At 43.4% G+C, this 70,987-nt stretch overlaps 4 protein-coding genes across 4 annotated transcripts in view; 2 read left to right on the top strand and 2 right to left on the bottom strand.

Annotated features, from left to right (window-relative positions):
• fzd9b (frizzled class receptor 9b) overlaps positions 1–159 on the top strand; it is a 2,819-nt gene extending 2,660 nt beyond the window's left edge. The window contains exon 1 of the mRNA XM_080053874.1: positions 1–159. This exon is cut by the window's left edge and continues 2,660 nt beyond it. The gene's annotated coding sequence lies outside the window, so the exon portion shown is untranslated.
• Positions 160–18,635: 18,476 nt separating this feature from the next.
• On the bottom strand, positions 18,636–33,310 carry baz1b (bromodomain adjacent to zinc finger domain, 1B). Its single transcript, XM_080053870.1, has 21 exons — positions 32,559–33,310; positions 31,279–31,395; positions 30,173–30,317; positions 29,743–29,935; positions 29,416–29,537; positions 29,128–29,325; positions 28,851–29,039; positions 27,433–28,747; positions 26,852–27,013; positions 26,620–26,758; positions 26,346–26,521; positions 26,048–26,162; positions 25,824–25,922; positions 25,308–25,485; positions 24,853–25,041; positions 24,574–24,721; positions 23,873–24,020; positions 23,336–23,451; positions 22,437–22,576; positions 22,206–22,312; positions 18,636–21,707 (listed from the first exon to the last, which is right to left on the bottom strand). The coding sequence occupies exons 1-21, from the start codon at positions 32,675–32,677 to the stop codon at positions 20,957–20,959; spliced, it is 4,866 nt and encodes a 1,621-aa protein (XP_079909996.1). The 5' UTR covers positions 32,678–33,310; the 3' UTR covers positions 18,636–20,956.
• Positions 33,311–33,774: 464 nt separating this feature from the next.
• Positions 33,775–36,975, bottom strand: bcl7bb (BAF chromatin remodeling complex subunit BCL7B b). The gene is made up of 6 exons (XM_080053876.1): positions 36,839–36,975; positions 36,249–36,324; positions 36,040–36,130; positions 35,730–35,891; positions 35,302–35,405; positions 33,775–34,421 (listed from the first exon to the last, which is right to left on the bottom strand). Exons 1-6 carry the CDS (start codon positions 36,949–36,951, stop codon positions 34,350–34,352), a joined length of 618 nt encoding a protein of 205 aa, XP_079910002.1. The 5' UTR covers positions 36,952–36,975; the 3' UTR covers positions 33,775–34,349.
• Positions 36,976–57,053: 20,078 nt separating this feature from the next.
• The window catches only part of hip1 (huntingtin interacting protein 1), a gene marked incomplete at its 5' end in the record, with an annotated part of 26,143 nt that continues 12,209 nt past the window's right edge, over positions 57,054–70,987 (top strand). Inside the window, 15 exons of the mRNA XM_080024854.1 lie at positions 57,054–57,248; positions 57,502–57,558; positions 59,172–59,252; positions 61,369–61,445; positions 62,916–62,977; positions 63,969–64,109; positions 64,814–64,871; positions 65,048–65,123; positions 66,225–66,368; positions 67,104–67,201; positions 67,503–67,575; positions 67,717–67,900; positions 68,974–69,062; positions 69,302–69,418; positions 69,536–69,637. Of these exons, the coding sequence (XP_079880980.1) occupies positions 57,054–57,248; positions 57,502–57,558; positions 59,172–59,252; positions 61,369–61,445; positions 62,916–62,977; positions 63,969–64,109; positions 64,814–64,871; positions 65,048–65,123; positions 66,225–66,368; positions 67,104–67,201; positions 67,503–67,575; positions 67,717–67,900; positions 68,974–69,062; positions 69,302–69,418; positions 69,536–69,637 (1,554 nt within the window). The remainder of the gene's footprint in view (positions 57,249–57,501; positions 57,559–59,171; positions 59,253–61,368; positions 61,446–62,915; positions 62,978–63,968; positions 64,110–64,813; positions 64,872–65,047; positions 65,124–66,224; positions 66,369–67,103; positions 67,202–67,502; positions 67,576–67,716; positions 67,901–68,973; positions 69,063–69,301; positions 69,419–69,535; positions 69,638–70,987) is intronic.

Below are 70,987 nucleotides of genomic sequence, written 5' to 3' on the forward strand. Positions count from 1 at the left end.
GGCATGATTAACTGTATAAATCTGTATAAATATTTTATTTATTGTAAATATATTTAATTTAAAGTTCATCTTATCAGATTTGTTGTCTAGATGCATTTATTAAAGGTAAAGGGAAATTAAGTGCCTTTTATAAGAAGCGTGGTTCTGGCCATTTTATTTGTTTTTGTTTTTGGAGGAAAAAATAAATGTGTGGAACTCATGCCCAGCTCCCTGCCCGCTGTGTCTTATTGTTGTCCCTTCGCTCTCTGATAAGGAATCTTAAAACCCTTTTTTTGAACTGTCTCTTGGAACAGTTTCAGATTGAATAGTCGCAAACGATTGCTCATTTCAGTCATGTTCTCTTGATTTTCCCTTGCCAAGCGTGTCGTCTTCCAATCTTCCTAGAGGCGTCCCCGACAGTAATCCTCAAAGAGAATCGCTGATGAATAGAGTGACGATCCCTTGGCGAGTTTAATGTTTGCATCATCATCGCCTCAGAAAATGCAGGAGCAGTCTGCTGAAGAATATATTCGATTGATGGCTTTTTTTATATACTTCCTCAGTCAATGTTGTTGCCCTCTGCACTGCTACATTTGAACCCCCTTGCAAACACTCAGGCATATCTTAAGTGGGTTTCCGGCCCCAATGCGACAGATATAAGTTTAGCACACAGGCCCCTCAGATGTGTGCTTCATCGAGCAGATGGATTATTAACTTAACATTTAAGTGTGTTTGTGGCTCTTGGAAGCTGTGTTTCCGATACAGATAAAGAGAATTCCACTGTGTAAAAAGGTTTAAAAGTTAGAAATGTGATATGTTGTGAGGCCTTTTAGCTTGCTTCTGCCATTGAGGCATAAATAATCCTAGAGTGACGCAGAGAAAAAGTGTGCATAACATTATTTTCATTAAATAAATACCCCATAAATTGGGATCTCGCAACTAACCCTTTCAGTAATAAAAGTCAATTTTTACTATGCACAAGAGCCACCGTGTTCTCAGATGGTCCATAAAAGAAAAGTGAAAATAAATAGCTTTTACATTATGGGATGTTTAACAATTTTGAGTGCCAACGTTAATTGTAGCCACACACAGCAAAGAAAAAAGAAAGAACAAAAAAACGGTGGAAATTACAAATGTTTGACAGCAGGGGAACTGAGTAAAATGTCATGCGTGTGTAATTGTGTACTGTGTCACCAGCAGCGGGAGCAAGCAGCAGCACATTGGAGTGATAGCATGGAAAAAATGTGATGACCAGGAGCTTGTTTTCATTGCATTACTGGAGCCTCTCAGCAGTGTGAAGCAGGCGTGTGCTCGCTGACATCCCCCCGGAGGTTAAAAAAAGTTGTTTAGTTTAAAAAAAAAAAAAAAACTACCGTTTGCGATTCCAGCAGGGATCTCCGCAGATCTGTGTACTGTGGCTTGTTCCGTGCGCATGTTAGTGTTCATTCACAAAACATACACACACACACACACACACACACACACACACACACACACACACAGCCTGAGTCAAAGCTTCATCATGCCTCAGTGCTGAATTACTCACACTTCCATGGACGTGGTGCAGTGTGGATCTGAGTTAAAGGTGGACTCAGCGATTCTGGAGAACATGTGTTGTCAAAATCACTTTTTTTTTTAAATAAGTGAATATCTCCTCACTGTATGAACTGTGAGTGCGCTGAAAAAAAGATGGTGTACTAATGCACAGCCTAGGCTCTAAATTGATATGTAAACAAAGAATATTTAAACAAAGGGGGCCCATTGAGCTAGCGACATAACTGTTAACAGAGCCCAGGCTGTGTAATAACACTGGACTTTTTTCCAGCGTACACACAGTACGGACAGGTAGCAGATCGTGATGAGATATTCACTGCTTTTGACAAAAAAAAAATATTGATTTTGACAACAAGCATTTTCCAGAATGGCAGACTCCACCTTTAGCTTCGACAACGTATTACCTTTCTCCTGCAGTGGGTAAACTACCAACATCCTCCCCCCATTTATTTTTTGTCTGTTTTCATTGTAAGACGTCGTCTCTCCTCACAGAGCTTGGCAGGCGAGCCCTGGACTCTTGACACTGCAAGGAGGATCTCATTTAACTATTAAACGGGGCTGTTTTGCTTGGAGCGCGCTGGGCTGGTGGTGTTTCAGCCACATGTTCCGGTGCAGGGGCGCGCGGACGGGAGGTGGATGGGGGTGTGGGGTTGGGAGAGGGGGTGCGCGTGCTTCCTCCACAGTTTACACTCCAGTGACATGACCCAGAGAGGCCAAGCACTTGCTGTGTGAGACACGAAGCAGCTTGTACCCACCTGCGCTGAACAGCACTGATTAGATAGGAAGGAGGTAGCCGCCGAGGGTGAGGGCCGTGAGGGTGTTACAGAGGGCAAGTTTGTCTTCCACTGCAGCAATGCTTTTGTTTAAACTTCTTTTGTTTTTTCCCTCCTCAGCGTTTTCTTTTCATTACCTTCTTGCCCTTTTCCGCGGTTATTTTTTGAATTTTTTTGAATTTTTCCACGCATTGCTGAACACGAGCGAGAGGGGTTTTGTAAAAATCACAAAGGTAAACAGAAATGACTTGCAGCAACAGGATTTCTATTTCTACCCTTGCTTGTCTTTCCCCAAATATGAATTTCTATCGCTCCATTTCCAGGTCACTCGACAGCTATTTTTAGCCACTCTCTCTCTCTCTCTCTCTCTCTCTCTCTTCTAAAAGAGGAAAGGAATCACACAGAGCTTCAGATACAGAGGCAAGAAAAAGAAAAAAGGGGCTCGTTCCAAAAACAGAGTTTGTTTGAGCTGTGGTTCCTTTGGCGCCAGAGATGCTGCTGCCGGGAACACATATACACACACACACACACACCTGAGGTCTGCAGTGGTGGAAGCAGGGGCAGCCAATCAACACCGAGGCTCGCTCTGAGGAAGACCCCACCCCATCTTCCAGTAATGTCCAATTTCAGGAGTAAGTGAGCCCGGTCTCGCTCGAAAAGATTTAGTTTGGCTGAGCTTGGCCGCTGTTTTTCTTCTTCTCCTCTGGCTCGGGGAGGTTAAATAGTGTCAAAGTCGGTCGCAACTCAGCAGCAAGTTTTGTCTGGGCCAAAAGTTTGAAGACTACTCCCAGAAAAGGCAACACTTTCTCCACACAGGTTTTCTCAGGCATATCTCATTGTGTGTGTGTGTGTGTGTGTGTGTGTGTGTGTGTGTGTGTGTGTGTGTGTGTGTGTGTGTGTGTGTGTGTGTGTGTGTGTGTGTGTGTGTGTGTGTGTGTCGACCGTGAGCCCCAACACTGTGTTTATTGATTCTAGAGCAGAACACAGAACAGGTCTATTGAGCCAGGATTTGTACAATTTGTTTTCTCTGTTCAGAAAAAGGCGTAGAATCACCTCCAGTGGTTATCCTTTGCTTGAGCTGCTGACACCGTGTTTTTGTCTGCCGAGGAGAAATCCCTCCATCTGGTCATGGGTCTGATTAAAGGCGATCGTTATGGCATCAATGCGCCTCCCTCATAGACTTAAAAACCCCCCTGCCCACCCCTGAGGGTTTGAAAAAAAGAGAGAGAAAATAAAGCATCCTTCATTACCGTGCCCTCCCTTCTGCAGTCCCCCCTTCACTCCCCCCCACCCCTCGAGCACTATCCCTTTCCTGTGCTGTTTTGATGTGTAAATGAGCGCATTGAAAACCTGCAGGCCTCCAAAGAGATGCTTTCCATGAAAATGCGGGCAGTCAGAGTGAGCGCAGGAGTTCACACAGCTCGGCCCACTCCGCGCAACCAGACTCCAATCAAGACAACCGTCCAGTCTCTACGCCACTGCTGTCTGGCCTGTTATACAGGGGAGACACAAACACACGTAGACAAATCACACACACACTGTTGCAAATGCTGACTCTTACACACATCAACATTTACAGTACATGCTAATGCAAAACAAAAGACTTGCATGGGCCAGGTTTGAGGATTTAGCTACACAGAATTATTTTATGTTTCTTTTTTTTTTCTTTTTTTGGTTGAAAGTGAGGATACAGTATCAAGTGTCGGAGGCGGCTGAAGAGATACAGCAGCTGAAATATTTCTGAAGTATCTATCACGTCCATAAAATGAAAGCACGAGAGGAGAGAGAGATTAAAAGTCTGCTTTGGAGTACAGAGAGATTGGCTGTGTGCTGTTCAGTGTCTCTGCATTTTCAAAGAACTGCAGTGGGCGAAATCGCTTTAATGTTTTTCAAGCGATGTTTTTATTGCATAACAAAAATAACATGTTATCTAATAAACAACAACACATCTCATCAGGAGTTCAGGTACAATTGAATAATGAATAAGATGAAGTCATTCTTTCAGTTTTTTTTTCATTCCTAGGTTGAGATTAATGTAAGATTTAAACATTTTCTCTTAGTTTTCCAAAATAAAAAAAGTGTCACTATCTTGAAACAACATAGCCTTGCACTGCCCGCCTACCTACTTCCGCTCAATTGTCATTTCCCTTCAGTAGTCAGTCTGGGTCTGCGGTATATTCGCAGGTTTTGGCGGTCCAATCAGTGAATAGAGGGAGTGGCTGAGAACAATGACGTTGTGGTTGTGCGCCAGTTTCAGTTGTAGTCAGAAGCCGGCGCATGACATACGTCATGACCAAACGTTATGTGATTGGTTGTGGCAGATCCAGAGTGGCACAGGGCAGATCCAATAGTTTTAAACTATAACAGACACCCACCTTCAAGTGAGGTAACGTTTGTCAATTGAGCGATTCCAGACCTTCTGTACAAATGAAATTAAGTACGATGGTCTGGAAGGGCCAGGCTAGAAACTACGATGGCCATTAAGGCAAATTGCTGCAAAAGTATTACGAAAATGCCCTGAGACATGAGACTTATTGATAGGCAGACTGATCAGTCAACATGGCATTTTCCTGCAGTTAACATATGGTCCAAGTGTAGTGACTGACAAGAAAAAAGCACCCTTTAATGGGGTTAAAGAGTAGGGATGTCTTTTCCAGGACAGCCAGACATTAAAGATATATTTACATTGTGCAGTAAAACAACTTCACCTCATATTCAAAAGTGAAAGAACAAGGAACAGCTACTTATTAAGGGATGGAGTTGGTGCCATCTTCATGAATATCAGATAAAAGGTTTGTGAAAAGACACAGTATCCAAGAGAACATTTGAGTATAGGCTACATACAGTATATTCCAATTGTGGCAAAGAGTATGGATTTCATTACAAGATGCTGGAGGCTTTATCTACGGTCCAAGCAGCAGTCACACTATATTTCGACACCTCATGCTATCGAGATTCTCAGTAATTCATTTGGAAAACATGCACTTATAATCCTTGATGACATCTACAGTATACATCTCATTCTTTCAGTGATTGGATGCAGTTCTTTGGACAAAAGCATCTGCGGAATGAATGAGATATATAATGTCAAATGTGGTTAAAAATGGATGCAAATGAAGCTTAGCTACAACATAATGTGTTAACAGGGGAGAGTAAAGGCCGGGGTTAGATTATACTGAGACAAACAAAGTTTCAGGAAAAAAGTTTAAATTCTTTTTGTCGCATATTTTTCTCTTTTTTTCCCAGAGTGATTCTTTTTTTTCATGTCCTTTGATTAATAAGCAGCCGACAGAGGAATAAAGCTTTCTCATCCCTCTGTACTCATTCCTGTTCTCTGTGTGCCTGTGGCTGAAGAGAGAGAGAGAGAGAGAGAGAGAGAGAGAGAGATGAATCAGCAAACATAGGGAGGTTCCGCCGCTCGCTCTCGCTCTCTGAAGCCAACAGCATTGCTGTGATCACTGTTAATCTCCTTTGCCACTCGGCTGCCATCTCCTCAAATACATTCATCTCGTTTCCAATAGTGTTCCGTGGCCTCTTCTTCCTCTCTAATTAGGCATCCGTCGAGATTTCAGAAGTCACCCCTTTGTGGTGTGCTGCGGCGGGGCCAGATTGCTCTTTGAGCCAGGGGGGTCAGTGATGGCAAGTATTTGTTTGAGGGTTAAATCGCAGCGGGCCTTTCATGGCGCTGTTATGTTGCACGATCAGAGGCTCGGGATTATGTAGGTCAGACGTTGGAGAGTGAGAGCGCCCCTTTTGTAGCTGCCATTTTTATTCAGTTGCTAGGCAGCACCCGCTCTAATCTCTTGTACCAAAGAGTCTCTCCCCGGAGAGAGAGAAGAGAGGGAGCAGGAGTTACAAAGGATGAGGGGTGGGGGGGGGGGTAGAAAAAAAAGTGAAAACAGCAACAACAAAGAACACAAACCCATGCAACGACTGCTTTTAGAAACACTCTGAAAGGTGGGAGGGTTAGAGGACAGGATGTGGGAGTGCCATGAAACCTACTCAGGCCCTCCTGAACATCTTCGAACCCCTGTGGTTGTGTTTGTGCCATTGACGAAGGATGATCAACCAATCACACAACTCTAGATCAGCGCCTCCTTGCGAATGTTGGAAAATATCATTTTAGTTGTAAGGGTGAAACTTTAGCCTTTTTCAACTAGCTTTGAAAAAACAGGGGGACATGTTTCAGTAGTAAAAGCAGGACAGTTGATGTGAAGTGTGTATCGACAGGTTGGCCTAGCAAAAATGGATCAGGACCGCACTGACATAGGGGGGCTGGCTCGTCTGGCAAGTGTGTCTGCTGTCACACTGCCGCTGCGCCCCCATCCTAAATGTGCTCATGTCACGCTCCGCCATCAAAGGCTCACCCCTCGGCTCTGTGTTCTGAGCAATAACACAGAGCCGACACACGCACGCACACATACACACACACACGCACGCACACATACACACACACACACACACATACACACCACAACCCCCCCAACATGCACTGATCTTCCCTTTCTCCCACCCCGGCCCCGGGCTTAGTTAGGATCTACTATTCTCCGTTGCATTTCACACTCTTTGATTTAGAGTTTTGAAGTTTGTTCTTGTCTGCCTTTTTCCCCCTCTCTCTCTTTTTTTTTTTTTACCCGGTTGTGTTTCATATTGATCTTTGAAGTTTGCAGATGATGTGCGTCTGATGCCACCTTTAATCACCTGTGATGTGCCTGCTTTTAAAAAAGTGAACAGCAAGACAATTATTATATCCAATGAGTCAAATTTACACTGAGAGGGAATGAAATGTATTTGCCTCCTTTGCCCAAGGTTAATAGACTGAGACCATTCTGATACCTGGACAGTAAATGTGAAGCAGCCATTAGTATAAAGATAATGCTTGAAGATTTATGAAAGTCCATCTACCAGCACCTATAACGTGGACTAATTGTAGCAGCCAATAATGTAATAACCGAAAATACAGTCAAAAGAAATTCAGCTTTTAATGTAATAAAAGTCGAGAATGGAGTAACTCTCCAATAACGTAATACAATATCTGATCCAATGTATATATTGGTTAATGTAATACAATGATGTATTACGTTATTGGCAAAAGGTTTTCACATTATTGGTTCAGAACCTATATGACATTACTGGCAAGTTACTACATTCCTTGAAAGGTAACTTGCACTTAAAGCAGACTAGTGACTGAGAAAGTGGGACCTATCATGGAGCACTCTGAAAAACAGAGGGGTGATTTTACTCGGCCAGGCCGTCTAAAGGTATAAAAGTCCTTTGTGAGTCAGCTCAAAGGTTTGTATGAAGGGACATAATTGGCTAATTAAGGAGAAGCTGCATGTGTGTGTGTGTGTGTGTGTGTCTGCGTGCGGTGTGTGTGTGTGTGTGTGTGTGTGTCTAGTTTAGGTGCTGTCCTCATAATACCACGGGTTGAAACTTCTCTTTAGTCGTGGATTCAATTACTGCTCTCTCCCAATGAACACGTTAATCAACTCACATTTCTACATTGGTGCTGTATTTGTAAAGCATATAGAAGTATCTGACGAGGTTGTCCGGGGCTGTTTGTATTTTGTGTACAAAGCGAAACCGAAAATTCAATGGGACACATTTTGGGGCAACAAAAAAAAGTTTCCTCTCATCAATTAAGCCCATTTTTTTTTCTCCGGCCAGCACTGTTGACTCAGGCTGATCACTGTACATTGGCCAGTCTGTGTAGTAAAGGGGAACCAGCTGGGGCCACACTCGCTCTAACACTGGACCTTTTGTCAAGGTCTCAGCCCCCCTACAAGTAAAAATAAAAAAGCTTGTTGCATGAGAGATACTCTTTGTGTAGCAGCAGACATTGTTCCTATTGTGGCGTGTCAGAGCTGACATGCCAGGTCCAACACGCTGCTGAATAAACTGTGGTTTGTGTACATACTGTAACTGTAGTGCTGCGGAAAAGAGAGCGAGGCCAGCGGTCTGTGATGATGTTGGCCGGCCGCTGAGGATTTGGCATGCGGAGCCAGAGCTTGAGCGGCGGTACCACATGCAGCCCTTTCCCTCAGGATAATGACTGCTTGTTGAGCGGACAGGGTTGAAAACCTGCAAGGATCAGCCTTCCTGTTCACACCCCATCATGCATGAGCTGGCGGGGTCTTTGTGTTGTTATGGTCATGAGACATTTCCTGTCTGTGTGTTTTGGGGTTGCATCTGGCCTTGTTTACAGCCCGGGGTATAGAGCCTCATTAAGTGGAACATGGTACTAGGCGGATGTGGGGGGCGCTCAAGTGCCTATTAGTGGGGCCGGCTCTCTAGCCCCAAACCAGAACCCAACTGGGCCAGGTGCTACGTGCTACACAGCCTGGTTTTCCACAACAGGGCAGAACAAGGCTTACTCGTTAGAAAAGTGTGCATCGCAAGCATCCCTCCTCTCAAAGCACCATGTGTGTTATTCAGTATGATGATTTCTCAAATGAAACATCATTATTTGAAGGATGGTGATATTATGTCCCTGGCATGTGGCACTCAGTCACTGATGGTTACTGCTAGAGATGCAAACCTACCGATCTATAGTTTTATTGAAAACGGAGCTGTGTCATTTCCCCAAACTGCTGGTCACTGTACATTTTAAAAAACATTACCCCAAAGGGAGCAGTTCAAGCTTTTGTTGAGGACTATTTTCAACTGTGGATGAATACATGTTTGTTGCGTAAGAGAATATTAATCCTACATTAGAAAGATGGTGTGTAGGCCTATGTGGGATCGACTCAAACTACGTTCATCATAATGAAGAAACACATCTCTCAGTGCACTATACTCAGCAGGCCTACAGCTCATTGATGTGTTTGAAATGGGTTTATGGACAATTAAAATGGAGTCATATGGCACAGAGGAATGAGCTATAGCAGGTTTTTAGTACAATCGGTTTGTTATTCATTTTGGTCTTTTGATAAACATGGACGGCCAATAAGCGCAGACTGAGCCACAACTATGACTGAAAGCATGATGGAGCACACTGAGGATGTCCTTGAATCATCTCTCTGGTTGTGCATGTGCAAGCTGCCCTTCCTCGTCCTTTTTTTGTGGTGTATCATGTGTGACCCTCATTTCCCACGTGCCCCTCTTTCAGCCGCAGCTCCATGAATTCCTTGCAGTGTTCCACAGTGTGAAGAGTCCTGCGAAGACTAAAGCCTTGTGCGGCGGAGGACAAAGCAGAGAGGGGATTAGCCTTTCCCGCTCACGCAAACCCACGCCGCGTTACCCTCAACATAATCAAACACTCACCCGGTGTGACACAGAACACAACCAAACACTCTTGAGGGGCTGTGCTACTAAAACAAACCCTGCGCTGGAACCCCAGGGGCCGAGGTGAGTGGCGAAGGAGCTGAGGAGGGCGGATGTGAGGAAGGCCAAGAGCTCATGGTGTTTATGCTGAGCAGCCAGAGGAGTGGGAAACGCAACGCAACACGATCCCCATGTTTTCCTTACCCCAGCTAATCCGACGAAACGACGAGGGGAGCAGATTCCCTTACAGAGAAAGCTGCCACTTAGATATTTATCCTCACTAAGGCAAACATCTGGGGCCCCGGCGGGCTCTTTTCATAGGGCGATATGAGCGGGTGTGATACGCAGCTACATTTATTTGGGTGTGAAGTTTTAATTTGAAGTGAAAGCGATGCCCGTCTCCGGCCAACAAACCAAGTCCTGCTGTCCTGTGTCTATGCCCTGAGCTTTATCTGAGTCGGGAACCAAGAGGCACAACACTAGAGAGTCAGAAACAGATGGATGGCAAAAGAAAAAGGCAGAAAATAGATAAACGAATGCAGATACCGTGTAGTAGGTGTAGAGATGCAGACAGGAGATGGCGGGGTGATTAATCCGTTCAGGAGGAGCACAGGGTGTGAAATTTCCCTGCTAGCTGTTTGTTTTTGGTTGCAGTCAGATGGAACGGCCTGAGTTACAGACAAAGTGCCTGTTCCCCCCCTACACACACACACACACACACACACACACACACACACACACACACACACACACACACACACACACACACACACACACAGGAGGGTATTTTGCTTACAGAAAAATGTGCTTAGTCTCCATAGTCCGGTTTTTACGGAAGCACCCTTGCATGCAAGATCGCCTCTGTCAATTTAGGATTAGAGCGCATTAAGGGCCTTTACAGAACTAGAAGATGGAAAAAATGGGGTTCAATTTCCGAACATCTACCTATCTGGTCAACTAATATGCAATATGCACTTTTTCATGTTTTTTCAAGATTAATATGGGTCCCCGGTGTGACTAGAGACTCATAAAGTATGAGAACCCCCCCCCCCCCCCCCCCCCCCTCCCATTACCAACCTAACTTGGCACTACCGCCACCTGTGATAAGCCACTCACCCAGATCCAACTGGCAGTTAGATTCCAACCGGCAGTTAGATTCAGGGCCAATCAGAGCAGACTGGGCTTTTTGGAAGGCGGGGCTTTAAGACACTGGCTCTAAAACGGAGCATTTCAGAAAGAGGCTGAAAAGAGGCGATTTAGCAAAGGCAGTGTGAGAAATATAAAGTTTTTTTGGACACAACATCATGAAAACAGTTTCTAGTAGTAACCCAAATTAACCATTTTCAACTGAAAAATTACTATCATATGTGACCTTTAAAGGTTTTCATTGATTTTTGAGAATTGTCAGATATATCTATGCTCTGCTCTATATTTTCCCTGTAAAGAAAAGTCTGCTGCATCCGGGTGCAGCTTTTGCATGGTTGCCAGAGCAGCAGTTTACGAGTGAGACTGAGCTCATGTTGTGTTTACCAATCGCCTCCGGATACAATGTGCTGGGGCCTCTTTTATGAGCTGGCACATACACTCCCTCATCACATGAGACTAAAAAAAGCTCATTGTACGTACACCTTGTTTATAGCAACACAGGTAATAAAGCTAAACCTTCCATCTATCAGTTGTAATTGCCTTCAGGAGGCAGAGAGTGTGTGAATGAGCTTCTGGACCCCCCTGTGATAAATGCTCCAGACTACTTTTAAATTAAGGCCGGGGCCAGATCTTTTTTTTTTCTTTTGCTGATGCAGAGCAGGGAAATTTTACACATTTGTCAAGTTAAAAAAGCGTTGTGTTGATTTCTACGTGTAGAACAGATTAAACTGTATACATAGTTCCTATGTATTGTAATAATTAGTCATCACACAGACCATTAACACAGGCGCCCTTGTGCTGAGGTATAATGATGAATCAATCAGGTAAAGCTAACACATCATGAATGTATCATGAATATCAAGTCAGTGTTATTTACTTTACAACTATTTTAGTTCATTTTAGAGACAAAACCAAATAAAACATTAATAAAAACGTCCCATTTGTGGTGCAATACAAATGTGGGACCATTGAGCCCTGGGAACATTGGGATGACTCCGGCTGTCACACCTTTGAAGAAAACAATTGCCTCTCAGGTAGTATCACTGACAGATATGTCAGCCCACCTGGCTGTGTGTGGGGCTCTTTGCTAGAGAGAGTCTGGCCTGTCATGTGTTACCTGGCTGTGCTCTCAGTGTGAGAGCATGTTAATTGGCAGTGAGGCGCCAGTCTCTCCCCACCACCACTCCACCGGCGTCAGTCAGAGCCAGGAAAGGTGGCACAAAGCCTGGCCTCGCAGCGCTCCAGACTCTGTGGGTCCAGAGGGAACCAGGGTGCGTGATCCACAGTGTGTGGAGGCCATCCTCCAAGCACACACCTGGCCTGAACTTCTACTCTTGAATTGGAAAACCTGCGCAGAGAGCAACACAGGGAGCTCACACAGTTGTACTTTCAGGAATAAAAGAGGAAATTATTTTCAATTTAAAGGCCAGAGTGGCCAACAGAAAAACTCCTGTCTCCTGTTAAGTGCCATGCAGAGTTTCCCGAGCTCCTGGCTGATTGGAGTTCACCCAACATCATGTGTATGTGTGTGTGTGTGTGTGTGTGTGTGTGTGTGTGTGTGTGTGTGTGTGTGTGTGTGTGTGTGTGTGTGTGTGTGTGCTTCTCTCTCCTGGCTCCTGTCTGCCGTCCGTCTGCCTCCCCTGGATTGGACTCCTGTCGCCTTTGCAGTGAAGGGCCACTCAACCTGGGTGGATATTCTTTCCCTCACATCTGCTATGAATTTACCAGAGCCAAGCCATTCAAAGGCTCCTTTATGGAGCCGTCAGCAGCCCTGTGACTGCTTCCTATTAAGACACATGCACACATGGTACACATGCACACCTTGGCACACACACACACAGACACAAAAGCGCACACAGGTTTTTCCTCACTCACACTTTTACCATCATGCCTTCATTTGAATAGGTATTTTTATATGCAGTGTATTGTCTTTACCTTATCTCTGCCCTCATTTTATACACTGTAAACAAACAGATAAACTGTACATGAATACACTTACCTCCAGTTTCTTACTTAACCAAAGAAATCTGAACTTAGGTCAGCCCCAACAGCTGCAGCTTTCTTGTTTTTTTCTTTTCTTTTTCTTACAGTAATTGACCCGTGCATGATGGATCAGTGCAGGAGTGGCTATTGGCCCATTACACACTTTAATCTATTTATTGCTGACATCCACCTCACTGGGCATATGCACACTCCGGAGAAACACGAGCTGTGACAGCAGTGAGTCCATCATGTAACTTCAGATGGGTCTGATTATTAGAGAAAGGGGAAAATAGGTGTTGAGAAAAAAAAAAGATCTGGGATCAGTCTGCCATGATCATAGTAGGCTAATTCAGCAAAAAAATGGGGGCGTGGGGGGGGGGGGGGGGGAAACAGTATCTGGTCCGGTGTAACAGGAAATTATTCTTCATTTATTTCCTTCTATAATACAAGATTAAGATTTTAACTTACACGCAGAGAAATTGAGATGTTCAGCAGCTCTTCGCATAAAAAAACTTCCTTATCAAAACATGGACATTTAAATTTAAAGCAATAGTTGAATTCCTACTGCTCCCATATGTCTACACAGTAAACCTACAGTTATTGTCTACAGCTGGTTAGCTGTTTTGTAATTGTTATACTTTTGGACAAAGCCAGGCTTAACTTTGCTTAGCACAAATACTGGTTAAAAAAAAGTAGGCTTGTAAACTGAGAGATTGGCTCTCTCCAAAGGTTAAAAGACTCCTGCTGACCAGGCCCTGTAAAGTTCACTATAACAATATACAACTCATTTCTTTAATACGCACAAAAACCGAAGTGTAAAACGACAAGTAAAGGTGTTTACGTGTGTCTTTTTGCAGGACTTTTTATTAGCTGGGCCAGGCTAGCCGTGTTATCTGTGTCCACTCGCTAAGCTAAGCATACCCAAGCTGTAGGTTCAAATTTAACACAGAGATATAAGAGCAGTATCAACCTTCTCCAGTAACTGTTGGCAAAAAAGTTCAAAAATAAATAAAAAACCTTTGTATTTTCTATCATAGAATCAACGATGAAACTTCATAAATTGCGGCTCTGTGTCAGGTGCACGTGCACAGAACTCATCAAAAACATTTTTTAAATCCCCCTATGTGCCAATTCTCTGAACAGGGGGAGGAAGTTAATTGGTTTCCTACCAATCCACTGCTAAGCTTTACAAAGAACCCAGATATATATATAAACCCAATTCAACATTTGAGATCACAAGCTTGACGGTACGGTAAGATGAAGCCTCAGTATGAATCATGAAAGGCTCCGGCCCACTTAATACGACTACAACTTTGACTGCCTTTCATCCTTCCCGTGGTGTGATCATCCAATTGTTGCTGCTGCCATATCTGGATACCCCTGAGTTCAAAGAAATCCCTGGGTGCTTCTGAGGTTATTCTCTCCGCTTGTTTCCAAGATTGCTTTTAGACATGTTTCAGTTTTGTGCGTTCCCTTAAACTTTACATTTAAATATTTGATTCAGAAAGGGACTTATAGCCTACATGATGAGGATACTGTAAACATTTTTGATAAAGGCCAGTATGAGTAAGCAGGCCAGGTGTGTACCTTGGCACTGACACGTGTCTGGCTGCCTGTAGTCAAATCTCAGAGAGTATATTTGACTGATATGTTAATGCTGCAGCTCTGAGCCACGCTCTACAGGAAGATTTCAGAAAAGCGCAGCATCCCCTTTGGGATTCAAGCTCTGTGTTCCCGGGAGAGAAGCCATCCTCTGAACTCCTCCGTCTCTGCACTCCCTTGCTTGTCTCCCTCTCTTACTTTGGTTGTATCATCAAAGGGAGAGGAGTGGAGAAAAACTGGTGGGGAAGGCTCTGTTTTGTGAATAATGCATTAATAATCATTTGCACTTGCATTTAAAGCAGAAGAGAGAGAGAGAGAGAGAGAGAGAGAGAGAGGGAAATTGAGGGCATGTTGCCACTGCGGTCATAGAAGCTGGTTTTGGCCCTCAATTTCCAGGTCACCCTCTCATGCTCTGCGAATTATTATGTTGCGTCTCTTCTTTCCGTCAGGCTGTCAAGGGTTTATCTGTGTCTTTTCCACCTTGTCCTGGTTTTCCTGTGTGCGCCTTCCTGCAGCTGCCAGTAGCGTGATAGACTATTGACTGAGCTCATTCTGAAGTGTGCCATGATGTGACACAAATCCAGTTTACGGGTTCTTTCTCACAGCTCAAAACCCACGTCACGCGCCACAACAACCAACTCTCGAAGCAGCAGAGCTTGACTCGCGGTGTCATCTTGTGTGACAGCATTGGTGGGACAGGTGTCAAAGAATTGCGGCAAGGAGGTCTTAGTATAACCTCGTCTCAAGCCGAGGGCCCTGTTTAACACGCAGGAAGTTATTTATAAATATTCAGAGTCATATAAAGGTGATAGCTATTAAAGGTACAGAGAAGGAGTCAGGTCACCTCAACCCTCTAGAGCAGCTTCAGTCTGTCTTAATTTGTCTCCTGTCCTTATCAACTATTTAAAAAAATACATACTTTATATTGACATTTTAAGAGTAACTAATTCCAGGCTTGTTTCACCAATCTGGACAGGGCGGACAAGGGTGCTCTTTTGCACCCATAACCACGCCCAGCTATGATGTCACAGCGCACTGACACGCCCAGCAGTACACTTCTACATAACTGCAGCAAGGCCCAAAGTTTAACAACCAGGAGGCCAGAAAATTACATTTCAGAATTATTCATCATTTAGTCGATGAACACAGAAGATATTATTTAACATTTTTAACCAATCAAATTCAAGTTTAAAGAAGACATAATTATGTATTGGATGTACAGCAGATGTGAAGTTATGGCTTTAGTCACTTTCAGGCAAATGATTCTTCATCGTTCAGAGGATCTTAATTAGCTTCCTAGTTCCTCAAAGTTGACTTCATATAGCTATATAGAATACAAGAAAGGACATGAGGAATGTATGACAAGACAAATTATGTTAAAACAAATTCATTAAATGATTACATACGATATATAAATAATTCAAACACTAGTGCCTTTACATTTAATAGTAAAATCTCAATCTATTACACTGACAAACGTTAGTAATATTGTCACAGTAATGTCAGCTTCCGTTCACAGACCAGCGTCACATCATGTCTGCTGGAATGAGCGAGAGAAACATACTTGATCGCTCCTTGCCAGATGACCTCTGCACCACTTGGACCTGAGGTAAATATTTGCAGGGTGGGTTGCCCGCGCTCTGCTCTTACGCATGCACACACCGTGTGGATGGTTTGGCCATACACTGCTGCTGTCAGTTTGCACAGGGTTCAAAGATTAGTCTGCGCGCGGCTACTGTTTACTTGTTAGAGAGAGCGAGCACCTGCTGCTCCTGCTTTCACCCGTCAACTCAGAGCTGTGGATGCAACAGAACACTTCATAACCGCAAAGTTTAGTAATTCAGTGGAGGTTAATACATCCAGACAAGTTAAATCCATGACATGTGTCCTTAACTGACCTTGTGTTCCTTAGTAAACCACACCCACCCAAATAATTATCTACAAGGGTTATTTTTGGCCACTTGGAGGCAGCAGAAACAAGTTGTAAATGCAACATTGACATATCACCTTCAACGTTGATATGGCTAACTTGTCAGCTAAAATCTGCTCATTTAGCCTACATATCCAACAGGTATGGAGGACCATTATCTTTGGTGTTATGTTTCTGGCCGCCTGGATAATTAAAACCTAATATTAACTCTCTTTTAGCTCTGTTTTGGTCTCTACTAACTGTTTATTAAAACATGTCTCTTCAGCTCCAAAATGCTCCACGGTGTTCACCTGCTGGTCGCTAACTGTGTCTGTCTGCTCTGTGAGGTTGGAAGCGTGTCTGGTCCCACATTTCTAAGTAGTAATCTAACTATATAATAGTTAATAGTATGTCTGTCTGTCTGTGTGTGTGTGTATTGGTCTCACTCTTATTCTAACCTTCCCCTGCCCCCTACCCTTCCCCTAACGGGGTCAGCCCTTTGTTCCCAAAGCCCAATGTTCCCACAGCTCGATGGTCCCACAGCCCTAAGCTCCTGAAAATGGCGTTAAGGTTGGGGCATCACAGCTGGGTGGTTAGGGTTAGGGTGAAGGGACTGGGAGAGGTGAGAACAGGAGTGATACCGACACACACAGACTATGGTCCCACAGCTCTATGTTCCTGAAATTGGTGATTAGGTTCCGGCATGATGCATCACAGCTGGGTGGTTAGGTTAATAGGACAGGGAGAGGAGGAGTGAGACCAAGACACGCACGCACGCACACACACACACACACACACACACACACACACACGGAAAGACATACACTATTCCCTAGTTATACAGCTAGATTGATAAGAAATGTGGGACCATCGGGCTGTGGGAACATAGACAGGCTCCCCACTAAAGACAAAGTTGGCTACAGATCAGGCTGATGGGAATGTAGATCATTTGCAGTTATATATTCATAAACCAAAGTATTATATCTGATGATTGCGCTAGAGGAAACGTTAAGTGTTATAATCTAATTCATCGTGAGTTAGACATGGATGTCTGAACCAAATCATTTCACAGCAATCCTTCCAATAGTTGTCAAGACATTTCCCTTGAAAACATAAGTGTGAACATTGTCATTGTTCAGGCTTAAGCACATGAGATGAACAAAGGCAGGGGGGTCCATCATCTTGTGACAATAAGTGTTGGTGCAAGATTTGAAACACAGTGGTGGAGCAACCTGACGACTGACTGATCCAATTTATGTGACTGTATTTTAACAATGTCTGAACCTCTTAGTCATTCTTCCTCCCCTCAACAGGGAGTAGAAACCAGGAGAGTAATGCATGTCTCAACCACGTTTTACTGCGTAGGATGCACCCATCTATTATCAGTACTGCACCTGTCATGACTTTGGAAAGACCCTGAAAGAAAAATAGAGTGAATATATTATGGCTGTGTAATGGGCCTAGTATTTTATTCAACCTAACAACAAATAATCTAATGCAGCAAAAGGCTGAGGCTCCTTGGAGGGAACTGATCTGCTTCTCAGAGTTCATTAGAAGTTTATTCCAATCATGCAGGGTTCATTGTGGTATATAGCAATGTTCAGTTGGTTTTGGCTCCGTGTCCCCCCCAAAACTGTCAACACTAAAGCTCAAAAACAACAAGCAAACAGACCAAAAGCTGCCATTTCTCTCCAACGCCTCGGGGCTTGTGGTTCAAAATGTCCTCAATCTGCCATTTACTTCTATTCTTGATGGTCCAGATCTCATTTTACATGGTGGAATAATGTCAAATGTTAAGGATACGCAATTGTACAAAAGGGAAACCTCATGTTAGGTTTGTTATAGCTGAAAGCAGCTGCCACCGTGCTGGAACTGCCACTAATGAGCGACTTTTCCCCATCTCTGACCTTTACTTAGATCCATCTTAGCCTCTACACCTGTTGCCAAGTTACAGATGGCTCAGAGGCTGTCAGCGCCCTCAGGAAACATTTCACAAGATCTTGCTGTCCTCCTGCTTGCTCTTTGCTCTGCCATGATACATCGCGCAGGAAGACTTTTGGCCGTATGACTGTGGGACCCTGTGTTTTCAAGTTGGTACCACCTGTATGGACACATATTTGTGGAGAGTGGACTAGAGCTCCAAGTGAAACTGGCTTGGGCTGAGTGCAGCAAAATCATTGCTTTCAGATGTTGTCTTCACCTTTTACACAAACAGTACTTTGTGGAAGTTTTAAGTCTGTGAACAATGAAGCCATTTTGCCTGCCATTTTAGTTTGGGCCCACATCACACATTTGTTGACTTTGCTTCTGTTGAAAGATGCCAATGTGTCTTAGAAGAATCCACAAAAGGGAGTGAGAGAACTGTTTGATATTTTTATTAAAAGTCAAATTAGACAGGATCTGTTACAGGTCACCGCTAACCTGTTTTTCTTCCTTTTCATTGTCTTATCACAAGGTGTACAGATGGCAGTGGCATCTGTCTGACCTAGGGATGCTTCTTAGCTCAGCATTCAAATAAAACAGGCAGAACTCCGGTCTTCGTCCATAGCCTTTATTGGAAATTCTTTACATGTGAATCCTCCGAACCTGCCTGAACCCAGATTTAGAGACTATAAATATATATATAAAAAAAGAAAGTGTAAAAGAATTTTGCAACAAACAAAGCATTTACAGTCAGGTCTCAACACAGGGGCAGTCACCTTTTTGTTTGTTTGGTGAAATGTCAAACAAATTATAACAGTGAAATATTTGTAAATAATGTCTGGTACAAAGCCGAATTGAAACAAAAATCATAAAAGTAGGGGGGGAAAACAATCGGAGGTCTCACAAATTAGTTTTGATAACAGCACTTGAGAAACACAGGAGCACAGCACAGTAAAGACAGAAGAGGGTAACCAGCCACTGTGTTATAAATGTGTGTGTGTATATATATATATATACATTTATACATATATATTACTGGCACCAAAAACTACAGAATTGTCTATCAAAAGTTTGTCGTTTAGCCTGATGGGTGTTGTGTGATTCAAAAACTTAAATCAGTTGGTCACTCGGTCTGTAGAAGTTATTTAAAATCCACCTGCAGTCCTCAACTGCACTGTCCTCTGATGACCAGTGATCACAGTAAGCCATGCGAGTCAGGTGTTGCACCAGTTCAGCTAACAGCTGGAAATACTTGTAAACTGCCTGCTGGTCTAAAAGTGTTCAAAGTGCAGGAGTAGAGCACCACCTGGTGGTTCAACCAGGAAATGCACAAAAAAATCTCCATTTCCGTTTCACACACACTTTGTCACTAGATCCATCTTAGTGACTGACAGAGGCTTCAGGTGTTTGTTACAAAACGTACAAACGTGAATATTTCTGCTGCGACAGAATTAAAATGACTGACATGCTCTCTGTATTAACTAGGAGAGACCTTGATTGGATGTAATTAAGACCGACAAGTTTTCATTTACAATACCAAATAAAAATGTGCAAAAAATATCAAATATTCAAAAATGCCCATTTTCTTAACAAACGTCACATTTGTCATTTTAAACACCGTTTACAAATGTTTATGCACATAATTTCAAGAAAGTATGGTCCTGCAGCTGCTGGCATAATAGGTGTAATTTACACAAGAGAAGTGCAATATGATGGAGCATTGAGGTACCGGTTCTTTTAAAGTGGCGGGGCACTACAGAGGAGGAAAGGCTGGTCAACTCAGCACGCCAAAAACAAGACGCAGAGCCAGGGGGGGGGGGGGGTCCCTATTTTTTAAAACACCTTGGCACCAAGAGCTGAGATGACACTCGTGTTTTAGCACTAAAGCACTTGGATCGCACTTGTGATCTGCAGTCTCGACCCAGCTTATGACAATAAATCCAAAAACATAACAGAAAAAATACTACAACTAGCAAAATCCTACCATGTTTATCTATAGACTTGCATTTGACCAAAGTTAATGTTGGTGTCAAGATGCTTAGTAGTAGGACAGATTTACAGGTGACAGGGAAAAATCATCAGCAATGGGTTCTTTTTTTTACAACATCTGGTAACAAGTACTTTTTAGTCAGTGAAAACACCATGAGTTGTAACGTGTGGGTGGGACAAACCAGACAGACAAATGTCTGAATACACTGTAGTGGTGTTTGGGGATAGCACATGTAAAAACAAAGATGTTCACAGGACAACATTTTAAGTCTAATTACACGTGTGTGTGTGTGTGTGTGTGTGTGTGTGTGTGTGTGTGTGTGTGTGTGTGTGTGTGTGTGTGTGTGTGTGTGTGTGTGTGTGTGTGTGTGTGTGTGTGTGTGTGTGTGTGTGTGTGTGTGTGTGTGTGTGTGTGTGTGTGTGTGTGTGTGTGTGTGTGTGTGTGTGTGTGTGTGTGTGTGTGTGTGTGTGTGTGCGCGTGTGTGTGAGAGGTCATCAACTTGGAACTGAAGATCAAATCAAAGAGTCTTAAGAGCTATGTGGACTTCTCCATTATCTCAAATGTCTCATTTTTTTCTTAGCTTGAAAAAAACTAAAATGACCAATATTAAACATGTTACAAATATAAATTGGTTTTCTTTTGTAATTTTCAAAAATATGAACAAATTCAATTACACAAAAAAAGAATTCCTTCTGAGGATTTCAAAGTCCCGCTGGTTGTCAAGAAGAGGAGATGGGAGGATCGTCTTTAAAGAGCGGGACAGAAATGTTAAAGCAAAAGAGAGATGACAAAAGAAACACTCTTTATGAAGAAGAAGAAAAAGGACCCTAGACTTCACGAGCGTTTCGGTCTCTTGGAATGTCGCTGCTTCTGGCTTGAGCGGTCCTCGTCACCCCCCCGCTGACGAGTTTTCCGCGTGTCCCGTTCACCATCGCTATCCTGCTCCCTGTAATCCTTCTTGCCTGAGGTGGCAGAGGACCGCTTACTTCTTCTTCTATTGTCGTCGTCGTCATCCTCCTCCTCCTCCTCCTCGCTCTCCTCATCCCTCCGTCTTCTGTCTGACTTCCTGTTTGATTTGCCGTTCTGCATCATCTTCTTCTTCTTCGGTGGTGGTGGTTCTTCTTCTTCTTCCTCCTCCTCGCTCTCCTCATCCCTCAGTCTTCTGTCTGACTTCCTTTTTGATTTGTTGTTCTGCTTTTTCTTCTTCTTCGGTGGTTCTTCTTCTTCTTCCTCCTCCTCCTCCTCCTCCTCATCTCCTCCATCCTCTTCTTCATCCTCTTCCTCGGATGTTGCGGTGGGTTTGGAGACGCGTTTGCGTGAGCGCCTGCGGAGGTAGCTGAGGCCAGGCAGCAGCTTGTGGAGCAGCTCGGTGAAGGTCTGCTCGGTCTTGACCATGCAGGAGAGCACGCTGCTGCCCTGCTGGTTGTATTCCTCTGCGTTGGAGAAGACCAGCTTCAGGTCCTCCATGAAGTCCTGGGCGTGACGATACGAGCCCTGGCTGAACTTCTCCAGCATGCTCTGGAAGTCCATGGGCTGTGAGATGATCTCCAGGTAGTCCTCGGCCTCCTCCACGGACACAGGCTCCCTGAGGAGAGGAGCAGAGAGAGGGGGGGAAGAGGGGGGCATGAGCTACTGTACGTATGTACTAACGCAAATCACACAAGATGTTTATTTGTTCATTTATATTCAACTGCTCCACCTTAAGTTTCACTTTTGTTTCTAATCTCAGTGTCAAACCGCTGATCGACAGCGGGGCCTACAGCAACAGCCAGTTTAAAGTCAGATGATCACTCAAAAAGCTTAATTATAAAATAAAGCTCTCTCTGCCTCTCTCTTTCTACCCGTCTGCCTCTCTCCACTGTACACTCAGTCACTCCGACAAAAAATATATATAAATTGCTCAACCCTCATCCCCCATCAATCAGCACAACCCTGTACATTTGATGATAAAGAGTGATGTAAAACAAAAAAATTCTGTTGTCCAAAAAGATCATTTTGCGCAGATACCTTTGGAAAGTGAGCCATTGAGCAGTAAACTGGATCCTGGACTTTACATTAAAACAAACTGTTGTCTTGTGCTCACCTGAAAGGCCAGCTGTAGCGGAATTTTGTCAGTTTCTTTAGGATCTCCTCACACCTCTCCAGCTCCAGTGCCTGCCTGCGCACTCCTGTTTGGGAACTCTGTCGCACCTGCAACAACACAACAATTAAGAACAAAGGAATAACGCAACCATGGCTCATTCAATGCTGTTGATAAAGACTCGACACATGTGGAGAAACATCCTCTATGCATGTCTCCTGGAGGGTTCCGTACCAGTTCATCAATGTCTGCCGGGCTGTTGGGGCCAGGCTTATGCTTGCTGCTGTGACTACTTGGAGACGGCTGCTTCTTGGATTTACTTTTGGAACTTTTCTGCCGAGACGAAGGCTGCTTATTTTTCTTCCTTGGTCTCACTGTAAAATAAATAAAGAGAGAGGTGATCAGAACAAAGATAACAAAGTAGAAGGAAGGTAAGAAAATACAATCTCTGTAGAAAAGGGAAGTTAAACAAAAATTGGGGAATGGTGACAGGGCCAAGGAAAAATACTCTGAAAATCTGAAAGTTTGCCACGTGTCATACCACAAATCAACGCAAAACCTGCAAACAGGGATTTATTTGAGTAAATAGTTTTTGTTGAAAAGTGGTGTTCATTCAACCAGTCCTTGGCAAATGCACAAAGATAGTAAGTAGCGTTATGAAAGTGCTTATGGAATTTGAAATACCGACGATTCATGAAACTCTCTTTAATTGTTATCCTTGACCAGCAGGCTTGAACTGACAGAGGGGATCATCCTGCCACATACTGCGAGTGAAGCCAGAGTGAGACGTGGCTTCAAAGCAAAAGGTCTAGACCTGAGCTGAGCTACATGACAACACAGACAATAGAGACCAAGAGACCAAATTCCCTCCATCAGCATTCCTCTCATTCCCCGCTACAAGAACCCCAGGTTTTCAAAAAACAAACTTGAGCCCTAAAATCTGTGACCTCTCCTTGTTTAATTCTGTTTATTTTGTTTTTGGGCCATTGTATTGATGACACAATGTATTCCAAATTTGAGTTCGAAACATAAAATGTCAATGATAACCTTGACAACATTTATCATCATACGTTTACTGATTGTCTGACTAGAGACAAATAACTGAGACTGAATTGTGTCTTGCCCATACTCACAGCTGTGCCCCATGGCTTTGTAGTCGTTATCTTCCTCACTCTCTTCCTCCTCCTCAGAGTCCTCCTCTTCAGACTCCTCCTCATCCTCTTCTTCATCCGTGTCCTGGTTGTAATTCCTGCAATGGAGAGAGCGCAGATTAAAAAGATGAATGTGAATATTAAGGACGGAACTTGGTCATATTAATAATATATTAATATTAATAATAGGTATCAAATAATGCGTCAGTCTCAAAAGAAAAGAAATAGGCCGTTTTCACATATAAAAATCATATTAAGCACACAACTTATACATATCGTCTTTTAAAATGCTCAATTTAATAATAATAATAATAATAATAATAATAATAATATTGTAATAATGAATTGTTTTCTTTTCAGTTGAGAGAACCCGCATGGAACAGAAGGTCAATTAAAGCAAACAAGGTGTACACAAATGATGCGCTACCTCTAAATACCTAAGTTACTACGTGAACTCTATAGGTCCACTGGTGTGATACAACCGTTAACATGGACAATGGAGGACTGTGATGAAGGTACCTTGAGCGGGAGCCACGTCTGGCCACAGTGGGCTGGCAGGCGGTGCACAGCCACTCCCCAGCAGGGATGCGGTACAGGGCCGGTCGCAGACAGAGCAGGTGGAAGGCCTTGTTGCACCCGTCACAGAGGATGAGTTTCTCGTCATCACCTGGAAGAGATCAAAAAATACAACTCATGAAACTAAATATTGTATAATTAATTTCCTGGTTTTACCCCAAATGTTTTCAGTAGGCCCTCATCCTCTTCTCGCTGTCTTACTTTTTCTGGCCAACAAACCAATTGCACCTTTTCCCTCATGCATCTGTGAAAGTAAGTTTTTTTTTTAAACTTCTTATCACTACAGGTTCACCTGTTGGCCTGCGGAGCTGCTGGCTCTGAATGTAGACCTGCATGACACTAATAGCCTGCTCTGCTCTGAGCCTGTCCCTGCCTCCCCGTTTGCATGTGGGTCTACACTCCGTCAGTTTCAGCACAGATGAGCTCTGCCTGAGCACTGAGTTTTGAGGATCTGTGGTGATGTAATTCCCCCTGTTATTGTTTTTGAACAGAATGTAAATGAATACAATACATGCCAAGTTATATAAAAATATATATATAATGCTCTCATTGGCTGCAAATAACCTGTGTTGCCCATCTTATTTACAGCTCATTGCTGACCATGAGGCAAACTGAGTAAGACAGCCTATGAAAGCAGTCCTTACCTTTCTTGCGGCAGACTTTGCAGCGAGCGTTCTCGGCAGACATGTCCCACTTTATGCAGGCATCCAACATTCCCAGTAGGACGTGCATGCGGGAAAAGGTCTGAGCCTCTCTGATAGCGGTCTTCCACTTTTCGACCGCTGTTGCAACCTAAAGAGGAAAAGTCCAGACTTGTTCAAAGAGTTCAGTAGTGAGCAAACTTCAGATTCTTTTATCTCTTTTTGTTGTCTGTTTCTAGCTACTTTTTAAAACATAAAAAGATTGCATGTATATTCTCTTACCTTGGCCTCTTCTGCCAGTCTCTTCTCCTCATCCACCTCTTCAGCCTTGCTGCTGGTTTCTTCCCCTCCCTGCTTCCTCTTCTTTTTCTGCTTTGGGGCCATGAATCCCTGCAGGAACTTTTTGATTACACAGGCCTGGATGGTGATGATGCACTCGCCGAAGTCTTTCAAGCTCTCCATGTCTCTCAACTGTGAGTAGAGGATGAAACAGACAAACGGTAATGAATTAAAAACAGACATACTGCATGTAAATAAATAAAACTTTTGGGATGGTGTTTAATGTTTGTGTATTTCATCAATACTTGTTAGAACAGGGGTAAAAAAAGAAAAAGAAAAAAGTTTAACCTTTGAGTCATGTATGCAAATACATCTTTCATTTATAAACATGTTTCATTCTTACAGTCTGAATATTCAGGGTGACAAATATTGTATGACGTCCGTCACAAACTAATTACCTGATCCTCAAAGTCTTCGTGGTCATCCAGGTATCCCAGGCCTCCCTTCTGGAGTCTTGAAGCCACTTCCTGAATGTCACTGCGCAGGTATTTGAGCAGCTCTGCCAGGCCATCACAGGTCCTGAGACCCATTTTGCCCTTACGTGTCAGATGGACAGAGTGCAGGATGTCCTGGAATCTGAAACAGGAATAGGACAGCTTTGTATTTAGCTCCATGGTTACTCCATCACTGCTGCTGCCTTGTTAAAATGACATTGTTTGCAATGGACGGGAGTGGTGTGCTGCTTGTTTTCTTTATACCAGCATTCTTCTTCATTTATTGTAGCTGGTGCTTCAGTAATTCATGTATTGTCATTCTAAAGTTTTCCACAATCTACAAGTTCCCCGCTCATGTTGGTTCAACGCATTTCAAATTATCCCCTCCAAAAGATCCCTAAAAGATGGTCACACTGGCAACGCATTAGCAGTTCAGTAACACTCCATGCTAACCAGCTCCTATGATAAGAGTGCAAGCACCTGCTCTGTAGCTTGGTCTTCAGTTCACTCTCTCGAACCCCCTGAGGATGAAGACTTTCAACAAGCTCCTCCAGCTCAGCTGGGCTGTCACAGACAAACCTGTGTTCAAAAACAGAATGAAAATTAACATTAGAATGATACATTTTATAATATAAAAAAAGAAGGTGGCGACGAAAAAGAGAAGGATGATAATCAAGACAGACAGAGATAAGCAAAGCTCATACCAGAGGTTCTGTCCCTGTTTGGGAACAGTAGTTTCTATACAGATGTCTGCTGCTGCTCCCTGCTGGGCTCCCTCACTCACAGCACCATCTATGCTGCCGTCATCCTTCTCACCTCCTACAACGTTAACATTGATCAATCATCATTTAGGATTAGGAGCAGAAAAATTATATCCATATACATTACTGCGTACCAATGGGTTCCTGAGAAACATTTTTATGTTTATGAACATTTCAGACAACATTTATTATTAAAGATACACCTTTTAAAAGAGGATAACTTTTACTATAGGTATTATACCTTGTGAATCCTGAGTAGAGGCTGACGCAGCATCCTCTTCCTCCTCTACATCAGGCTCCGGCTCAGGCTCAGCTGGTTTGTCCTCTGGAGGAGGGGTGAAGTTGTAGTCGATGCCTTCATGCACCCAGCCTTTCTCAATGTACAGACCAGGAACCACGTCAGAGAAAAGCCAGTATCTGAAGGAAAGTGTTAAGCAAACCATGGTTATGATCTACTACTTCAAAGAACGTACACTTCACTGTTTGATTTGCCAACATCTGTGTGCAGCACTAACCTGTTGTGATTTCTGTCGGTGCCCATTGGAGTCCTACGCATGACTAGCTTGGCTTTGGAGATACCGTCCTGGAAGGCTCTTTCAGTGGCAGCCCTCTGTTTGCGTATGCGCTCCTCCTCAGCCTCCTTCTCATAACGCTCTGTGGGTGATAACGCAGTGACAAAAAGAGGAGTTAGGTATATCAACTTGAAAATGATTCAGTAATGACAGAACTGTGTGGCTCTATAATTACCTTTGTTCTGTCTGTCCATCTCCTCCTTCTCCTTCTTGGCCTGCATGGACATCAGCCGCCGGCTCTTCACAGAGCTGATCATGTCCTCCGCCTCCGGCTCCACCTTTGCTTCTTTTTTCACCTCCTTCTTAGGGGTAGGGGCGCCCTCTTTCTTTTTCTCTCCTTTGAGCCAAAGAAAAAAGATATAGCTTAGCAAGCTGTATTGGTATTGTGTGGGTATTATATAAGCTTTTTAGTTGAGTTATAATGATTGAGAAAAGAAGGTAAAATCACAGTATTAAAGCTGTAGTGTGTAACTTCCTCATAAGAATAAATGTCGATTACATTCAAGCCATTGCCAAACGAGCTGAGTTTGGCAATGGCAAAAAATCATTAAGCCGAGCAGCTCCACAAAACTCTCAGTATTTCTCAGTATGGCAGCGTTTACAAACTGGTGTCACCCCCCGGACACACAGGCCCAGGTGCTCAGAAAAATTCCAGGAAGCGCCCAAGAAATGTTTGTATGTCACAACCCCGATTAATTACAACACAGACTACATTAAAACTGTAGCGGTGATAGCTCTCTCTCTCTCTCAGCCTACCTTTGCCCTCCATCTCCTCCTTTCTCTTCTTCTTCTCCTCCCTCTTGCGATCATTGACCTCTTTCAGCATGGCCAGGCGCTCCTTCCACAGCTCTCCCGAGCGTTGCAGCTTTGCGTCTACGTGGTCTTCTACAGAGTAGGTCATGAGTATGCGGTGGCACAGGGCCACCAGCAGATAGACCTTCTCCTCTGGCGTCAGCTCAAACACCTCGATGGTCTCCAGCTTGTCCAGGAACTCAGTGGTCACCACGTCGTCATAGCCCCCCAGTGGCCCAGAGGCCTCAGAGCCATGGACACTCTCTTCGCCGTGAGCGTCGCACGGTCGCAGGCACAGCCGCGCTAGCTCCGACGCAGAGTGCATGGTGAGGGGGATCTCAGACAGGGGCATGTCCAGCTCCCCGTAGCCTTCTGCCAACTCGTCCTGCAGCAGTGTTTGAAGCAGCACCACCAGTACGCGGTTCAGGTAGTGAAAGCCGGACCCTTCTCCGACCAGTGCCTCCATCAGAGTCACTGCTGTGATGGGATACTGGTCATCGGGCATCAGCAGCCCCGCGTAGCAGTGGAGGAAGTCCGTCACCATGGCCACGTCTCCAAACAGGGCGTTGGGCAACCCCTCGGGCATGTCCACAAGCTTGAATGTGGGCAAGGTCTTGCCACCTTCGATCTCCTGGTCCTCGTATCGGCGCGACTGTTCGCGGCGGACCAGCATCTCCTTCTCCCGTCTCTCCTTGGCCTTTTCTCGCAGTTTCTCTTTGACTTCCTCACGTCTTTTCTTGATCTCTTCCTGCTTTTCCTCTTCGCTCATGGCCGCCCATCGCTTCTTCTGCTCCAGCAGCTCCCAGCGTTTCTGCACCAGCTCCTTGAGCTCCTCCGGCAGCCGGCCGCGATCATCTGGGGACAAAGTCTTGGCAGTCTTGGAGATGAGGACTGAGATGGCGTTCTTCTTGTCTTCTTTCCCCTTGTGCTCCTTATAGTAACGCAGAAGGTGCAGAGCCATGGGGTGCAGTGGCTTCCCCAGTTTGGGAGTGCTGCCAGAACTGCGGGCTCTCTTCTTAGGGCTCCCAGCAGGCGTGCTCTTAGCCAGATGCAGCAGGGTCATCTGCTTCATCTTCGGTGTCTTGGCGCCCGCTTTACCGTCCTTTTTAGAAGCTTTGAGGACGTTGAGCTTCTTGTCAGCGCTCTTTGAGCTTTTCTTTCCGTCTTTCTTCTCCAGTGACTTTTTGCCTGATTTTGGAGTGGAGGGGGCTGAGCCTTTTCCTTCTCCTTTCTTGGGAGATCCTGAGTTCTTTACTTTGAGTGGGGAACCATTAATTTTCTGAAACACAAAAACGTGAGGCATTTAAGCATGACTTAATACCAAATTATCATCAAGAAATATCTTAAACGAGACAGCCTTAAGTTCATACAAGCCAGCTTACCTGCATGTGGCCCCAAAGGGTCGGACTAAGGGGCATGCTTAAAGAGTCCTTCTTCTTTTTTCCTTTCTTCTCTCCCTTCTCATTTCCTGGATCCTCTCCTGGTGTGTCAGAGGTCTTGAGCTTCTTGCTTGGTTTCCCGTCTGGAGATGTCAAGCTCTTGCGCTTTGCGGAGGGATTCTCTGAGAAAAACTTTAGACAAAATAGCCCAGTGTGAGCCAAGCACAAGCACCTATTTCAAACCAAGCCAAAAGCAAAAATTTGACCATGAATAAATTACCTTTTGTGGATCAAGCAGGAAGTCACTGAATTTGCTGGGCAGGTTAAATTTTTTCACCAGTTCATCTTCCACCACCCAGGGGGCGCTCTCTCCCATGCCGAGCCTCAGAGCGTAGTGCCTGATGAAGTAGCGCATGATCTCCTTGGTTGGTGGGCGCTCCGTCCTGAAAAGACTCTCTACTGGGACATCGCTGATCACCTATGGGAGAAGATTCAATATCAGTTTTGTTTCAAATAACAAAAAGAAGTTTAGACACTTTTCGTTGACTGCCGACAACATGAAACAGACCTTATCCTCGTTTATGAGCTTCACGTCGTACTTATGAGGAAGGAATTTGGGCATCACCCATTTCTTCTTCTCTTCCTTCATGGCAGTGGGAAGTTTCCTTGGTGAACGTCGTGCTCTGTCACCTGATAAGGAAGTGAAACCACATTATGTTAAATTAAAAAAAATATATATTTATAAATAAGTGATTAAAACTAAAAAGGTGATATAAGAGGAAAGTTTTAAATTAAGACATTGTTCACTCGTTTGGTTTTATCCAAGCAACATGACAACATTCTTTATGTACTTCCCAAACATTTTCTTTTTGTTTATACAATGACTAGTACTCACTGAGGCTCTCCCTCCGGTTCTCCTCCTCTCGGGGAGAGGGCTCCTTCCTCTGGTTCTCCTGACTTGCGTTCTCCTTGTCGCTGGATGGAGAGTCACAGGCTCCTTCAAGCTTCTTCTCTCCTGTTTCTCCCTCTGCGTTTTCTAGTGGATGGATCTTCACCACCTTCACTTGCAAAGATTTCTCCTTCCCCACCTAAAGGGGAAAGGTCTTCTTTAAAACACCTGCTTACTACTGAACGCCCACTGTGGATGGGCATAATTTAGATTTAGCTTAAAAATAATAATTGTGTTATGCTTAGGTAAATTGAAAGAAATAACTTAAAGTACACCTAATGCATTGTTAGGAACATCAAAGATCTATTGTATGGTACTCTAGAGATAATGTATAAAGTGATAATATGTTAATAACAAGTCATTAAATGAAACTGACCAGAAAGTCACACTCTTCATCCACAGCATACTTGGTGAGGATTTCCAGCCAGGACAGTTCAACCAGTTTGTCTAACGACACCGTGTTGTGGTGGACAATCTCCAGGATCGGCTTTTCAAACCACTTGGGGTACTCCTCCTCAAGCCTGCACAAAGAAAATGGTCAGTACACATTTTTTTTAACAATAAATGAAGATATGGTATAGTAAAAAAGTGCATCTTGTATACCCTTCAAAAGCTTTTTTTTTAAAGTATAAAGTGAAACACTGATCTTAATGTCATGACAAAGACATGCTCAGAAACCACGACCTCTGCCACATGAGACAAAAATGTAGTTGCTTCATGGGTGTGATGCGCTCTATTCATGGCATACCTACATCGTTTGGACGTGTGTGATGCATTCATCACAGCGGCCAGAGCATTACATAACAGGGCAACAAAGAGTCGAGAGTGACCAGAAGGGGGCAGTAACATCTCTCTACTGATATAATTAGACAGAGCTTAAGCACGTCCTGTGACAGTGACTTGAGCTTTGGGCCATGCACTGCCATGTCTTTGCTCTGACATCTCTTTGAGCCACATATATAGTTCGGTTCACTTTCTTTTGCTGACACCAAATACAGTATACACAGATATGCACATATGATTGGTATACTAGTAAGTGGACAAAAAGAGATAATCTGAACCATTCTAAAAGATTTTTGGGCTGTGTTCTTCCCCGTTGCAGATGAGGATAACCGTCACCAGGCCAGTGCAGACTCAATCACACACACCCTCTAAATAGAAAGAGAGGAGGAGCACCAGATTGATCCAATCAAAGCAGCCCAGCAAGCCTTGTGACCTTCACTGGGCGACTGTGGCTATTTCATGACAGTGTTAGTGAGGCTTCTCCGTAGGTTTGGGAAAGTGCATTTAAGTAACAAGTGGTGGTGTATAAATATTTAGATTATGAATGCATAGCAGTGTCATATACAAAACTGTTCCTGTGTTTTCCTGAAAAAAAACGGATACAATAGCCTTTTACAAAATGCATGCCATGAGGTATTACATCACTAGTTGGAAAGAATTGCGTACATGCAAAACTAACAGGTTAGATATAATACTAACAGTTCGGTGACTTCTTGTTCCTCCTCCCATGCTTCTTTGTGTGTGAGCTGGCTGCTTCCAGTGCTCTTGCATGTCCAGATGCGCTCGTCATACCTCTGCAAGCGAGCTTCATACTCTCTGTAGACACTTTGTTAAGGAAATTACAATAGTCACATGTACACAGTTCCCCCTCCTGTAGACGTTTGCGTACCAATTACAATAAGGGGCACACAATATGTTCTGCTGTCGCAAATTGGTGCCATTCATGTCAGCAAAGAAAAAAAATGATGGTGCTTTAAGCTGAAAAACAGTCTTTCTTCCTTCCTTCAGGTAAATATATGTTCTGGGAAAAAACACACTTTAAGGGTAGTTGATGGGCGTTAAAAGTTTGACTGTGCTGCCTCTGATGATTATATAAAACCACCAACAGTCAAGTAAACGAAACCCCCAAGGCGAAGTCTCAGGGCAGTGGTGATATATATCCAAGTAAATAAAAACTGTCATGCGAGCCACATAGCTGTTTCAACGCAGGAATCCATATCTACTACAACTAATAAGAACTTCAAATGACCATAAAAACGTTGGCTGTGTGTGTCACATTGAGCTGTCATAGATGGCTTCGATGTGTTTCTGACAGGGACGTTTAAGTCTTCATATTTAAACCAAGAAGTGGGTAAAGTTACCCAACAGTTTAACCAACACCAAAGTAACATACACATGCATACGTCTCAACTCAAAGAACCGTGACAAGTCAAATGTTGTCCCCCCGTTGGCTAACTTTAAAAAACGCAAATGTACCGGTAGCCGAAGCTAGCCATTAGCTAACTGTGAGCAGCCTGTGGAAGCGTACGACACTAGAGTGACATAATGAGAAGTTAGCGTGCTAGCTAACCCTGCTAGCATTAGTAGCTGACAGCCAGAGAGCAAAAGCTGAGAGTGAAAGTATACCTTTAGGCAACTCTCTACATTTGTTTAGGCATGGTAAATGAGCCAGTAGTCTTTATAAATGACTCTTTTAGCGGGCTTAGATAAATGACCATGCGCTCATTAAAAAAGCGGAACATTGGCCAGCTAGCAAGCTTGACAACCAGTGTACATTGTGTACATGCGGGGAGACACCAAATTGTGGGGGGAAAATGTCACGAAACGTCAAATTAGGTAGGTCGGCCAACTTTATAGTAGCCACCACGTGACTGAGTGGACATATATTAAATACAGACAGAAAAAGACAGATAAACAGCAGAACCGACTGTCTAGATAAGTCGCGACTGAGCATCAGCAGCATCATGTTGAAAGGATACTCTTTGTTCCTGAAGGCCTCCTTGGTGTGCTCGATGATGTAGACCTCATCTCCCGGGCCTGGTGGCTCGGCTAGCGGCTTAGCCAGTGGGTGAGGTTTCCGGCCTAAAAGCGGTGCCATTTCAACTCCACAAATGGCACGGCTGCCAACAGGAAAATCAAAGCTTCCCGCAACAAATTAGTACAATGGTATACAATAATATGTCCTTAGTATGTATCCCAAGTGTCCCGAAATGTCCTAGCACGTCTTGCGTTACCGCCGGCAGGCCCGGCGCACTCAACGTGTAGCGGCTAGCTGACTGGCTAGCAGGCTGGGTGCTATCTCTGTGCAAAACAATAACAGAGCGTTTCTCGTCTCCCGCCTCATCGCATCCTCCTTCTTTCGCCCGGCAGCGGCGTCATACTGGTTTTACGCGTTGTCTAAGATGTACACGAGGTAGCTGGACTTGTCTCCCGGTAAAGTTGGCAAACTTTTAGCTCCTATGGGTTAACATGAAAGGACGCAAACAGCAACGAACCCAAACTCGCGGCAACAGCCAAAGCTCAGCGGGGTGTGTGGCGCGCGCTGTACAGTCCCAAATCTTCACCAACTAGGCCTGTTCTCGTCTAATCTAATGCATTCGTTGCCTGTTCTTACTGTCGGAACTTCTTGTTCAGATAACAGCGTTAACGAGTGAAACGAAAAAGTAAACTAGATCAACCAAGAGGTTAATTCCTTGTCGAAATGGCGGGAGTTTCTAGTCCACCGGCACAATCCGTACTCCGTCAATACTCCGTTTCCCCGGCAGCAAGCAGCGTCGCGTAAACGTCCCGCCTTCTCTCGACGTTCATTGGCTCCTCCAGTGAGGCGCCCTCGTCGAATTGTTCTGTTACGGTCTCTCATTGGCTAATCTGGCCGTTCTATTATCAACCTGGAACACCGAACAGCCCCTTCAAATATACCACTCGGCATATAATATAAATCAGAGGCTAGAGGTCAGCAAAACATATTATGTAATTAACTAATTTATATAAAAACATTTAAATATTTTGATCGTGCATTTGTTAAATTTATTTTGTATTCATTCCTCTTTTTATCAAATTATTTTCTGAACCCATTGTCTGGGCTCCATTTTGAACATGTCTGATTAAACAATAGAGCATGCCTCCATTATAGTGATTGCCCCACAAGATATTGCGATGGATAAATATCAACCATGCAGCACCAATTAATTGAAATGTAAACAAAAAGCAGCATTTATTATGATTGACAACGTCTACAGTTATAAACATGGGCAAAATATATTATAAATATTTAAAAGATAATTTTATTCTTGAATGTGATAAGCAAATGATGATCTGTTCCAGAGAGAGTGCATCACATTTAAAATAAAATGGCACATTTTAGCATCAATCTGCATAGCTATTACACACCTTTTCAAAATGGCCTGTAAACCCCCAAAAATATAGCAGTATAATATGGAAACATGCAAAAGTAAAATTCAACTGCAGAAAGAGCAAATAAGAAACAGATAATTGACAGAAAAGTAGATATTTACAGCATGTGAATCAAAGTACACTGTGCCGGCAACAGCACTGACTTGTCACACCAAGTTTGGAAAATCCTCTCCATTCATTTCAGAAATCACTTAAAATAGCAAGACTTTAAAAGACCTTTAAAAGTTAAAATATTTTGCAGTAAATACTTTCTTTTTAATTTGCTGAAATGTAATATTTAAGTAAATAATGCCAAGAGAACCTTGCTAAATTGGACTAAGAACCGTGTGCATTTCAACATAACTGTTATAAATAAGCTATCTCAGAACAGAATTTTCTCCTGTGCAAATCTTCTTTAGAGGAGGCGCTCCTGATTCATCCAATTCCTCCTGTTGAATAAAAAATTGAATACAAAATTTAAAAAACATGGATAACTCAAATGCTCACATGGTTAGAAACAATTCCAGTTCACACTTAAAGGTGAAGTGAGCGATATATTTATGTTAATATACATGTTAAATTGCTCTATATTCATAAAGTGATCACTTAATATAGTGTACGCGCTTCATAACACAGATCTCTCAGTCACCTGCTCTGCATATAATCTGCAAATATACTTTTCGGGTATCCCACAACCTGATATCTAATCAGAGGAGAGAACGCTACAAATGGCTACGTCTCTCTGCTGGTGCACGTGCAAAGAGCGACAGAGGGGTGAATGTTTATGCGCCTACAATTGCGGAGCAGGTACAAATCCTTCCCAATGTCTGTTTTGATGGTTTTTATCATGTTTTATCCCACTTATGGATCTGAGATGATAGATGACTCGCTGCTTGAAGACCGCAGTGCATTAATGTGGTGACGTAGGGATGAGGGAGGGGACTGCCCATGGCGTTGCCAGGACATTTTGACAGGGGCGGCCAAGATGGGACACAGACCTAGAGTGGGGTGTCCATCGCAACCCCTGAATGAATGGCATGTGATATGCTTTATAACCAATGCTAAGATGATTTATCATTTCAAATGCCCAAATCATGTTAGTATCCATTGTAATGGGGGTCTGGTGGAGCCACAGGAGTGGCCATTAAGATTCTAGGGGGGGGCATGGCCCCCCCTAGAATCGCCACTGGGGACTGCTAACTGCAGTCACTGACAGGAAGTTAGCTAAAAGTACAATTTTTCTTACTGGACCTTTAAACCAATTCTACATCATGTATCAGACCCAAGAGGTATGAATTAAAATTAAAATGTGATGAGTCTTCCTTGAACCTGTGTATCTGGGGTGCTCCGTCTGACAGCTCCAGATGATAGAGGGTCCTCTTTGATGAGAGTAGGAGGCTCATCGGCCCCCTCCTGTCCCGACTGAAGGGGCTCTACATTCACAAAGAAAGAGTGGAAGTTTACCCTCATGAACACATATCTTCTACAGCGAAGGATCACAGTACAGGACACGACTTAGCAATTACCTATGTGTGAAAATATTTATCATTGTTTATTATTTGTTAAAAACAGATAAAACACTAACCATTGAGTTTGTTGGAAAGTCTGGTTATTTTGATCTATTGATTATCAGAATTGGTTCCATTTTTGTTTAGCTCCAGGATACATATCATTCTATTAATTGTGTTTCCCTTTTTTTAATGGCATACTGTATGAAACTGAGTGAAAACATGTTTCACATAACCATATCCACATACCATCCACACTCTCCTGGCCCAGCATAGGAGGCTGTGAGTCTTCAGTCCGGAGGCTGGAGGTGTGTGGAGGGCTGACCTGCTGTGAGCTGGAGGTGCTGCTGCTGTTGTTGTCCATTTTGGGCGGGTAGACATCCGACAGAAAGCTCTGGTTGCTGTTTTCGTCTGAGGCGGAGGGAACACTTGAGTTGAACTGAACATACAATACAATACTTTTTTCTTTAAGATATTATGACGTAATATCACATTTTGTCTTTTTGACATAATCATTGTGCATGGGAATGATTAATCTCAAATCAGCCACACCACTCACCAGTGAAATCCAATAAGGAGTTAGTAGTATTTTCCAAGACCACATCTTTCAGTCCTCTACCCTCTCCACCTGTGGATTTGGTGCGAAATATCTGATAACAAAGGGGGGGATGGGGTTCAAATTAGAATACGTACCAATAAATAGATTACAGTAAATCCCTTACAGCTATAGTGCTTGATGCTTTTTTCTTTTTGGCAGAGGCCCCACACCTGCTTTGTTTCCGTTACCGGCACCCACTTGAATATGCGTAAGGACGTGTCTCCAACTGTCACCCATTTCTTCTCCCTGGGGGATGAAACGAGTTTGACTAATTTTTCTTAAAGCAGTTTGGTTAAAAACAGCAGCACCTGCTTAAATAGCATTAATCTGCAACAAGACACACAATGCACAATGCTCGTGTACACTACACATAGCAGCAGAAATGACAGTTAAGCACATATGCTCTTAGGCACGCTGATAGCCGTCGTTTACTTTGCACGAGCGTGTGAAAAATATTTTGATTAGGTGTGAAACGTGTACAGTAATTTCCCCGTAGCGTGACAAAAGGACAGTCGTGTGGAATAGATTTCAGCGGGCAGCGTGTGGGCTGTAGCTGTAGCCATATTGACAGCTCTCCGCGGAGAAAAAAAAAACTCAGCTAGCCCCGCCTCGCCTGTCAAACCGGGATGTTGATTGGTCAGCGGCTCCGTCAATCATCTAACTTTTCCGACTGAAGTTTGTTGAGCGACGCAGCAGATATCAGGCTACAGTCTTCTAATACATTTCCCTCCATATTGTCCCCCCCAGACAGCCTACGTACCATTTGCGCACTTTCTCGATGGCCGCCAGGACCTTTTTAATGTCATCTTTGGCACGACTTCGGGTCTCTGCGCGGCCTGATCGTCCCGACATCTTGATGCTGTTATGATTCATCTACAGATGCATCTGAAAACTTCAAGACCAAGCCCCAGTCCTCCGTTACAGTGGCAGTCTCGCGAGATTTCATCGTCTCACTTGTTTTTATTTTTTATCTGTTTTTCTGTTAGCACTGTAATGTTAAGGTGAAGTGTTTTAATTATATTTCTATTCATCTGGGATTACACGACTGAAAGTTTGTATGTCCACTGGTTTAATTATTTATTTTTTCCATTTTATTCGACTACTTCATAGGCTAGGCTACTTCTATCCTATTCCACTATAATGCCACATTTATTATTAGTTAATAGGCCTTAACTTGTTTTACTCGGCTACATTTTATGTGACCTATGTAGTTTTTATAGTTACTCACCAGATCAACACTTCTTAAACTTATAGAGCATCATTGAATATAAAACCAGTAGGCTAGTTCCATACCTTTTTGGCTAAAGGCCATAGGCCTATATAGCCTATAATTTAAAAAAATAATAAAGATAGAGAAAAGCAGTAGCCTATCTCGTTGGATCCCTTTGAGTAGTTGTTTAGTTTTTCCTACCCCATCATTAAATCAGTAAAATGCATCATCTTAAGATTCTTAATAATGTGATGTGTGATAAGTCATCACACATATTACACAGTTTTCACTTATAGTTTTGATACTTGAAGTAGGCTACATTTAGCTTATTATGTGCTTTTATTGAAATGGGATCTAAAATACTGCAGGACCTTTAGTTGGTGGTTTCTCTTCCGACAGCACCTTGGCTAAGAAGGGGATGATGGATATTAAAACATTTATAAATAAGTAAACATAAAATTGCACTTTCATGTTGCACAACATGTGGCACTTTGTAGTGTGGTATATTTAACTAATGTACTATAATCTTGTAGTTCTGAGTTTGTACCTTCAAGCTAAATTAAATGTAATGTAATTCTACTTCTACAAAGATTAGAGGACGTCTTCCATCGTCTATCTGTTTGATTGTCATTTATATTTGTTGTGCACTGGAAGAGAAGAAGGGGGGGAAGCTTGGCTAAATGTATAGGCTACACTATTTTTGACCTGCGTTTCCCATGTTTTACCAACAGATGGTGGCCTTGAGTCATACGGAGAAAACAGGCGCCTCGTTTTTCTTGTGACAGAGAGCAAAGGTTGAGTCTGTTGTAATTTTGATTGATTAGTTATAGGAACATTACACTGACTCGATTATCCTTTGCTCACCTGTAGGCCTATAGACCAGGGTCCACTCCATTTAATCAGATAGCCTATACTCCCAACTTAAAACTCTCAAAACTGACCCTTGAGCCCTCTGTGGTTTACAGTGGTGTATAACCGCAGACACATGTAACCTATTGTGTGGGAACATAAAGGGGGGCAAAATAAGCTCTTTCACCCAGCGATACCTTTTTGATGACACACTGTACAGTGGCACTGACATGCTTCACTGACAATGATCAGCCTTTTTAGTCACTTGGAGAAGTTGTGTGGCACAGATGGAAACACCATGGAGGGAACTCATTCTTCATTTCTTGCAGGGCCTGTGGCATGAAAGACTGTGTTGACTAGGGTTAATATTATTTATTTTTCAACTTACTGGTAAAATGTGATGTCTTGCGTAAGATATTTCAATATAAAACCTGTTGCTTCATTGGCCATATAGGCCCAAAGCAGCCTTGAATTGTGTAATTTATTTATCGTGTTCCCCATTTGAAGCTTCTGGTCATTAAATAGCTTTCATTAAAATAAACCGATTTCAACCTTTTCCACATTGTCGTGGCAAGTATGCAGTGATGCGATAATAACCATTACATTATTTACATATCCATATCCTGTTTTGTGTTGGTTTACTTCTGCAATAGGCCGATAAAGGCTACAGAAACAGTCTGAAAGTGGTGTTTTGAAGCATCAATAAGTATTTGTTTGATAAGACTGCTGGTGTATTTTTTATTTAAATATTGTAATTTTATTCATTCATTCATGTAGGCCTACTTATTTATATTATTGTATTTATTTTATTCAAGATTAAATTCCCAACACATTAGGTTACTGATGTTGTGGGTGTGCCCTGCTGGAGCTCGAGCCAGTAGCTGACCACACTGGGAGGAGTCAGCTCAGTTGCCAGAGAAAATATCCAAATAACCTAACAGCGACGCTTGCGCGCATGCAGCTGAACGGTGTCCGACGGCAAAATATTTTTCTCTGAGGCATAAATGCGCTTCATACACAGGCAGGATTAGTGTGTTGTGTGTTGTTCGCAGCTTGCGGCAAATAACAACAGAGTTAGCCTATGGTCAGACATTTTACTTGCGTCAAGTTTCATCAACTAACTTGCACACATCACTTCCCTGATATAGTAGCTTACCCCAATAGTCTATGTAGGCGGCCTATCGAAAAACAAGTAGGCTAGGCTATGTGATTTGAAACTCAGGGAAAGTTTTCTTCGTGTAACCTAAACAAAAAAGCTTCCTCTCGAAGCTATCAGCGTTAAACTATTTCAAAGAACTGCATGCTTTCATTGACACTGCACGTTTAATCAACATGAGCTTTATTTTGAAGAAGTGCAAGCGGAGGTGTGCCCTCCCTCTAACCCCGTCTCACTTCACACTGGTGCCGTTCAGACTGCTGCTCCTGTCATTGACTGGGGTGGTGGACAGAGAGGGCCAAATGATCTAGTGAACGGGGGCGACGAGACCAGCACACCATGGACAGCTGCCCGCCATAGTTAGTGCAGCTCCTTTCTTTTTTGTATTAGGCTACTGTCTTTTCCGTTGTGGTCGGCTCCAAGAGTTTTTTTTTTATTCTGTCTGCTGCCGTGAAAGAAAGAAAAAATCCCGACGACAATGGATCGAGTGAAAAGCTCCATGCAGCAAGTTCCCAACGCTATCCCCAAAGTGTTCCAACGAACCGCCGGAGGAGCCAACAGCCTGGAGCAGGAGAAGGAGAACTTTGAGAGAGGGCAGGTATGGAGAGAGAGCACAGTGTCACAGTAACGGAATAACATTAGTGTTCCCCCCCCCCCCCCCCCCTGGGAGCGTGGGATGAAGCTCCCTTGGCTGGGGCCCAGCTTTACGAGGTGGGAGGATATAACATGTCCTGTCAGGATGTTTGCTGTCAGCTAAATTAAACTATGCGTGTAGAGCTCTGGTGCCATGGAGACACAATGATACACGGGAACCACATGTTGGTGTTTATTTGTATTTTTTATTATTAGACTATCTTTATTAAAAAAAAAATCATAGTGAAGCCATTCCTCCAGATACGAGGACTTGATCCACATCGTTGGTTCTTCTGTAGTCAGCAGCAGAGATACTCAAGAGTAGGCTGCCAATGCACAACACAAATAGCTGTAGTAGAAAATCTAGGTCAATGCCCTCTTGAATCCAGATAACTGTGCTGTTTAGCCTTGACTAAAACCAGGCTGTAGGAGCTGTGCATGTGATTGTGTGATGATAGCCTATATTATATGACATGCTGTCAGTGACATCTGTAAACCCACAGTCAATAGGCCTATAGGGTCACTGATCAAGTTGATGATGTAAAATGCCTATTTTTAAGGCAAAGGAAATAATCCAGGGGCTGGATTATTTTGTTCTCCTAGTTTATTGCCAGTTTATTATCTGTATGAATAACAAATGCTGTGTTGCTACATTTGATGTTGCATGGAACACACTCTCTCTCTCTCTCGCTCTCTCTCTCTCTACCATTGAGCATATGTTTGTAGGCTGCTGTTATGCTGTTTAGCCCGCTGCTTCCTGCCTGGTGGTCTCCCCTCCCCTTTCTCACCAGGCACAGTGTAGTGGGGGGGGGGGGGGTTGAGAAAAGTAGGTCAGACAAATCAAGGCACAGCGCGGCAACTTGCTTCTGGCTGCTCAATTGGACAGTTCCGGGGTGATGCGGCCACTAAAGTGTGCACAGCAGGTATTTGGGAACCTCTGCAGTCTGGTTGGTCGTGCCCACACACACACACACACACACACACACACACACACACACACACACACACACACACACCCCCACCCCCACGCCTCTCTCATCCCATCCCAGGGGACAGTAGCAGCATTGGATTAGGAGAGAGGCATGCGTGGGGCTTTGTGTGTCCCTGAGCCAAGCTATGTGGTCACTAGGTCACTGTCAAGCTCCTGAGATCATCGCACCCTCTGGAAAGTGTGTCAGTGCAATATGGTGTCTGTCAAGCAGCGCAAAACACACAATCACATTGCTTCTTCCCAATGCCTTCGCCGCCTTATGTGTGTGTGTGTGGAGATAGAAGGAAACGTGCGGTATTTCTTTGCTCAGCATTTTGCCTTTATCAAAGCTTCTCGGATTAATCTGAGATTGTTCAAACATGTCTAGACGGCAGCAAGGCTCATTCAGCGGTTTTGTTTTTGATCCAAATGACTGATTAGGATTTGTGAACGCTGTTGTCTTTCTGTTTATTATTTGCCCCCCCCCCCCTCCCACACACACACACACACACACACACCTCTTGTGGTTTGTGATTTTTGACTGGCGGATCCAGAGCCGTGGCAGGCGGTGCAGGAATCAATGAATGTGCTGTCTGCTTTACAGGGGGATCAGTGAGCGATAATCTCATCTGATCTGTTTGGCTTTATAAAGCTGCCCAAATCTGCTGGGTGGCTGGCTTTCACCTCTTGTGTCTGCTTGCCTGTTCTGCCATCTTTTAGTCATGTCTTTCTAGCCATGAAGTACACAGTAATGTTCTAACTAAATAGCACATGTTAAATATAAGGTCTGTAAATTAATTTCTATTGCTTTGTTTTGCTTTTAAAACAATGTAAATGCATGAGGAAACATTCTTGTCCCAGCATTTGTACTGTATGACAGTGCAAAGGCGGGTGAGTGGCGTGTCAGTCAACATGCAATCTGAATTCAATATTCTACAGTTACATACATGTGAATGTAGGCTATGTAACTGGCAGCAGGGTTGCCGGCCTTGGATTTAAATCCATATAGCTTTTTGAAACGCAGACAGTGAGAAGTGCTCAGCTATCTCTCTCTGTCTGCGAGTTGGGTAAACAACCAGGGTGTGTTCAAAATCCCCCTCTGTCATAGTGTCCACACTGGGTTATAAAAAGAAACAGAGTAGGGCAGATAGCACGCAGTGCATGTTTTTAATGACATGTTTAGGCTCATAATAGCAGCTCACTCTTTCATTAAGAGTTTAAGGCTTGTTTTTTTGTAACAAGCAAACTTCACTGCATGTTTTTGGTTTTGTGTTCTGTTGTGTTCCTCGATGGCAATAAGGAAAAACCAATAAGTAAATAACAAGTGAGTGCTGAACACTTTGCTCTTTTATAATCTTTGAGAGCCTATCTTGAGGCTGTAAAATGTCAGCAATGCCAGCTCGCTCTCTCCCTCTCTAAGATGCAAAACAGTCTCCAAGCTGTCATCAGCCAGAAGAGGTTTCTCATTTGAAAGCTGGTGTAGGTAGTAATCTCTTGACCGATATGAACCATAATTAGTGCTTATGGAAAACTTCTGGGGCACTAGTTCCTGTGCTGGGACATGCAGCGGGAGCCCCTGAGTGACACCACATTGTATGTTACATAGGCCTTAAAATAAAACCGGCTGCCAACATCCTCCTCCTCTCCTTCACATGTCCACACGGAGGTCACTCACTGCTCTTTGGATATGGCTGTGTAAAGCCATATACACTATACAGCCATGTGTTTCCCAACATGTTCTGTCTAATGTAGCTGTCAATATCATGGCTGGTTTGGTCAGTTTTTGAATTTGTTCCTCTACCATCTGGAGTAGCACAAGCTGGACTTTTTAAACATGTATTCATAACTTTTAGCTAATAATTTTAACACATTTTCTTTACTACCCACATTTCTTGTACGTTTGGCTTACTGTTTCAACAGTTTATCCATCGTTTTAGTTATTTCACTTTCGATATTGTACTTTTAGCTGTGTTTCAACCATTTAGGCTATCCATACTTTTAGCTAACGGTTTAAACTGCTCATCACCTTTAGCTATTTACCTTTTTATCTAGTACTTTTAGCTAAATACTTTTAGCTATGTTTCAACTGCTCTGGCGGCCTGCCAACTTTTTTTTTAATGCATTTTCAATTACAACACATTCAGGTATAAGAACAGAGTGTGCTTTTAAATCAAATATGAATTTCTGTTTTATGAAATGAGTTGAGCTTTTCCATAATGTAAGTAACCACATACAATTTGTCCTGGCAACTTCAGAGTACCCCCCTAGTGTACAAGTACCATGGTTGGGAATGACTGGTGAACAGTATGTGTGTGGACCCCCTTTGCCTGAACCCTTTTTCTAGTGCTGTTTGGTGCCCTACTGCCAGCTGTGGAATTTGGCGGAGGAGCCGGGCCATGGCCCTTGGGCACAAGCAGGGCTCATCAGGGCAGACGTAGACAAAATTTTTTTAATCACCCTTCCTCCCTGCCTTTCTCATTTTCCTCCTTCCTTTGCCTTTCTTTGCGCCTTGTTGTTCTCCCCCGCCATCAGCCATTGTATCCAGCCTTCCTCCTTGCTTCTTGAACATCCTGCAATTCAAAAACGCTATGGAGGGACATCTGCATACATGCAGTACACTCAGACAAGCATGCAGGCATGAAAGCGAGACCATTAAAAGCACTGAGGCAGCAGAAACAGCAGGTGGTGGTTTGTGGCCTCATTGCACCGACTGGCTGTGGAATAATAGAGCCGGACGTGAGTGACAGGTCAGTAAGTGGAACAAAGTGCACCGATGAGTTCCTGGCGGCATTTAACAATGGCTTTGATTTCAGGATTGTTTTTGGAGTTCTCCGCTGTGTTTTACAGCGCCGTAAAGCGGAAAGGGAGCGAGACAGAGATGGAGCGTTGCTTTTTTGTTTCACATGCAGCAGAGGTCAAAAGTCAGACTGAAACCTACATCGCCGGTGTAAGCGTGTGGTATGCAAATTAGCCTGCCTCAACATGCGTGGCCTCATCGTAACTCATCATCTGGATATAATACAGCCCTCAGCTATGTGACAGGATGCATTATGCACCGACTTAGGTTGGGTGACTGAAAAATAATATTTCCTGAAATCAGTCATGACTGTATAATCACAAATAAATTAACATCAAACTGATATTCAGTGCAATGAAGAAGTTAAGTTAGAACTTAGCTACATGTTTGCAGAATAATTAACGTGACATGATCCTATCATCAATATATCAAACGTTGATAAGCTATAATATTGAAATACTGCTGAATCATGCCTATACAGTAGCATACATGTCGTAACCGCTACGTTAGGACTTTAACCCCTGCGGTCAGGTTTAAGCCTGTCTGTCATACTTCTGATTCAAAGGGGTGTCATTCTTGTTTTATAATTACAGATGTTTTTCAGTTTTAACACAATTTCATTTTCTGCAGTGCTCAAATACTCAAATGTCTCTGCTTTTTATATAAAGAATTACAACAACAAAAAAACCTTGAATCTAAAAAGGCATTTAGAGGCTAATATGATGTCACCATTATGTGGAGAAATCTGTGAGTATGTCTGATGAGTTGACTTTTGTCTCCAGCACTAAATGGCCAAGTCAGTTGCAACTTGATCTGCTCTCTCATCATTTCCGTCATTTGCCCTATAATATATCTTCAATACTTTGAGGAAAGATGTTACAATACTGTGGCATTAGGGCTTAACTTGATTTTGGGAAGTTAAATTGACCCAGATGAGGAGATGACACATGACGACGGTGCCTGCATTTATTACACTGAGATGTAAGAATAATAAACATGACTCGTCAGCGTTTCATTTTCATTTGTTTACTTTTGAGGATACCGCAGGTGCTCTTTTTACTTTGTTGTACACCTCGGTTAGGATGATAGCTCACACCCTGGATATGTCTCATATTACTCCAGGTTGGTATAAATAAAGGGGAAGGTTTTTTTGGGGGGGGGGTGTGGTGTGGCAGAGAGAGAGAGAGAGAGAGAAGCCAGTCAGAAACGGGAGTGGGACTAACTGCTGTATGTGAGAAATGCTCTGTGAGGCTACGAGGGCCCACGCCGTACCAGGAAGTGAAGACACTCTGAAGGGGGGGAGGAGAGAGGGAGGTCGGGGGGGGGAGAAAAAGAGCCGGCATTGTCTGGAGAGACAGACTGTTTATGTTGGGCAGCCTGGAGCTATAATGTGCAGCCCCATGGTATAATGAGAAGCGTATTGATTACTGTGGGCTGGCCTCGCCTCGCCTTTCGGTCAGCTGATGTCCTGTGATTCTATAGAAAAGCCTTTTTTTGAAAGCAGTGTCCCGGGAATGGAAAATGGATCTCGCTGGCTTATTGTTTCTGGTCAAAGTAATGTTATTATCCTGAATAATCGATGAAGACCAGTTTACATTAGAAAAATTAGGAAATGGCACGTCTTCAAAGTCCCATCATCCTCGAAAGTGTCTTGGATCGTTCATATACCAACACATAGCGTGTCATAAATGCATTATATCACACCGAAGGCAGACCTGTACAATCTAATGCAACCCAGTGCAAGAGCTATGCCACATATTCTACCTTTTGATTTGATCCAGCTTAATGTGGTTGTGTTACCGAGAGGTGTTCATATTTAAATGCATGTGTATAATTGAGGTTGTACAGTAGTTAGTGGTTGTGGTGTACTGGACAGGTCTGCATTGTTAGATGTGTTTCTAGTATTTGTCCCCGGAAGCACCTCTCAATCGATATCATGTTGTCCAGTTCAACGCCACATCAAACAACAACCTCAATAATAAACATATAGTTAATGTACCGCCTCTCTGGCGGTGTGAATCTTGAATTCACTTCATTACCTTTGTGCAGGTAGAAGTCATCTGTTGATTGAAATGGTGTTGACATGATGGTGATGGTTTATTACAATTATGAATATCATTCATTTCAAATATAGGTCTATCAGTTTTCTAAGCATTAATAGAAGGTCTGTTGTTTGCAATTGTTTCAACGATGAAGACAGCACAATACCAGGACCTTGAAATTGAAGCAGCTAAATGGCATTCACCTTTGAATGTATTCCTTTTTATTATTAACACACATGGCTCTGTACTGTGACACATTAAAAACAGTCCATCCTAGCGGTCACTGCACTGCACTGCACTGCCTTGAAGACAGCAGGTTTTGGTTTGGACAGTCCCTGAGAAACCAGATGGGGGCACCAGTGACCTAGGATTGCTCCCAGCAGAAACCTGCTCATTTGAAGTCATAATATCATTGCATAGTAATAGTCTGAAATGGGACCAATATTTTTTTTTATAAAAGAAGAAATTGCAATGAGTGTGCCCTGTGTGGTTTTTATTTAGTGCTTTTGTTGTGGTGGCAGTGATGGTCTTCCCAACTCTTTCTCACAAGTGGCCCTTTTATAATCATTGACACCCTGAGGATCTCTCCTTAGAAAACAATGTTTGTTTATAGACAGATTTCTGTTTCCCGCTGCAGGTGAGCTGCACAAACCAACAGATCCAACCTGTCCTTAAGACAATGAACGCAGCCAGCAACAAATGGGAAATGCAACTGTTTCCCCACCTCCCCATACTATTGCTTCACCTCCCCTCTTACTTACAGGACCCCCGGCGGTCCCCGGACCCCAGCTTGAGAACCACCGGGATTGAGAGCCATCCCACTCTGCGGGCTCCATGCTACTATTGTTTAACAGGGAGAGCGGGCTATTTGCAAAATAAAGGTAGCCTACTGTCTCCGGTCTAAAGCAGCCGCTATGTGGGCTGAGCTGATGCATGTGAACAGGGTGATTCTCTGTTTTATTTTTTTCTACGTGAAGTGAAGCGAGCGAGTTCTATCAGCGTGGTGTGTTTTTTTCTCGCTCCCAGTCAAGCTTCGGCTTTCTCGGCGGTCGGATGCTGGTCGTAGTCGCCGATAAGGGACGCGGAAGGAAGGGAAGGAATGATAGGGGGAGCATTTAATACCAAATCGGGACACATGTTGAGCTAAGGGGGCCCGCTCTACTCCACCTCCCCCCTCCACCTCTTCTCCTCCCAAATGCATTTGCAATCGCTTCCCCGTTACTAATTATTCCGCGTTAAGTATAGGGTAAAGCCAGCGGACCTCTCCTCTCCGGCTCCGAGGATCCTCCACTCACCGTTCTATCTAGTGGGTGGGGAGGTGGGGGAGACGATCATGGATCTCAGTAAAATCGTAAGTGCTGAACAACCCATTTGTTTGTTTTTTATTCTTTTTTACACTAACATTTAGCCTACACCGAGGGGTTAGGGGCTGGTGGTGAGGGTGTCCAAGAAGTCATTTTGGGCGCACACAGACAGACGCACTAACGAGCTGTTTTGGGTGAATACATGCAAGTTATGCACAATGCAAGCAGGGACTTGTTGTTATTGTCGTCTTCCGATAGTGCAAGTGGGAAGTTTTTTTTTGTGGAAGGCATGAGGTGATTTGTAAACTGGGGGTGCTGTGCTGTGCCTGGGGATCCACAACGCAGCGTTCAAGCTAAATGAATGGAGGAACAGTTGAAAAAATACTTAAGTTAAATCTATTAGTGGGAACAGCTTTCACTTTAGAATGTTAAAGAAAACTAGTAAAACAACAGCAACTAAAAAAAAAAACACATTATAATGAAGATGGGTCAGGGTCAGTAACACACCAAGATTTGCTTTGCAGCTTTAACTGTCTGTTTTTTGGAGGGGCTCCTCGGACATGAAAAGGTCTGAGGTCCTCTGCTGCCCAGGGCTTTCTCCTTTTCCCATGGCTCAGTCTCCAGCTGCAGGTTGGGAGGAAGAGGAGCTCAGCAAAAACACAGCCTCAGTGTGCCGTGAATGCCAATTGCAGATGGTATTGACGTCTGACAAAAAGCCGAAGACTGAGCTAACACTGTGTCTTTGTGCAACTATCAATGTATTCCACAACATTTAAAGAAAGACACTATAAACGTGAATTTTCAAAGTAAAGCGAGGGGCTGTTTATCGTAAAATATCAAATCAGTGTGTGTGTGTGTGTGTGTGTGTGTGTGTGTGTGTGTGTGTGTGTGTGTGTGTGTGTGTGTGTGTGTGTGTGTGTGTGTGTGTGTGTGTGTGTGTGTGTGTGTGTGTGTGTGTGTGTGTGTGTGTGTGTGTGTGTGTGTGTGTGTGTGTGTGTGTGTGTGTGTGTGTGTGTGTGTGTGTGTGTGTGTGTGTGTGGACTTTTACATATTTAAAACAAACTGTCTCATTTCTCGTGGGAATTTGTTTTTTCCTTTGACCCTGTGGGCCGTGAAGGGTGCGATAGAGGCTCAGAGTGCCCACAGCGTTACTGGAGCAGGTGCACTGTAAGTCAGTGCAACAAGACCGGCCTTTCTCTGCCAACATGGATGGATGGATGGCTGTACTTTTAGCCCTTGCATAGATATGGGGGAGGGTGGATGTCTATAAAGAGTCCTTTTTCCAATGATCCTCAATGTTTGCGCTGAAAGATGTAACAACTCTAGATAAACAAGAAATGAAATGGTCTGTGTTCGTAGTAGATGTGTAAGGAGGCGCCAAATCCAAATCACAATCTGTGCCGTGAGATAAATCTCCGCAGCCCACAAGAAGTCCACGGAGGGCACGCAGCGCATACATGGCGTAGGTGTAGTGATGGAAAATCTCTCCATTCACTTGCAGTTTACAGGATATTTGAGACAAACCTCTTCTTGATGTCATTCGGGAAACTGCTCGGTATTGTGGATTTGACAGACTCTCTTTCTGTGCAAGCATGTTTTGGCTGTTGGTAATCTAGTGGGAGACAGTGGAATGAAAACAGCGTCTAGGTAGATGCAAGACTAGACTTACACACGCTGCATAGAAGTTAGTGCAGTCATCAGAGCCAAATACACAAACCTTTTTTTGTAGCTCAATTGCAGGAAATATTTTAAGTTTAGAGTTCATGAATCAATAGCCCCTTTTATACAGCCAGTGAAAACCGGGAATATGCCGGAATTTCGGTCCTCCGCCCTGCTGTATAAATGCGACCGTTGCGGAACGAGGGAAGAAGGGTGCGAGAGATTGTTCCAGGAATTTTACTACCTCGGGGGGTAGTAAGATTCCCGACACAATCAGTTCCGCCTCTCTGTATAAATGCGTCCAGCTTGTTGTTGCGGAACAGGGGGGCGTTTAACGTTCCATAGCCTACGTTCTAAACATGCGACCATGTTAGCAGTTGAAGGACGTGTGTTTAACATTAACCACGGCGGCCTGATGTCCCGTAAAAATCACCAAATAAAAGGAACGGCGTATAATCTAGCTGGTCATAAGGTCCGCTGCTCAATCCAAACCCAGAGTTTATGAGTCTATTTCTGCCCAGGGGAAGTTGTACAATGGGAAAGCTAGGCTAGGCTAAGCTAGGCTGCGACCGGATCGCCGCCGCTATTATTATCCTAAATCTGAGCGTATATCCACACTTTATTTCTGCCTACAGTAACGTGACTTCACACAATGTGTGTATGTGTATGTCTGATTGGCAGATCTCTGCCCTCACAAAGAGACTCGCTCACAGCCAACCTGTCACACAAACACACACACACACACAGAGGTGAAGCAGTGAGCGGATTGATTTTGTCAGTTCAGTTAACAGTCCCAGTGATGTTGGACTCAGCGCGTAGCGAGATCAACCGGCACATCGTGGGGACAGTAAAATACGGCCCTCTTACTGCAAGCTCCAGCACTTCTGCTCTCAATTCACCGGCCAGTGTTGTTGTTGTAAAGCAGCTGACCGGCGCGGCGCTAAATGTTTACGTCACACCTGACGCTGTTTACAAGCACCTCTTTCATTCCGGAAAGCTGTGTAAAAGCGGCTAGTGATGCGCCAGCAGGCCGGCGTTGCTTGGTTCTGTGTAAATAACACAGAAGCAAGCAAAGCCGGCATATTGGAGTGATGTTGTTCCGTCAATATGCCGCAATCTCTGTGTAAAAGGGGCTATTAACTGTGTCATAGTAGTAGAGGCTGATGCTGGTTTATAATTTTCCCTACAGTAGCACCATGTGTCTAGTTCTACCTATTATTGCAGACCGTACCTGTCGCACATGCAGGCCTTACAAACTACCACAGTGTTCCCAAGTATTGTCCATCCCTGAAGGGTAAGGAAGAAGAGAAGCCTACACAACAAAAGGCTGCAGACAAAATTGACCATGGATGTTTGCGATTGATCGGAATGCACCTTTTGACCATCATGTAGAAAACAATTGCATAACAATGCTTTTCAAACGGCTTCTTAATGCAACAAATTGGGCTGGTAGTTGCCAGTTAAAACCACTGTTTGCTGCAGGAGTCTTTACTGCTGTTGGACTTTGGTTTAATTGCTGTCTGATCACTACATAAGCCATCATCAAGTCCTAAAGGAAGACCCACCTCCACACACACACATACACGCGCACACACACACTGCGATCGTGCCTGTTCAAAACTAGGGAGTAGTTCTAAGCTAGTGGGCTGAATGGGCCTCCCTGAGCTGCACAGATGTTCCCTTTATGTTGCGTCCTCATGACATCACCAGTCCTGCAGGATGTGTGGGGCTTTAGGGCCGAGGGCTCCTTCACACGAGGCTGCAGAAAGCCATCTTATTAGGAGAGGCTCGTAAACCTGCCACAGGGGTGTCGGCCTGAGAGTTTCATTGTGCCGGAGCCCGGGCCTTCAGCTGTATATGTGTGTGTCTTTAACCAGCTGCTGCCCTGCCTGCAACTCTGCCCTCAGGAACAGAAGCCTGGTGCTATGAGGTCACACTCTCCAAATATCCCCAAGCTCTTATGTTTTCATGCCTTTTAATGGGCTCTTAAGAGACGGTGTCATCCCGTTGCGCCTATCTGCATCACTGTAAAGCCTCGTTATTGATGGGATGATGGAAGGTGCTTGGTGCATTGGTGTGAAAAACAAGCACCCCTTGTGCTGTGGCCCGAGAGGCTTGTGTGATAGGATGCTGAGGCGGTTTCAACATCACCTCTGAGCAGACTTACTGTAGTTGCAATGCAGAGTCTGCTGTGTTGACGATGGCGGCGGATGGATACGTCTCAGACTGCCTTAGTTCCCCTCTGACGAGGCATGTATCACTGCATCTCTTCGAGTTTGCTATTTTCCCTTTCACAGCTGGGTCATTCACGTACATAGGGAAAAAAGCCGCTTTAAAAAAGACCAATCATTTTCCACTCCCTTCCTCTCCTCAGTGCCAGCCTGGCTCCTTTTCAAGAGGTGTGGAGTGACTGTTGTATGAGAGCGGATGTTCGTGTCAGATGAGAGGCATAAAACGGCCCTTAACCAGGCAACACAGAGGGCTCTGTTCACGGGACTGACCTTTGGAAACCGGGTGGAGTTACTCTTGGAAAAATGTTTGTGCCCAAAACGCCTTTCCATCTATTATCTGATTTTTGAGTTTGTCTTTAAAATGAAAAGTGCTATTTCATGGTGAGGAAGGGTGGTGTTTCTGTGAAACACACTGTGGTCAGGCTAGCATTCAGTTTGAAGAGGTTATTTTTGGTCGTGCATGTTGAAGCAAGTGTAGTGTTATTATTCATCAAGGACATGACGTTTTCGTTGGCCCAGCACTGTCCAAGTACTCAAAAGGCCAAATTAGTTATTTTTGTATTATATCAGCTATCGCCCCTCTGTATCTTAGTGGTGTACACAAAGCTTGAACTCAATCAGAAAGTAAGTGGTCTGTTTAAAAAAGAAAAGTATCTGTTGTAAACATCCATCACGATTCAAAGATCAATTTCTTGCATCCATAATCTCAACATTTACTTTGGCATGTCCAACTTTATTGGTAAGTGATAGGTATGTCAGAGGTACACAAATGACACCCGCATTGTAATAAACCAAAGTTTTCCTTGAAAGACACCTGGAAGAGTCTGGCAGGAAATCTGAGTGGGTAGAAGGAAATAAATGTTGGGCCTGACTGACCGTCTCAGCCAGGCACTGTCTGGGTTGACTGAGCAGAGGGGAGGAGGAGGAGGGAGCGGTTGGAGCTGGGTATTTTTCAGCAGGCAGGCCAGGCAGGAAATGGGCAGTGTAGGGTGTGCCAAGACAGGAAGCCAGACTGAACGCCTGTACCCCAGCCCCTGTGCGTCAGCCACAATAACTGTGCCTCTGCCGCTCCCACCTCAGCATTACAGCGCCGATGACATTCAGAGAGCCGTGCATGTTTGGTGTTCTCATTCTTCCCTCCATCCCTCCCCTAACAGACTCCTCTTCCCCCTGTAGGACAGGACAGCAGCTGGTCCAGTCACCACACTCTCTTCCTGATGTGGCATACCAAACCGTCAATAGCCAATACAATCTCACAAAAAGGGTGTGAAAAGTGTTGTGTGAATTCCGTTGCATTCGGTCACAGCCGTGAAGTTCACATTAGAGATATTGAATGTCCTTGTTTTCAACTGGGGTAGGAGGTCTTTTTATAAAACAAAAGGTAGGTTTGATGTGTTTTTATAAGATCACTGCGATTGCAACACAATGTTACGGCACAAGTGGGGCTGGGCTGAATGGGCAAAAATAGTGGTTCCCTTTAATTAAGTATTGTATATAGCATTTGGTAAACAAATATAGTCAAAGAAAATCACAAAATCTGTAGGGTTTTGACAATGTCTTACAATATTTCCTTCCCTTGATTTATCTTCAAATTGCAGTACTTGTAAATACGTACGTCTTTGAACTCCATATGTAACAGCTTGACTGATGATGAAATACTTATGTGAAGCCACCGAGACTATAGTGCACAGTCATGGGTGCTCCCATCTCTGTGTGTTCACCTCCTCCTAGCTAAATGACTGGGGTCACATAAACACTCTACTGTAACTAAGATTAATCACTCGTCCCACTCCCGTACTAAATCATCAAGGTCAAGAAAGGATACTTCCTCCGCCTGGCCTAACATGAGAATTTAAATCCAGTGAGAAGAACAAGTGTTTCTGAATTTACTCTGCCCTAACTCTTTCATTTGGCTCTGGTGCTGAGGTTTTCCACAGTCATTTATTTTTGTCATGATTGAACACTACTGGCTGCGGATTTGTCTCATGATTAATTTTAACCAAAGAATGTGTCCCAGCAGAGACTAAAATAACCAAGAGTGATGCCTTTTCTCTACAGAGTTTGGCAATGCGATGATGACACATCTCCGGGAGTAACTTAGAAATGTTCTTCCCAAAGCATCATGCGGTTGCGAATTGGTCAGAGGACTTGGGGAAGTGAGTCAATGAGTGAAGGCTGTGTCATTTAGCAGGCAGAAGAAGCTTCCTCTCTGGGCTCTGTGCACTGACTCCTCAGTGGAGACAGCCAGCCTACCATCAGCATATCAATGCCCTGTGCTTTCTCCACAGAAGGGCCCAATTGGAGCTTGCCAGGCCTGACTAAACATGCTTCCAGCACTGTATCAAAAACACTTTGAAAGTAAAAAGCTGTGGGGTTGAAAAAAAAATATGTTTCTGTAGATACAAAGATGCAAAAAGGGAGGTTTGTGTTCAGCTGATTAGCCATTGATTGAGGCCTTGTTATAACTGTCTGGTTTAGTATTGTAAATGATGAAAGTATGAACAGAAGGCATAGCGGACTACAAAAAGAGGGTTGATGCAGTGACGTATAGGTATGAAAGTGTACAGATGAGGATCTGGGCTGATCTTTTCTCTTTATCCTCGTTATAATCACTTCGCTTCTCACCTTCCGATTTAGTTTATCACCGTTTTTACTTTGTCAGCCAGTCTGCGTGGCCAGTGCAGTGCTGAGCTAATAGGCCACTGATGCCAGCAGCCAATGCCAGGAGTTCCCTGGGCAGCTGGCACTCTCATTCAACCCAAACACAAAGTACAAAGTCTCACTGTGGCCTTAATTGGGTCATCCTCATGTGGGAACCAGTTGCGCCGGGAAATAGGCCTTTTTTTATGTTAGAGTGACAAAACAAATGTAAAAACAGGAAGCGAAATGAGTTAAAAATGACAGCGGTAAAGAAACAAAGTTATGAAATTGCTCTTCTTAAGATCCTAATGTGAGGTTAATATCCAACATATGAGGTCATCCCTTAAAGCCCAGCATCGTGGTGACTGTGTGGCCCTTAAACTGATAACACGAGATGATAGAGTACGTATTTGTACTTTTGACTGATAAACAAACGAACAGGACAGTGGCAGGAAGTGACACACAAGTCACTTCCCTCTTTGCTAATGCACAGCAGATGTGGCCAGATTGTAAAGGCTAAGCTATACCCTTGATAATTAGATTGTGGAAATATAACATTAGTGTTGAGACCCTTGTGTTGTTATAAAAAAAATACAGCCTTTGCACTGAATAAAGCTCTGGCTAGTTCAAGTGCTACTGATGGAAATGAAGCTGGTATGGTTCATTGATTGCTAGTATAGATATTTTTCGGGAAGGATATTTGTGTTTTAGGGTTAGGGTTAGGGTTAGCCCACACTGCTGATAGTTTTCCAACCAGCTATCCACCTGTCAGTTTGTGTTTACTTGCAAACATGAAGTGTGACGTCGTACAGAGTTAGATGCTCTATCTATATAACTCTGTGACCTTTCCCCTGTCCATCAGAGGAAACTGACTGTAGGTTAGTTAGACCACGATCTTCTTTCAGCTCTCTGCTGCACAGACGGACAGGGCAGTGTGTAATCCCTGCTGTGTTTGACATTTACACACACTCACGCACGCACACGCACACACACACACACACACACACACACACACACACACACACACACACACACACACACACACACACAGAGTCTTGGTTCGGGTTTGTTGCGCTGCTGACGCAACGGGGACAGGTGTCGGACTTGTTGCTACAGTACTCATGTTAAATCAACATTGTGCATGTTTAATGACGGGAGTGGGAGCGTTGTGTCACCCAGTTGTCTTTACACCCCGGCGTCACAGCACAGCCCAGACAGGTTGACTGTGTGGCATTTAAAGTGAGATATGTTGAAAACAGTAGGGCAGCTCTATACGCTCCTCCTTCTGCTTTAGTGAAGTATAGTCCTGCTGCTTTGACTTCATCTGAATCTCACTAATTAAGATTATAGTGTGTTTTCTGGCTTTTTCGTCTTGCTGATGATTTGTTTGTATTTTTTATTGTTATGTTTAGGAAAGACTGGAGATGAATTTTGATCCAAATTTTTCCCCCGATAATCCCAGTTGATTTTTTGTTTGAGGGGATTATGCTAATAATAATAGATTCAACTTTTTTGGGAGTTTTTTTTCCAGATAATTTCGGATTAAAAACAGTTGCATGTTTGTTTGCTTTCCTCTGAGGATACAGAAGGGTGCAGATTAGGAGGTATCACTTCACCAGTTTGCGTTAGGGTTTGACAGTGTAAGTGAACCAGTGCTCCCTCTCTCTCCTCTCTCCTTCATTCCGGCCTCCTTCCTTCGTAGGCCGCTCCTGCTCCAATGATTCCAGGGGCTGACAGCTCACATACTGGAAGAGGAGGAGCGAAACTCAGGACATCTGTGGGAAATGAGATTATGAAAGAGGGGGCCTCCCTCCCGTCCTCTGCTGACCCCAAACCGACACACTCACGGTTCATGATACCATGGTGTATGGAGGGGGGGAGAGAAACTGATACGTCAGCCAGATGCTCTTCCAAAAACACCTTGTTTTTAAAGCCATCTGAAACAGCTTAAGCTCTCATACAATTGTGAGCCTGGAGCCTTGACAGCAGTGAGCTTTTTGTTTTATAATAATTTCATCAATAGGTTTTCTGTTTGGCCTAGCCGAACATAACCTTGATGGGACCTAAAGAAGAAGCATCACATGAGAACATCAGCATGATAGCACAGAGTACTGCCTCACAAAGCAAGCTGCTAGCATTTGCTCTCTTATCAAATGAGCAAAGCGGCCCCCAAAAACAAAAAAAGGCTGAGATTTAAGCATCAATTACCACCTCTAAAACTACTGGAGGGTTTCATGTCACCGTGTGTTAACGTCAAGGAGAATGTGTGTGTATAACTCGGCAATTGGGACTCCTCCAGTGCTTCTAGCTATGAGACGAGTTAGATGATACTTTAAAAATGTTGAGCTGAAAATGTTGGAGGGGGTTCAGTTCGTAGGTCTGGCCAACATTCCTTTCACAGAACACACAGATACTCCTGTGATTATCAACACGTGAGTATCTGTCGGTGCTATCTCAGTTAGCCTGCATTGCTCACGGCCCGGGCCCCTGAGGATTAGATAGTCTCCCCTCTGAAATGTGAACGCATTTGCTTCTGTCTTTGGAAAGTATTGGCTTAGGTCTGTCTGTCTCGGTACAACAAACATGAACACTGGATTCAGGATCATGACATGTATAGAGTAGAATGTAAACAAAGATTCAGCCGACGGTGTTCAGCAGGTGGGACGGTGTAAAGAAACACATATGCAGGGGAAGTGTCAGTGTGGGGACTTTATCAGACAGATGTTGGCCTCCGCAGAGCCTCCTGCATTGCATACTAAACTCTGCAGAAAATGGGTCAGTCCCTCTCTACTAGAACACTCTGCTGCTTCCTATTCCCCAGGTGGTTAAACAAAGGGAAAAGGCAGCTTGGTAGAAGGGTGCTGAATTTTTCAAATGAAACACTTGACACTTTTGGAGGTTTTTTATATATTTCTGTAAAATGCTGCTAGCTGATTTGTGCTCTCCATTTCTCTCCCTCTCTCCCCTTCCTTCCTTCCTTCCTTCCTTTCCTCCTCTCTTCACAGGCCGTCAGCATCAATAAGGCCATCAACACACAGGAGGTGGCTGTCAAAGAGAAACATGCCAGGAATATCCTTACATTGTGTGTGTGTGTATGTGTGTGTGTGAGCGCATGTGTGAGGATTATAAGTGTGCTAATTTAATTTCCTTGTGTGTGTGTGTGAGAGAAGCTGTTGCACCCGTGGCTGTAGGGTTACGTTAGTGCAAGATCGAAACAAAAAACTCTTTGTAAATATTACTGTGATGTCACAGTAAAAGACATCACAGTAATATTTACAAAGTAAGTTTTTTTTTAACCCTATATTTCTCTTTCTGTGATGTCACGAGAAAGAGAAATATAGGGTTAAAAAAACACTCTTTCTGCCTTTTCTCAGGCTAGGATGAACCGATTTCAATTTTTTTCGCACATTTATACTACATAGGATCTCAGAATTCAATACACCTTCATATTCAAACCGGTGAAGTAGGCCTTTAAAATAAAAAAATGTCATGCACCATCATAACCCTAGTGATCCTTGACTGTGCCCCTGTTTCACCCTGCATCTTGGGCACCCATCATGAGAAAGGCGCCCACACTTTCTGGGCGGCGGTCAACCGGCTCCCTCTCTCCAGCAACGCCGTGCTCTGCTGGAAGTTCTGCCACGTCTTCCACAAGCTGCTGCGAGACGGCCATCCACACGTACGTTAAGAGACAGACACCACGACACACCATTGCCACTCACATATCACTAAAACACATCTGGACACATCGTTAAGCCTGGTCCATTGCAGCTTTGTATCTGCCTTGTAATTGTGTGTGCGTGCGATCAAATTGTGTGAAAATAGTCATTTACCCCTTAGAAAATACTTTGTGTATGTTGAGTTCATTATACCTGATGATGATACCTGTTATATGAACTATTTTCCTTCTCTTTGTACCTCTGTGCCTCCAGGTGATAAAGGACTCCATGAGGAACAAGGCTGATTTAACTGATATGAGCAGGATGTGGGTAAGGACACTGGGACTTGTGTGTGTGTGTGTGTGTGTGTGTGTGTGTGTGTGTGTGTGTGTGTGTGTGTGTGTGTGTGTGTGTGTGTGTGTGTGTGTGTGTGTGTGTGTGTGTGTGTGTGTGTGTGTGTGTGTGTGTGTGTGTGTGTGTGTGTGTGTGTGTGTGTGTGTGTGTGTGTGTGTGTGTGTGTGTTTGGGAGGGGTTTAATCATTTCATTAACCCTCCTCATCCGAAAATCATGTCCAAGTCTGGCTTTTGACAGCTGCGGGAAAACAAGTGTGGCCAGAAGTGCAACAGACAGCAATTAACCCTTTGATTTAACCTTTTACAAGATGAGTAGAAATTTTAATTAACGAGACTTGTATTTTGTCTCTTAAATCACTGGATTACACAAGTGTTTCCTAGTCAGCCCCGCTGCTTTCGGAGTGACAGACGGTGATGGACAGAGTCGTGTAAAACCTGCTAACCGTGAGACTGTAAAATCTCACAGCCCAGTCGCCTGCCAGCTAAATGTCTACGTGGCTGACAGACAGTAATGTTACATAATCCTAGTCAGCCGGGTTTTTCTGTGCAGGAAAAATCCCAGCCATTTAAAGAGTTAAAAAAAAAAAATGTCGAAAAATCATTGTAGAAAAGTCTCATTGGTGATAGCTTTTGCATTGATCTCAGTGTTGCCACACATGCCCCTGATGAAATTCACAGGGTTTATATTGTGTAATATCCTGCCACTCTTCAGTTATTTCTTAACCATGACATCTGGTCAATGATCAAAATCCTTCGTGATTTTCTCTACTTATGACATCTATTGCAGCATGTCCGTCCTGGGAGAGGAATCCCTTACTTTGTCAACTCTCCCTGAGATTTCTTCAAACATTTTTTAATCCCGGTAAAGGGTTTTTTACTGGGAGTTTCTTCTCAGCCGAGCTAAGGGTGTAAGGGCAGGGTGTCATATTTTATCATATTGTATCATATTGTATGGAATGAATGTAAAGACCACTGACGCAAATGTCAATTTGTGATATTGGGCTATACAAATACAACTGATTTGATTTGATTTAACCAACACTGGCTTGGATAGAGGGCCGGTTATGCTCCGTATTCCTGGAATTACATTTTTTTTATCACTGGTTTTTCTGGTGATGTCAATGTAGGCAGGAGGATGCAGGAAGCTATGGTCCATGTTATTGGGGGCTGTGGCCTCTCTTTCCTGTTGTGTCATCAGCCCCGTTACTGCCAGGCTCAAGGGAAGAGGAAGTAAGAAGCAATTGGCCAAATCTGTACTTTGTCCAACAGATTTTTTCACAGTGGACTGAATTGAACCTGCTCCGGAGGCTTTTACAGCAAAGATACGCAGCAGCAGCAGCAGCAGCAGCAGTGGTAGCGACTATATCTGCTGCTGTGGTTTAGCTCTGCCCCACAGTAAAAAAAAAAAGGTCTTCTGGGATCTCAGTCTGTTCATGTTTTTCGTATGCTGCCTTCAGCCACAACGAGTGCCACTATCAATTTCCTCCAAACGTCTTGTAGGAGAGGAAAAGATGATTTACTTACCTTTGATCATGTCTCTCTTCTCTCTCTCTTAACCCCCCCCCCCCCCCTCTCCTACCCCTCTCCAGGGTCATCTGAGTGAAGGCTATGGGAAGCTGTGCAGCATCTACCTCAAACTACTCATCACCAAAATGGAGTTTCACATCAAAGTGAGTGGGCCCGGTCTATAAAATCCCAGCGCCAGCCTCCCTCAACGCTCATTATCTTTTGTCTCAGACTCTCCTTTTAGTGCAAGGGGTGGGGGGGGGGGCTGCCTCCATAGAACATTCTGGCTTTTACACTAATGGGCTCTCAAGTAATCTGTAATGTAGCCCCTTTTTATGAGACAGTGGAGCGGAGAAGTGCAAATAGATACCCAGAAAGGCAGTGTCGATGCTATCGCAGGAAGATGTGGTTAGCTGATGCTCTTACCTGAGGCTGAGGGCAAGAAGTAACCGGAGGTAGAAAGGGAAAATGGCGACGCTTCAGCAGAGAAAACCACTGATCACCTTCTATTTCACAGGTCTCTACTTTGAACTTTGTATGTGCTAAAATTGTGGTTATGCTCGTTGCACACACAAGCACACAGGTTGACCTCCAAGCCGCACACTCATGTCTAAAATAACTGCTATAGGCTCTAAGGAAAAGGAAATATAAATGATCTGGTCACACATCAGACAAAGGTTAATTAATGAGCAATCCACTCCTGCAAACACAGTCTCAACGAAATTTCTGCCTGGATAATTTTTTACTTGCTAAATATTCACCATCTACCTGCGAATCTGCACGCATATTTCAATACAAATATGGTGCTGTACATTATTCCAGTATTCTAAAAAGATAAATCTAAACCTCATATGGTCTGTATCTGTTATTTATAGTCTCTAGAATATCTTCCAGGTGGCAGAGAAATGCAAATTTTACTGCTACAGTTTTTTTTATGAATCCAGCCTGCCGACAGCCTGTTTGATTCAGAGTCAGGGTTTTGTTTTGACTGGGGAGACAAAACAGCGCACCAGAGCAGTCAAAGTCCAAACAAGACATTAGCCCTACTGCAATCGTCTCAAAAACTGACCAACCACAATTCGGTTAAGGGATTATTCTAGAGCTGCAACGATTAATAGATTATTAATCGATTATTAAAATAATCGCCAACTATTTTGATAATCGATTAATCGTTTCGAGTCATTTTTTAACAACAAATTTCCAAATTCTCTGATTTCAGCTTCTCAAATGTGAATATTTTCTGGTTTCTTTAATCCTATTATGACAGTAAACTGAAATATCTGTGTGTTTTGGACATAACAATACATTTGAGGAAGTCAAAATGGGCTTTGGAAGATGTATCAACATTTTTCACCATTTTCTGACATTTTACGGGCCAAAACACTAATCGATTTATAATAAATTAATCGAGAAAATAATCGACAGATTAATCGATTATCAAAATAATCGTTAGTTGCAGCCCTAGATTATTCAGATCCTTTACTTCAAGCTGCTCCGTCTAATATTGTTTAATGTTAACATCAAATCACTTGTATGTATGTGAAAAGGGTCGCTGAAAGTGATGAAGCCATAGACAACTCCTTATTTCCTAACTCTACAGAGTTCTTGATTCACTTTTTCAGCCAGTTGTTAAAGTTTTCTGGCCTGAAACTGAACTGTTTTCACTGCTCTCGTCTAACAGATGCCCTCTGTACGTACACAACATGCCTAGCACCAAACAGTAGACAGACACAGTTAGCTACTAGTCGCCTAGTTAAGCGGTGCATTTCGCAGCCGAAGAGACAGATTATTTGTCTGAGGAGTTGGTGGAGACAGATAAGAGCTAAAAGGAGTGAATGTTGGACTTGCATTCATCAGATGGAAGACAAACACGGCTCAAAAATAGTTCTACTCTGTATCTGCAGAATGTGTACGCATACAACTGTTTGCTGACAACTTGTTTCACATGCCCTCAAGAGGCTCAACAATCAGTTATTACCAGTTTAAGTAAAAGAAGCTGCTGTATACTGCAATATAAAGATCCCCCGATACAGTACAAGCCAGGCTTCGAAACTGACATTTCAGAAGTATAAAGTAGCATGTAATGGAAATACTAAAGTAAATTCCAAGTTGTTCGAATTGTGACTCGAGTAAATGTAAAATTTACCAGCCAGTGCTCCTGTTAAACAAGCATACATTTAAGAGAGCATGCACATGGTTGTGAATGATGAATGATGATGGGTATGTGTTGGTCTCAAACAAGATGGCTGGCTGAGCTTCCTCCCTTGTCTTTTCTTTCAGAACCCCCGTTTCCCCGGCAACCTGCAGATGTCAAACAGACAGCTTGACGAGGCGGGAGAGAACGACGTGAATAACTTGTGAGTGCCTCTTGCCTGTTGTGATTGTTAAAGTTATATATATTTTCAAGCAGGACCCCAAGCATCCAGATTTGAAAGATATATATATATTTTTTTTATATAACTGTGTTGAGCAAAATATGAAATTAAATGAAACTCAGAAAGATCCTTTCATCTCGATGCAGCAAAGCAGACATTCACACACACGAATAAGCAGCTACAGCTATTTAATTGGGATCATTTTAAGATCAGCAAGGAGGTGTTTTTCAGCTCACGCTGGTTCAAAAGAAACAATGGTGAACACATTTTTTGAATTTTAATGAATTTAATAGTCATAATTGTCATGTATTCTTTCTTCAAAGCTTATTTTTCACACTAGCATCTAATCACAGGGCTTAGACAAAAGACCTGGTAGAAAGATATAGAGAGAAAAGGTTGCAGTTCTTTGTTCTTCATCATTGCTGCTGTTCTGCATTGTTCAAATCCCCTTCGGAGCACTTTTAGTTCTGCGGCTGGTAAAATGACCTGCTTCACTTGTAGACATTTTGTTTTTTACCTGTTCAGCTTTAAAACAAGCTAATGTGTCCACTAGCAACTCATCAGAGGTTTATTTGCTTTAATGTGATGTGAGCGGTCCACCCAAAAAGGGATTGTTTTTTATTCTCATATTGTTCAATCTTGTAGATTTCCATAGGCCTGAAGAAAGTAAAAGTATTCCTGTGTTTTTTTGGTTTCCTAGCACTGACATGTTTTTGTTATTCACAAAGAGAGGTCAATCGAATGAGTCATTTATTCAGTATTATTCCTAAATCTTTCTTTATTGTTCTGTGTAAAGTTTCCAAGTTGGAGACACCAAACTATCTCAACTGCTCAAACTTGTCATAAATCCTCCTGATTAGTGCACGCTAATGGGATTTGATCATAGGCGAAATCAACTGCGAGCTAGAACAAGCACCAGCATTAGAGAAATAACGTGTGTGGTTTTCATTGAATGTGTGAGGGGAAGGGACACTTTTTTTTCAAAAGGTTCAAAGATCACACCTTCTTCTCTGAGTTAAAGAACGAAAACCGTGAAACCTCTCAAAGCCGCACTGGATTAACAAAAAAAAAAATCACATGCAGATTCAGTTTTTAAAAAAAGCCTTTCACTGTGTATTAATACAAAACACCTGAATAGTTTTTGGTTTCCTAGCGCGGATTTTTTTGTGTTTAACGAAAAAAGAGCCAAGAAATTGGGAACGCAAGAAAAAAATACTTTGAAAATGTGTCCTTTTAGTTTTATTCTCACCGCACTATATGTAGTTAAAAGTCTGTACCTTCTGGGGGAATTTTTTCTGAAAAATACATTTGGTTGGTTTTCTTGATCAAGCATTAATCATTGATCAGCATTTACCAAGATGATATGATGAAAACAAACGTGTGCCTCTTGCTGAAAGGCTGTTAAAAAAATAGCTGTTATCTTTCTTTCTGCCCCCCCCCCTTCCCCTTTAGCTTCCAGTTGACGGTGGAGATGTTTGACTACCTGGAGTTAGAGCTCAACCTCTTCCTGGGTGGTAAGCTATTCTGATCTGTGCTTATCTGACCCCTGTTGTAACACACACACAAACACAGATTGAATAACACAGGAAGACGCCTTACAGTTGAAAGGTGCCCTGGACATAATGGTACACAGAAATAGACCCCGTAGATAGGGTAATGTGAAAGCTCCACCTCGTCTGACTGAGCCTGCCACAACACGGTCAGTGGTTACACACTGTACTGTTGCCTTGTTCTTGTCTGGGCTGAGTCATTCTGGGTTAATGTGTTTTATGGAAAGGAATAAAAAAATTTAAAAAAAAGGTTGGCGGCAGGGACTTGACGAATTCAGACAAAAATGCAGGAAGAGCTTTGGACAGTAAATAGACAGGAGGAAATCATAGGGTTGTTTTCTAGTCTCTTGTTTTGAAGCCTTTTGTCACCTCACACACCAAATCCCACAGAGCTTGTGGTCAGTTTCCTCCTCTGGTCAGGTTTATTTTAAAAGCATCACGTCACCACACCAAAAGTGCTAAAGAGATAGAGAGACTGTGTGTGTGTGTGTGTGTGTGTGTGTGTGTGTGTGTGTGTGTGTGTGTGTGTGTGTGTGTGTGTGTGTGTGTGTGTGTGTGTGTGTGTGTGTGTGTGTGTGTGTGTGTGTGTGTGTGTGTGTGTGTGTGTGTGTGGGAAACCCCACCTCTGCAGTGCACAGAGGCTCTTGAGGTCTAGCTTTAGGTGGGTGGCGTTGAGAGGGAGTCGGACAATCCTGTTAGTGTTCAGGTTGCTGCTTCCCTTTAAACCGTTTTTCCTACTTTTTATTTTTTAATTAGAAGGAGCTGGCTAGTTATTTTTGCCGGCAAAGACGTTTAAATGAATATTGTGTGTGTGTGTGTGTGTGTGTGTGTGTGTGTGTTGACTCCTGCTGTGTTTGGAAATGACATCCGATGGCTTCACGGCAGCCTGAGTAGCCACGTATGGATATTGTGAATGCTATCCATTGATCTGCTGTGTGTTTTTCCCTCTTTCCAGTCTTCAGCTCGTTAGACATGTCTCGGTCGGTGTCGGTGACGGCGGCGGGCCAGTGCCGCCTGGCCCCCCTCATCCAAGTCATCCTGGACAGCAGCCATCTGTACGACTACACCGTCAAGCTGCTGTTTAAGCTGCACTCCTGTGAGTGACGCAACGTATACACACAATAAGCTTTTTGGTCAAGATGCAAATATTGTGCTTCTTCTGGTTTAAATATTTCTGTTAACTCCAGTCTGGTGATTGCATTGAGTGACTTCAAGTTAAAGGGAACTGCTACCTATTAAAAATAATTCACATACAACACACGTCAGATTGTACATTTTTCAAAGCTGAAAAAAATCAGTTTGAAGTTTATTCGGGGTGCTAGAACTTCAACAAAAACTCCTATTGTTCCACAAAGTCAATCAAATTAGTTATATGTTCAGTATTTTTTTTTAGAAATCTCTACTGTTGTTTTTTGTAAGGTTTCTTAAGTTGGATACACAAAACTGTCTCGACTTCACAGACTCGTCATAAATCGCCTTTCGCTTCCTGACCAGTGATTTTGCATTTTTTGCCTAAGCACCCCCGCTCTACAGAAATATTGTGTGTGGTTTTCAGTGAATGTGGTGGTGAGGTCACTTTTCATCAGAAGGTTCAAAGATCACCCCCTCTTCTCTCACAGTTACAAAACTAAAAAAAACCTTGAACAGCTCTATTGGATAAACCCAAACAAATGCACAAAGTTTCAGTTTCAAGAAGTCTTTCAGAATCTACAAATACAAAATACCTGTACTTTTTTTGTGGTTTCCTAGCACTGACATGTTTGTGTTTTTGTATGTGTGTGTGTGTGTGTGTGCTTGCAGGCCTTCCAGCAGACACTCTCCAGGGCCACAGAGATCGCTTCCAGGAACAGTTCAAAAAGTATGGAGTTCACTTGCAGTCTCACACACACACACACACACACAGGCGGAAATCCAGTCGGACACAGTCTCACTGCACTCGCTGGCTGAGTGCGACCTCGAGGAAGGAGCTCTTAGCACCGTGATGAATGCATTTTTCAATGTCTTTCCTTTCCCCTCTCTTCGTCTCTGTTTCAGGTTAAAGAGTTTGTTCTATCGCTCCAGTAACTTGCAGTATTTCAAGAGGCTGATTCAGATCCCACAGTTGCCTGAGGTGAGGACCGCCCCTCACTAATTCTTCCATTTTCCACATTTTAACCACACCTAAGCAGCACTAAGTATAGCCATTATTGCCATTCCAGGTTCCTGTTCACCTATTCATTAATCCTGTGGTCTATTTCACCATTAATGTCTCTCCTTCATTTAGCTCACATGTTCTGTTAGCTGTAGCAATGTATATACTGGTAATGTTTATATACGCTGCGATACCATGTGATATAAATGGAAATGAGTGAGTAGATAGACACGTAGGCTGCAGTTCTCACACTGACCTAAATTAGCTCATATCTATTTTAGGGTTTAACCATTAATAACACATGACATGACAAAAAACATGCTCTGCACATTATCATCATAGTTACACTCCTTTTGCACCTAGTTCTATTGAAGGAATTTCATTATTCTAATGACGGTTCTTTTTTCAGTCCTTTCAAGCACTATGTATGTGTTGGTCCAGTCTCCCCAAACACCAGTAGAGTTAGCTATAGGGGTAAAATACATTTTGGGGAATGTGTAACTGTACCCTTCCCTAAAATGTACAAAAGCCTAGCAGTCTTTTTGAATTCCTTTTATTGAATTGTTCTCGTAAGGGATGTAAAATCCTCTATTCCAGACTCAAAGACTGAATACTAACAAAATAAATGACTAAAATACTCACAGCAATTTCATAGTTCACATACATTTTATCAGTTGAAAATAAATGACATACATTTCATAAATAAATTACAATAAGCCAAGAAAGAAGCCAAGAAAATGTCAAGTATTCAGTATGCATTTCAAATTTCAAAAGCAACAAGGTCCAAATTCATTGTTCACATTTCCCCCATCAAGTTACCACACTTCGGAGGGGTTTCAGACATAGTACAGCGCCCCTGAAGCAGTTTGGGGTTAAGTGAATTGCTCAAGGACACAATGGTAGAGGTGGTGGGCACCGTACATGTAACACCAACCACCACTATTTTTTAGTACTAACACCCTCCTGTCCGGTGCCTGGGGTTCGAACCAGCGACCTCATGGTTACTGGTCAGCCACCTTACGTCTGGGCCATCCTACCACCACTACCCTACCTAATTGAGCTGATTGTGATTGTGTGCAGAACCCTCCTAACTTCCTGCGTGCGTCGGCTCTGTCGGAGCACATCAGCCCCGTGGTGGTGATCCCCGCCGAGTCGTCTTCCCCCGAGTCGGAGCACCTGGTGGAGACAGAAGACCTGGTGGACATGGACGTCCCCGCTGTGCCGGTAAATAGTGACATCATCATTTCACACCTGTGCTGCTGCTGCTACTGCGAGCAGTCACCAAATATGTGGCAGGCGTGTTGTGTTTGTGGGAGCAGTGTACACATGAATGGACTCTGCTGTGAAATATTTTTGAGATTCTTCCTGAGACTTTTTTTTTCCAAGCATCTGGTTTATATTAATACTGGCATGTCATGGTGTTAGGTATTTATTCTGATTGTCACACAGCTGGAAGCAGGGAGAAAGAACATGTGTGACTGCTTATATAAATGGGAGATAATGATGATGTAATTGATGTCAGTTTTGACCTATGGTCCAGTGAATGAGCAGTTGGGAAAGTGTGGTGATAAGCTGTAAATCTAATTATAGTCATACTATATTAGATAAGACATTACAGCTATTGTGCGTAACTTTTTCATATAAATGAATGTCGGTTACATTCAAGCCATCGCCAAACGAGTTGACATAAAGTTGATTAAGCCTATATCAGCTCCACAAAACTCTCTCTGTATTTCTCAGTACGGCAGCATTTACACACTGGTGTCACCCCCTGACACTGGGCGCAGGAGCTCAGAAAAATCCCCAAAAGTGTGCAAGAAATGTTTCAGTTGTTGATTCTCCTGCAGAATTCCTTAAAGCTTTAAACTACAAAGAAGGACTTATGGGGATTGTACGTATACACTAGATAACGACTGTGTTTGATGAGATTTTTCTTTATTTTTTAATTTTTATCTTAAGCCTGTTGTGGAGGCCAAGTTTGACGACCTGTTTGGCACCTCGGCGGCTATAGACCCCTTCAACTTCAACAGTCAGAACGGCATGCGGAGGGACGACAAGTAAGGCTGAAAAGAACATCAGATAATTATTTGTCCGTCTGTTTTATTTAAACTGGCATAATGATAATGATTATTCTTGTTAAAAATGTGCACAAAAAACACCTACAGCTGACACATTCAAATGGAAGGGTGCCGATGCGTCGTTCGACTGATGTCAAATATCACTTGATCGCTTGCACATAATCTTTAAGGTTGACAGCATAGTAAGATGCACACAAAAATCACGGAACAGAATCAAGCAGAGACTAAATGTGTAGCTATCTGTTGCAATTTTCTTTTTGAATTTGTCTGTATCCATCAGAGACCGTCTGATCGAGCAGCTGACGAGGGAGATCCAGGCCCTCAAAGAGGAGCTGGAGTCTTTCAGGCTGGAGGTACTTTGTTTTTACTCTTCACAGAGAGCTTTGAAAATAAAGTCCTCAATGTCATACAACAGGAAGCCGTTCACCAACTCCACCACTGTCTCCCTCTCTTTTTTTAACGCTCTTGTTTCTCTCCACCCCTCCCCTCCTCAGAGCGGGCGCTTGTGTCAGGCGCTGAGGGGGCGTGTCAACGAGCTGGAGGCGGAACTAGCAGAGCAGAGCCACCTGAGGCTGCAGGCGGCCGGGGAGAGTGAGTTCCTGAAGGCAGAGCTGGACGACCTGCGACGGGTCAGAGAAGACACGGAGAAGGAGCAGCGCAGCCTGACGGAGATAGAGAGTAAGGCCTTATGCACTTCACTGTCCCCTTAGTTAAGCTTCAAGTTATCGTTATTAGTCAATTTACACAATGCACATTGAAAGTCGGGTTATTCCGTATATATCCCCTCTTCTTTTACCACACTTCGGAGGGGGTAAGAGCGCAGGGTCAGCCATAGTAGAGCGCCCCTGGAGCAGTTTTAGGGTTAAGTGACTTGCTCAAGGACACAATGGTAGAGATGGTGGGCACTGAAGATGTCATACCAGCCACCACTAGTTTTACAAATAACACCCTCCTGTCCAGTGCTGGGGATCGAACCAGCGACCTCATGGTTACTAGTCGGCCCCTCTTCCAGTCTAGGCCATCCTACCACCCCTTTTTTTTTTTTTTCTTATCTTTATTTGTCAATTTCAAGTGTATAGACAGTGTAGTCAGCGATTCTAGAGAATGCTTGTTGTCAAAATCACTTTTTGTCTAAATCATTAAATATCTACTCTACTACTGTTCAAACACAGCACAGGCACTATAATCAGGCATGTTGCTAGCTATGGTGGGCCCCCTTTGTTTACATTTTCTTTGTTTACATACCAGTTTACAGAGTCTAGGCTGTGTATTAACACCACCAGATTTTTCTTTCAGTGCACATACTGTATGGACCGGTAGTGGATTGTTTTGACAAAAAGTGATTTTGAAAACAAGCTTTTGCCAAAATCCCTGACTCCACCTTTTGAATAACAGATGCAATTGTTGAATCTTTCTTGGCGTCTAGTGCGACAGAAGTATGTTTCATGTTCATGCTGTATTTAACTCTTGAAATATATTTGGAAACGTCAGCACCCTTAGCGTGCTGTGAGGAGTTCATGTTCTGGCCCCTCCATCTTTTTCTGGTTCTTATGTTTTGCACGTGGTGGATTCCGTGACTCGACTAAGCGTGTGTTGGCTGCAGATCATTCTGTTGTTGCAAACACTGCAGCTGCTCTGTTTTGTTGTTGTCAAAATAAGACCAAATGACTTTGTCTGCTAACAGTGGTGTACTCTGTCCGTCTCTGTCTCTCTCTCTCTCTGCTGTGTGTCCATGTGGGCTTCCTAACCAGAAAAGGCTCAGGCCAATGAGCAGCGCTACACCAAACTGAAGGAGAAGTACACAGAGCTGGTCCACAGTCATGCAGAGCTGCTGAGGAAGGTGAGAAACAGAGGAGTAACTTCAATTCTTCATTTTTCATCATATCCTATCCCCCTGTCTCCTCGTCTCCACCTTAAACAACTTAAGTCATGTCCTCCTACTGTCCTTTTATAATTCCGTCCAAGCTGAAAATTCCAGCCTCTGTCCTAATCATTTCTGTGTGTTTCTGCATCTGTGTCCCATGTGTGTGTGTGTGTGTGTGTGTGTGTGTGTGTGCGTGCGTGCGTGCGTGCGTTCAGAATGCAGAGGTGACTCGGCAGATGACCGTGGCTCGTGTAGCTCAGGATGAAGTGGAGGAAGTGAGGAGAGAGATGCAGGAGAAGGTGAAGTCAGCTCAGGAGGCTGCAGACAGAAAGGTGGGCAGCTAGACTCTAAAATCGGTTTTCACTTTGGTTTGAATTTTTTTTCAAAATTTTAAAAGTGTGATAGGCTGGAAGCTGTCTAAAGTGGCTCTTTGTCGTCTCTTGCTTCAGGAGAGAGAACAGCTGGATGAGCTTCAGGAGCTCCAGAGAGAGCTGCTGTGTGGCAGGGCGGAGCTGGACTCCCTGAAGACCACAGTGACCTCATCACAACAGGTATGCTGACACTCTCAGCTTTATTATTGTTTTTCCTTTTTTATACTTCTCAAACAACGATATCAGATTTAATTATTCACTATGTAACTTGGGGTGTGTCAGTGAAGTGAATATTTTGTAAGATATATTCTAATAACTGAATAAACAAACTTTCCTCACAGGAAAATTGAATCCCAGGAACATTGATTGAAGCTAGAAGGCTACCTGAAAAGTGACTGTCACTTTTGTTGTTTACATCAGCAGGGCCAACAGTCTAAAAACTAGTCTAAAGTTTGGTTCCATGTGCCTCAAAAAACAACCTTATTTTGATTTACGATGATAGAATTACATTGAGACTAAACATGTTATGTAAATTCACTGCAGGCTCTTCAAATGTAAACAAATCCACCTCCCATGAATCTGCATAGTGCACCTTCAATATGCTAACCATACCAACTCATTTATGAAAGCCCCCATTCAAATAAGTCAAAGTGTCTTTTACAATAACGCATGAAGATAAATGATGCATGTGACATTTTTCACTGTCTATTAATGGGCTACTGATGTCACACTCTCTTATTCTTGTCCTCATCAATTATTTGATGACCTCACTTGCACTTCCTGAAAGCCACTGATCAGCTGTTCACGCAGAGCCGGCCCAAGCCGACCCGATTTTTTTAACCTTTTTAAAGTGAAATGCATGAATCTGGTGCACTTTGAGAGGAAAATTAAGAGGCTAAATCTGAGAAATTTTGTGTGAACAAATAATTTGGAGACACTGGGTCAGATGAATTAGAAGCTATTGAAGAAGGACACATGGATTTTCCATAAAAATATTAATATAAAATAAAATATTATGGAGGGTCCTCTGGGTTGGGCTTGGAGCTCTTTTTCTTTTACGGGACATATTTCTCTGTAATATAATGAATGCATTTAAATGCAGTGTGAGGAATGAAGCAGAAGAACTCTGTTGTCCAGCTACTGTATCTTTTTTTCCACAGACAAGCTGAAATAGGCTATAGACTATACACAGTGCATGGGCAACTGAGGGCAGCCCCATTTCCAATTGTTTTTAAATAAACTCAATACACACTGTGCATGGATGTGAACGTGACATAATCACATAATTTCGGATTTCCTCCCAGATGAACTGATTACATTTTTAGGCTATTAATTATCCAGACCAAAACATTTTATTCCTTTTTTTGTATGATAACTCACATTTGCATAATATGATGTTAATATCAAACACACAAACTAAAAAAAAAAATATATATATATATTTTTTTTTAGGGGGCCCCCCAGGCAGTCGGGGGCCCTAAGCGGCCGCTTAGTTCGCTTATGCCTCGGGCCGGCTCTGTGTTCTCGTAA

This window comes from Ammodytes marinus, assembly GCF_949987685.1.
Source record: "Ammodytes marinus genome assembly, chromosome: 3".
Classification (NCBI taxonomy): Eukaryota; Metazoa; Chordata; class Actinopteri; order Uranoscopiformes; family Ammodytidae; genus Ammodytes; species Ammodytes marinus.

Excerpts from the sequence above, each read along its gene's own strand:
- baz1b (XM_080053870.1), bottom strand. The coding sequence starts at position 32,677 with ATGGCACCGCTTTTAGGCCGGAAACCTCACCCACTGGCTAAGCCGCTA. Across the intron at positions 31,396-32,558 it reads GAGGCCTTCAGGAACAAAGA|AGAGTATGAAGCTCGCTTGC; the intron begins GTATCCTTTCAA and ends AAGTGTCTACAG. Across the intron at positions 25,486-25,823 it reads AAGACCAAGCTACAGAGCAG|ATTCCAGGACATCCTGCACT; the intron begins GTGCTTGCACTC and ends TTCCTGTTTCAG.
- bcl7bb (XM_080053876.1), bottom strand. The coding sequence starts at position 36,951 with ATGAATCATAACAGCATCAAGATGTCGGGACGATCAGGCCGCGCAGAG. Across the intron at positions 35,892-36,039 it reads CTCCTTATTGGATTTCACTG|ACGAAAACAGCAACCAGAGC; the intron begins GTGAGTGGTGTG and ends CCTCCGCCTCAG. Across the intron at positions 34,422-35,301 it reads GGAGCACCCCAGATACACAG|GAGGAATTGGATGAATCAGG; the intron begins GTTCAAGGAAGA and ends TTTATTCAACAG.